At 46.0% G+C, this 70,248-nt stretch overlaps 3 protein-coding genes and 2 pseudogenes across 4 annotated transcripts in view; 2 read left to right on the forward strand and 3 right to left on the reverse strand.

Annotated features, from left to right (window-relative positions):
- Nucleotides 1-1,204: 1,204 nt before the first annotated feature.
- Kcnk6 (potassium two pore domain channel subfamily K member 6) lies at nt 1,205-11,641 on the reverse strand. The gene is made up of 3 exons (XM_004659900.2): nt 11,320-11,641; nt 1,834-2,229; nt 1,205-1,668 (listed from the first exon to the last, which is right to left on the reverse strand). Exons 1-3 carry the CDS (start codon nt 11,639-11,641, stop codon nt 1,445-1,447), a joined length of 942 nt encoding a protein of 313 aa, XP_004659957.1. The 3' UTR covers nt 1,205-1,444.
- An 8,442-nt stretch (nt 11,642-20,083) lies between these two features.
- Nucleotides 20,084-20,674, reverse strand: LOC101614399 (annotated as a pseudogene).
- Nucleotides 20,675-27,752: 7,078 nt separating this feature from the next.
- On the forward strand, nt 27,753-39,229 carry Yif1b (Yip1 interacting factor homolog B, membrane trafficking protein). 2 transcript variants are annotated; one of them, XM_004659901.2, is made up of 8 exons: nt 27,753-28,068; nt 34,564-34,802; nt 34,876-34,980; nt 35,087-35,165; nt 35,252-35,309; nt 36,717-36,872; nt 36,944-37,037; nt 38,930-39,229. In XM_004659901.2, exons 1-8 carry the CDS (start codon nt 28,014-28,016, stop codon nt 39,083-39,085), a joined length of 942 nt encoding a protein of 313 aa, XP_004659958.1. In that variant the 5' UTR covers nt 27,753-28,013; the 3' UTR covers nt 39,086-39,229. The 2 variants fall into 2 exon arrangements, with proteins under 2 accessions (XP_004659958.1, XP_004659959.1); XM_004659902.2 differs by having other exon boundaries at nt 27,754-28,059.
- A 5,610-nt stretch (nt 39,230-44,839) lies between these two features.
- On the forward strand, nt 44,840-45,978 carry LOC101614680 (annotated as a pseudogene).
- A 4,572-nt stretch (nt 45,979-50,550) lies between these two features.
- The window catches only part of Spint2 (serine peptidase inhibitor, Kunitz type 2), a 28,794-nt gene continuing 9,096 nt past the window's right edge, over nt 50,551-70,248 (reverse strand). Inside the window, exons 2-7 of the mRNA XM_045155635.1 lie at nt 59,007-59,177; nt 56,646-56,702; nt 54,282-54,335; nt 53,052-53,213; nt 52,742-52,780; nt 50,551-51,117 (exon numbers count right to left, since the gene is read on the reverse strand). Coding sequence (XP_045011570.1) covers nt 50,951-51,117; nt 52,742-52,780; nt 53,052-53,213; nt 54,282-54,335; nt 56,646-56,702; nt 59,007-59,177 — 650 coding nt within the window. The 3' untranslated portion in view covers nt 50,551-50,950. The remainder of the gene's footprint in view (nt 51,118-52,741; nt 52,781-53,051; nt 53,214-54,281; nt 54,336-56,645; nt 56,703-59,006; nt 59,178-70,248) is intronic.

Raw genomic sequence — 70,248 nt, forward strand, 5'->3', positions numbered from 1 at the left:
TAATCCCAGCACTCGGGAAGCAGAGGTAGGAGGATCGCTGAGAGTTCGAGGCCACCCTGAGAATGTATAGTGAATTCCAGGTCAGCCTGAGCTAGAGTGAGACCCTACCTTAGGAAAAAAAAAAAAAAAAAAAAAAAAAGAATAATCCCAACATTCAGGAGGCAGAGGTAGGAGGATTGCCGAGAGTTCAAGGCCACCCTGAGACTACATAGTGAATTCCAGGTCAGCATGAGCTAGAGTGAGACCCTACCTCGAAAACAACAACAACAACAACAAAAACCCAAGGGAGGGCTGGAGACATGGCTTAGTGGTTGGGTACCTGCCTATGAAGCCTAAGGACCTCTGTTCAAGGCTTGATTCCCCAGTACCCATGTAAGTAAAAGGTGGGGCATGAAATCTGGAGTTTGTTTGCAGTGGCTAGAGGCCCTGGTGCACCCATTCTTCCTATCTGCCTCTTTCCCCCTCTCTCTCTCTCAAATAAATGAAAAGGAAATATTAAAATATATATATCAGCTGGGCATGGTGTTGCATGCCTTTAATCCCAGCATTCACGAGGCAGAGGTAGGAGGATTGTCGTGAATACAAGGCCCCCCTGAGACTATACAGTGAATTCCAGGTCAGCCTGGGCTAGAGTGAGACTCTACCTCCTAAAAGCCCTAAAAAAAAAAAAAAAAAAAAGTTCAGGCCGGATGTGGTGGCACATGCCTTTAATCCTAGCACTTGGGAGGCTGAGGTAGGAGGACTGCTGAGAGTTCAAGGCCAGCCTGAGTACTAATTCCAGGTCAGCCTAGGCTAGAGGAAGACCCTACCTCCTCGAAAAAGCAATAATAATAATAATAATGATGATGATAATAAAGCTGGGCATGGTGGTGTACACCTTTAATCCCAGCACTCAGGAGGCAGAGGTGGGAGGATCGCTGTGAGTTGGAGGCCACCCTGAGACTACATAGTGAATTCCAGGTCAGCCTGAGATAGAGTGAGACCCTACCTCAAAAAACAAACTACAAAACTAAACAAAATCAAAACAAGCCAGACATAGTGGTGCACACTTTTGATCCCAGCAGGAGTAGGAGGATAGCTGTGAGTTTGAAACCAGCCTAAGACTCCCAAGTGAGTTACCAAGTGAGTTTCAAGTCAGCCTGGGCTTCAGTGAAACCCTATCTCAAAAAAAAAAAAAAAAAAAAAAAAGCCATAGTGGCTAGAGTATGAGAGGGCAGTGAAAGAAAGGGAAGAGAAGAACACAATTAAATGGGTCGTCTGAAAAGCACAGGTTGTAGAAGGCTCTCCCTCACCTCCAAGCCAGATGTTATGAAAAACAAGATGGATGGTGGGTCAGTGGCAATACCTTGCACGTACTTATGCGTAGGTATTCCTATTGTCCATTCTAGACTCATGGGCCCTACAGCCCAGGCCAGGTGTGTCCAGATTGATAGTGCCTGCTGGGCTATCTGGGGATGGTGGCATAGTCATTGTGGGAGCCAGTAGAGAGGTGCTGGTGCAGTTCTGGCTGGGGGTCCAGAATGTCCACCTGATCGTCCTCTTCCTGGCTGAGGTTGGTGCGGCTGGAATTAGGCAGCAGAATGAGCTCAGTGAGGCCATGGAGGTCAGACAGGTGGCGGATGGTCTGCAACACCAGCACCATGGCAACCAATCCCAGGAAAAGGTATGCTGCACACAGGGTGGGGAGAGAAGCAAAGATCTTGAGTAGAGCTGTGGCTCTAGGTCCCTCCCCCTGGGATAGATGGATTGAATCTACATTCCCTAAGACAGCACCATGTCCTCCTGAGACCCCTGCTGCTTGACTGCAGGCGCCCAGCCACACACCCAACTCACCTGTGACAAGCACCTTGTAGAGGGCCCGGTAGTGCTGGCCAGGAGCTTCTCCAGGCACATAGTCCCCCAGGCCAATGGTGGACAGAGAGATGAAGCAGAAGTAGAAAGCATCTAGAAAGCTCCAGGCTTCCTCAAGGTAGGCAAAGACTGCAGCTGGTACCAGGAAGCAGACAGCCACTATGACTGCCAGCAGGGCCACCAGGTGCCAGCGGGCTGCCTGACGAGGGTGCCAGCCCCAATGCAAGCTCAGCCAGGACAGGGGGGCATGGGTAAGCAGCAACGACAGACGCTGGGCCGAGGCAGTCAACAATAGCATCGTGATCGGCACACCCAGGAGTGCAAAGATGATGGAGAAGGCCTTGCCCCCGTCGGTCAGTGGTGTTGTGTAGCCATATCCTGTGGAAGGAGGGCAGTCCTGCATACTGAGGCCTCCACAGACAGACTGTGGACACCCAACCTGAGGCCTGAGCCCTCCTCAAATCCCACTGCTCCTCAGAGCCTCCTTGTTCTCAAGTGGTAACGGCTCTATTCCCCTATGGCTCTAGCCAAGACCTTTTTTTTTTTTTTTTTTTTTTTCAGGACTGGAGATCAAGCCCACAGCCTGTGCATGCTGGGCAAGCACTGCTGAGCATCACCTCCAGCTCCTTACTGGTGGGTTATAGGCAAGTAGGCAAGAGATCTACTGATGAGCTTCAGTTAGCCCTCACTTGTTTTTTTTTTTTTTTTTTTTTTGGTTTTCTGAGGTAGGGTCTCACTCTAGCCCAAGCTGACCTGGAATTCACTATGTAGTCTCAGGCTGGCCTCGAACTCACAGTAATCCTCCTACTTTTGCCTCCCATGTGTTGGGATTAAAGGTGAGTGCTACCATGCCTGGCCTTATTTGTTTTTTAGAGGACTTTATTTATGAGAGAGAAAGAAAGAGAGAATGGGCATGCCAAGGCCTCTAGCCACTGCAAGTGAACTCCAGATGCGTGCGCCCCCTTGTACATTTGGCTTATGTGAGTCCTGAGGAATTGAACCCGGGTCCTTAGGCTTTGCAGGCAAATGCCTTAACCACTAAGCCATTTCCCCAGCCCTTTAGAGGACTTTACTTCATTAATTTAGACCCCTTGGTGGTGGTCCACATTTGTGATCCTAGCACTGAAGAGGCTGAGGCAGAAGGAATGCCTCAAGTTTGAGACCAATTGGGGGTTACATTAGTCAGACTGTCTCAAAAAAAAAAAAAAAAACAAAGCTAAATATCTGCTGTTTTGTTCTTTTAGTGTTTGGGGGGTGCTGTGAGACAGCATATTGCTGTACAGGCCTGTCTGGCATTGAACTTTTGGCAATCAACCTGCTTCAGCCTCCTAGGTGCTGCTTTACAGGCATGCTCAAACCTGCCTCTTTATGCCACAAATACTCCTTTTTTGTTTGTTTTTGTTTTTCAAGGTAGGGTCTCACTCTAGCTCAGGCTGACCTGGAATTCACAATGTAGTCTCAGGGTGGCCTCAAACTCACAGTGATCCTCCTGCCTCAACCTACCAAGTGAGTGCTGGGATTAAAGACGTGCACCATCACACCCAGCCACCACAAATACTCTGAAACTCTATCATCAGGGAGGAGAGGTTGAGACTGGATTTTCCATCTCTATACTTTGTTGCCTTAGGAATAAACTCCTACAAACTCATTTCAATGATTGGAATACTACATAGGTGGCAAATGTGTCCTTGGCTTCACTCATGACTTCAGTTATGTCACATCTCATGTCCTGTCACCTCAACCTTCAACAAGGTCTAAACTCACCTATTTTTCCCTACCCTTGACCTGTTCACTGAAGCAGCCTCCTCCCAGGCCTCCCTTCCAAAACCCTGAACCCCATTGTATGCAGCCACCAGGAGCTCCTGAACATCTAACCCAAGTCACATCCCCATCCTGCTCAGCATCCACCTGTGACTCAATCTTACTTAGATTAAGGACAAATCCTCATCTTGACAGACACCCCAACAGGCTAGCATGCTTCCACTCCAAGGTCTCTGCCCTGACTGTTATTTCCCCATAGAACACTCAGCCCTCACTCATTCATGTTTTCTTTTCCCTCTTGTCCTTCAGCTTTTCATTCAAATGACACCTTTTCAATAAGTCTTTCCCTGACCACTCATTTGAACTTGCAACAGCATCTTACACAATTTCCCCCACCCCTATACCACATTTATGTATTTATTATTATTATTGTTGTTGTTGTTTTGTTTTTTAAGGTAGGGTGTCACTGTAGCCCAGGCTGACCTGGAATTCACTATGTAGTCTCAGGCTGGCCTTGAACTCAGCAATTCTCCTACCTCTACCTCCTAAGTACTGGGATTAAAGGCATGCAGCACCATGCCATGCTTACTTACTTATTTATTTATTTATTTTATTTATTTTAGGGTAAGGTCAACAGACTGCCCGCCTCTTTTGCGGGGGAGGGGTTTAAATTTTATTTCAAAAGCTTGGATAGCTTCAATATCCAGTTTTGTTTTGTTTTGATTTTTGGCCACTCTCTTAGTATGAGAGGGTGGGGGTGGGGGGCATTGGTGCTCCAGGGCCTCCAGCCACTGTAATTGAACTCCAGACACGTGTGCTACCTTGTGCTCATGTACAACCTTGCGTCACCTTGTGCATCTGGCTTACGTTGTACCTGGAGAGTTGAACATGGGTCCTTGGGCTTTGCGTGCAAGCACCTTAACTGCTAAGCCATTTCAAAAAATTTTAATTTTATTTATTTGAGAGAGAGGAAGAGAGAGAATGGGTATGCCAGAGCAGCCATGGCAAACAAACTCCAGACACATGTGCCACTTTGAGCATCTGGTTTATGTGAGTCTTGGGAAATTGAGCCAGAGTTCTTTGGCTTTGCAGGCCAAAGTGTCTTAACTGCTAAGCCATCTCTACAGCCCTTTATTATTATTTTTGTTTTGTTTTGTTTTTCTAGGTAGGGTCTCTCTCTAGCCAGTGCTGGCCTGAAATTTACCACGTAGTCTGAGGGTGGCCTTAAACTCACAGCAATCCTTCTACCTCTGCCTCCCAAGTGCTGGGATTAAAGATGTTCCCTATCACACCTGGATTCTTTATTTCTTTTCTTTCTTTTTTTTATTTCTTTAAATTAAAAAAAAATTATGAGAGAGAGAGAGAATTGGCACACCAGGACTTCCTGCCATTGCAATCAAACTCCAGACATGTGTGCCATCTCGTGCATATGTGGGACCTTGTGTGCTGTGTCACCTGTGCATCTGGTTTATGTAGGACCTGGAGAGTTGAACATGAGTCCTTAAGCTTCGCAGGCAAGTGCCTTAGCCACTAAACCATCTCTCATGCCCCTTTTTTCTTTCTTTGTTTTTTTTTTTAAATATTTTATTTATTTATTTGAGAAAGAGAGAGACAGATAGAGAAAGACAGAATGGGTTTTCCAGGGCCTCTAGCCACTGCAAATGAACTATAGATGCATGTACCACTTTGTATATGTGGCTCACATAGGTACTGGGGAATTGAACATAGGCTGTTAGGCTTTTCAGGAAAGTGCCTTAACCACTAAGCCATCTTTCCAGCCCCAGGAGTTACAAGCTCAGTTCTTTTTTTCTTTTTGGGTTTTTAAAGTAGGGTCTTGCTATAGCCCAGGCTGACCTGGAAGTAGTCTCAGGCTGGCCTGGAACTCACAGTAATCCTCCTATCTCAGTCTCCTAAGTGCTAGGATTAAAGGCATGCAACTCCACACCTGGATAATATTTTCCTTATTTCTTAAAGAGAGAGAGATAGGCTGGAGTAATGGTTTATAAGAGAAGATAGACATACAGATAGAGAAAGAGAGAATGGGCATGCCAAGACCTCTAGGTACTGCAAACTAATTCCAGATGCATGCACTACCTTGTGCATCTGTCTTTAAGTGGATACTAGAGATTGGAACCTGGGTTCTTAGGCTTTGCAGGAAAGTGCCTTAACTGCTGAGCCATCTCTTCAGACTCTCTTTTTGATGTTTTGGTTGTTTTTTGAGAGAGAAAGAGAGAATTGGCACACCAGGGCCTCCAGCTACTGCAGTCAAACTCTAGACGTGTGTGCCATCCTGTGTGCATGTGCAGCCATGTGCGCTTAAGTCACCTTGTGTGTCTGGCTTATGTGGGATCTGAAGAGTTGAACATGGATCTTTAGGCTTTGCAGGTAAGCATCTTAACCACTAAGCCATCACTCTAGCCCTCTAGCCCCTTTTTAACTTTTTTTTTTTTTTTTTTTTTTTTAGCCAGGCGTGGTGGCACATGCCTTTAATTACAGCACTTGGGAGGCAGAAATAAGAGGATCTCTGTGAGTTCAAGGCCACGCTGAGATTACATAGTGAATTCTAGTCAGCCTCAGCTAGAGTGAGACCCTACCTCAAAAAAAATAAATAAATAAATGTTTTCTAATTTTAGAGAGAGTGAGAGAGAGATTTGGCATGCCAGGGCCTCAGTCACTGCAATCAAACTCCAGATGCTTGCACCACCTAGTAGGCATGTGTGACCTTGCGCTTGCCTTACCTTTGTGCATCTGGCTGAGGTGGGATCTGGAGAGTAGAACATGGGTCCTTAGGCTTTGTAGGCAAGCACCTTAACCACTAAGCCGTCTCTTCAGCCCTTAGTCCCTTTTTTAGTCAGAGTCTCATGTAACTCAAGCTGTACTTAAAATCACTATGTAGCTGAAACAAGCCTTGAATTACTGATCTGCTTTCACCTCCCAAGTGCTAGGATCACAGTTAGGCAACACCACAGTTTTTCCCACCTTGTGAGGAATCTCACCATGTAGTCCTGATGGCCTGGTGCTCACTATGTAGACCAGTCTGCTATCCTACTGCTTCTGCCTCCTGAGTGCTAGGATTACAGGCGTGTACTACCATAGGAACAGCAGGTGAAGAGAGTCAAGTGTCCAGGGATGGAGGCTCTTACTGACAGTATGAACAGCATAAGGGTCCAGAGAAAAAAAGAAGTGTAGAGAGTTTGTTTGTTGGTTTGGTTTTTTGATTGTTTGTTTTTGAGGTAGGGTCTGACTCTATCCCAGGCTGATCTGGCACTCATTCTGTAGTTCTAGGCTGGTCTTGAACTCACTATAACCCATCTTCCTCTGCTTCCCAAGTGCCAGGATTAAAGGCATGCACCACTACACCCATCCAGCTAGTTGGTTTGGTTCTTAAAAAAAAAAATCTATGTTGGGAGCCGGGTGTGGTGGTGCATGCCTTTAATTCTAGCACTCGGGAGGCAGAGGTAGGAAGATTGCCATGAGTTTGAGGCCATCCTGGACTACATAGTGAATTCCAGGTCAGCCTGGGCTAGCGTGAGACCCTACCTCAGAAAACAAAAATTAATTTATATATATATATATATATATATATATATATATATACATATGGGGGGGGCTGAAGGAATGGCTTAGTGGTTAAGGCATTCACTGTGAAGCCAAAGGATCCAGGTTCAATTCTCAAGGATGCATGTAAACCAGATTCACAAAGTAGTTCATGCATCTGGAGTTCATTTACAGTGGCAGGAGGCCCTGGTGCATCCATTCTTTCTCTCTCTCTCTCCCTCTCATAATATATATATATATATATGTGTGTGTGTGTATATATATATATATATATATATATATATATATATATATATATATAATATAATATAATTTTTTAAAGCTGCACGTGGTGGCGCATGCCTTTAATCCCAGCACTCAGGAGGCAGAGGTAGGAAGACTGCCATGAGTTCAAGGTCCACTGTGAGACTGCATAGTGAATTCCAGGTTAGCCTGGGCTAGAGCAAGACCCTATCTCAATAAAATAAAATAAAATAAAAGAAAGAAAGAAGGTTGGAGAGATGGCTTAATAGTTAAAGCACTTGCCTGCAAAGACAAAGAACTGGGGTTTAATTCCCCAGGCCCTATGTAAAGTCAGATGCACAAGGTGGTGCAAGTGTTTCGAGTTAGCCACTTGTACTTGCTACTCATCCTGTCTCTCTCTCTCTCAAATAAATAAATAAATAATTTAAAAGAAAGAAAGAAAAGGGTCAGGCATGGTGGCTCATGCCTTTAATCCTAGCACTCGGGAGGCAGAGGTAGGAGGATCACCATGAGTTCTAGGCCAGCCTGAGGCCACAGAGTGAATTTCAGGACAGTCTGGGCTAGAGCAAGACCCTACCTCAAAAAACCAAAAATAAAAGAAATTGAGTATGGGACTTCCTGCCACTGTAAATAAACTCTAGACATGCCACATGTGCCTCTTTGTTCATCTGGCTTTATGTGCATACTGGGGAATGGAACCCAGGTAGTTAGGCTTTCAGGCTTGGCAAGCAAGCAAGTGCCTTTTTTTTTCTAAACATTTTAAATATTATTTTATTTAGTTATATGCATGGAGAGAGTGAGAAAGAATAGGCATGCCAGGGCCTCTACCCACTGAAACAAACTCCAGATACATGTGCCACTTTGTGCATCTGGTTTTGCAGGATACTGGGGAATTGACCTGGGTCCTTAGGTTTTGCAGGCAATAGACTTAACCACTGAACCACCTCTCCAACCCTTAGAAGTTTCGTTAAAAACCTGTGTGGCCAGCAAATGAGCCAACAGATGCAATAGTGGCACGTCTGTCATGGTAGAAACGAACTGCCTTTTAACTGGACTAGAGGCCCGCTCCAAGGTAGGGAATACATCTCTGATACTGAAAACCTAAAACAGGGGTAGTCATGAGCCCAAGGGGGTGTAATGTCTGCTGCTGTTTGGTTAAATATATATATTATGCTCATCAAACTGCCCAGTAAGCACTTCTCTTAATGTTCATACCTATGTATTAATGCTACTCTCACTTTTGGTAGAGAATCTTCTCTTTTCAGATGGCAGTGACCTTGGGATGACTCAGAAGGCATCATGGTGCTGGGAAGAAGTGATAGGAGTACTCAGCACTGCAATATCTCTATCACACCTTCCAAGGCTCAGGTCCATTGCAGAAGAGGTGGCAGGAAGAATGTAAGAGCCAAAGGAAGGGTAGGACTCCTTACAACATGATCCTCCAAACACAAAATGGCCTGGATATCCATGACCTCACAACGTCTGACATTACATTACCTACACAAGACCATCATAAAAGGAGGAAAGAGCCGGGCGTGGTGGCGCACGCCTTTAATCCCAGCACTTGGGAGGCAGAGGTAGGAGGATTGCCGTGAGTTCAAGGCCACCCTGAGACTACATAGTGAGTTCCAGGTCAGCCTGGGCTAGAGTGAGACCCGACCTCAAAAAAAAACTCAAAAAAAAAAAAAAAAAAAAAAAGGAGGAAAGATGATGACATTAAAATAAAACAGAGACTGATTAAGAGGAGGAGGGGGATATGATGGAGAATGGAGTTCCAAAGGGTAAGGGGGGCAGGGAGGGCATTACCATGGGATATTGTTTATAATCATGGAAGTTGTTAATTAAAAATATACATTAGGGCTGGAGAGATGGCTTAGCGGTTAAGTGCTTGCCTGTGAAGCCTAAGGGCCCCGGTTTGAGGCTCGATTCCCTAGGACCCACGTTAGCCAGATGCACAGGGGGCGCATGTGTCTGGAGTTCGTTTGCAGTGGCTGGAAGCCCTGGCATGCCCATTCTCACTCCATCTGTCTCTCTCCCTCTTTCTCTCTCTGTGTCACTCTCAAATAAATAAATAAAAATGAACAAAAAATATTTTAAAAAATTATATACATTAAAAAATCTGTATGGCTGGGCATGGTGCTGTACTTTAGTCCCAGCACTTGAGAGGCAGAGGTGGGAGGATCACCATGAGTTCAAGGCCACCCTGAAACTACATAGTGAATTCCAGGTCAGCCTGAACTAGAGTGCAACCCTCCTTGGAAAAAAAAATTTTTTTAGATCTGTGTGTGTACAGGTATACACATGTTGTGATGGCAAAGAACAACTTCAACTTCAGGTATCAACTCTCACCTTCTACCTTGTTTGAAGCAGGGTCTTTTTTTTTTTTTTTTCAGAGGTAGGGTCTCATTCTATCCCAGGTTGACCTGGCACTCACTCTGTAGTTCCAAGCTAGCCTCAAACTCATAGTGATCCTCCTATCTCTACCTCTGCAGTGCTGGGATTAAAGGTGTGTGCCCCCACACTCAACTGAAGCAGGATCTTTTGTTGTTCACTGCTGTATAATATAGACTAACTGTACTGAGAGCGAGCTTTCCAGGATTCTCCTGTCTTGCTGTAGGCACTCTGGGATTAGATACTTGTGCTACTGTGTCCCTCAGGTACTTTATCCAGTGAGCCATCTCTCCAGCCCCTAGAGAGCTTTTTATTTTTCTTTTCTATCACTGATCTACACCCCCAGCCCTCAATCATGGGGAGTTCTTGGTTTGGAAAGGGCTAAAGGTTTTGCCTGAGGCAGTGGGGTAGGAGTCCCTGCCTGAGAAGCTTCTAGCTGGACAGTCACTGGTTATCTGGAGGATGCTCTGGAGTGCATCTCTTTCACACGGCCATAGCTGTTGGGCTGCTGAATCAGGAGTCCCGTGTCTAGTGGGGGTACAGTGTTCCAGTTAAGAGAAGAATTCTGCCAACACAGGGGAGAGGGTGTGGGGCCCTGTGCTGAACCACAGCTGAAGAGTATTAGGTCAGGAGAGGGATAGAGACATCTTTGGCCTGTATTCCGTACTGAAGACTACCCAAGGTCAGAGGAGTGGAAATTTCAGAAAGGGATCAAGATTTGCTGGAAAGCAGGCCTCTAAGTGATGGTATCCGGATGGCATTTCTGCCTGTCATGCAGGAGGTCTGAAATGGAATTTCCAGTACTGCACCACAGTCTTTGCTGCGGCACCAGAGTCAAGAGGAAGTTTCAGTGAGATGTTCCAGCAAGGACTCATATGGAGTTGGGAAACACAGTTGGAAGGGAAGGCTATAGTAGCCCAGAGAGAGGCACAGGGCTCCTGGTGTGGCTAAGGACTACTCTGAGACCAGAGACTGCAGGATGGTAGGTAGAGGGTCCCAGGTCCTTGCTGGTCTAAGAGGACAGTCCTAGGTTCAGAAGGGACTCAGATTTCCACTGGATTCCAGTGGATCCAGGTGTGGTGATACACATTTGTAATTCCAGCACTCAGGAGGTTGAAGCATGAGGATCACAAGTTCCAGGCTACCTAGGTTACATGGTTAAGAAGTTCTCACCAAAAAAAAAAAAAAAAAAAACCAACCAAAACAAACAAACAAACAAAAAAACCCACACAAAACCACCCACCCAGCACAGACGGTCCCAGCTGCTGAAGCAAAAGGTACTATAAGGGGCCCCAAGTTTGCAGAAATTTGGGTGTTTCTTGCTTAGAAGAAAGGGTCTGCGAGGGATCCTCAAAAAGCACAGCTGCCACAGGTATGAGCCCCGGGTCCTTGCTGGGGGGCCTCTGAGGGATCCCAGGCCCAGGACGACAGATATTTCTTAAGGGATGGGGATGGGGATGGGAATGCGGTGGAGGCTCCAGATCCCCGCTGGCCCGGAGGGTGGCGCCCACGTACCCACGGTGGTGACCAGCGTGCTGGCGAAGAAGAGAGCAGAGGCAAAATCCCAGGCTGGGTCCGAGGCGTTGGCAGGTCCCGAGGCATTGGCAAGCGCCACGCGCCCCAGCCGTCCAGCCGCCAGAACCCGCTCCACGAAGGCATCCAGAACCGGCGCCGCCACGCACGGGCTGCGGTGGAGCAGCTGCTCCCGCAGCATCCCCAGCTCGGCTCGGAGCTGGGCTTCGTGCGGCCCCTCCAGCCGGGCCACCAGCAGGGCGCCCAGTACCAGGTACGCGGCGTAAGCGGCCAGGGCTCCGGCCAGGAGCGCACCCCGCCGCATGGTGCCCGCCGCCAGCCGCGGCCCGCACAGCCCGGGAAGCCCGCTGACGTGGCCCCCGCCGTCCCACCGCCTGGCGCCTACTTTCAGTTCCGGGAGCTCCTGGCAAGGCCACCCCAAAGAGGAAGAGGAAAAAGGGGAGGAGCAGGGTTGAAGGAACGCCCTGCCGCTGGGAAACTGAGGCACGCCCAAACAACAGGTGTTAATACAGGGCGAGAGAGGTAAAACCCAGTGCTCCTGGAGGCCGGGAAACCAACCAGATGGGAAGAGTGATGGAATTCTTCCCTGCCTGACAATCCTCTTCCACTTGCTCCCTAAATTAGAATCGAAACTCTCTTTTCACATGGCGATTCATGCCTATAATCCCAGCACTGAGAAAGCCGAGGCAGGAGAATTGCAATGAGTTCCAGGCCAATCTGAGCTATAACAGTGAGTGCCAGGACAATTTAGACTACAGAATGAGACAGGCCTGTAGTGACTGCTCCCTGAGAACACTTGCCTAGCATGTTTGAGTTCAGTCCACAATACTATGCCAGGGCCTTTGCTGGGACACCAGTGGAGAAAGTTGTAGTGGAGCGTTTGTTCCAGGAAAAACCTATTTGGAGTCAGAGGACATCGTGGAAACGGATAGCAAGAATGTGAGGAGTGTGGATATGGTGGCTCATGCTTACAATTTTAGCATTTAGGAGGCAGAGAGGGGGAGATCACAAGAGGCCAGCTACCAAGTAAGACCCTGTCAGAAAGGGAGAGAGAAGGCAAAAGGAAAGGGGAGGAAGAGGGAAGAGAAGAGAAGAAGAGAAAAAAATGAGAGAAAAGCCCGGCATGGTGGCACACACCTTTAATCCCAACACTCCCTACCTGGAAAAACCAGAGAAAGAGAGAGAGAGAGAGAGAGAGAGAGAGAGAGAGGGAGGGAGGGAGAGGGAGAGACACCATTTCCTTTGTTGTTCTGCCCCGGCCACTGGGGAGTTGAACAAGGACCCAAGGACCCTGAATAGGAGAAGGCAAACAGACACAAGAAGGAGACGATGCTAGGTGTTTGTCAAGGCCTCGAGATTTATTCAGGCAGACATAGCTTATATATAGAAAACAGAACTTTTTTGACAATGCTTATGTGCCTAAGGTCAGTTTCACCAGGGTCGTATATTAATCCCTCTATGAGGTGCCCACTCCACCTAGGCTGCTTTAGGATGCTTTAGGATCAGGAGATTAGGAATTAGAGATCACCCTAGCTCCCAAGGTCAAAGAGCAGCTGCAGATCACGAGATTTCCTTTGTATTAAGAGATAAGAGAACACCCTTAGTTCCCAAGGTCAAAGAGCAGCTGTGGCTCCCGACATTGTTCCTCCTGTGTCTCCCCTCATCCTACATCCAGAACTCAAAACCCTCAGGACAGTTTCTGGAAGGCAAACTAGACTCCTAATCACATTAGATGGACAATAGAGTGGGGCTTAGCATCCAGCTTAGATACTGGAACTAGTTCTATTTATAAAACTGTGGTTTTCCTTGGGACTGAGCCCAATTTGGGGCTGACAATCTGCAGGAAAAGAAACCTGATTAAAAAAAAACAAAACAGGAACTGTGTCTGTCAGTGATCCAGGGTTATATAGACTAAGTCTAGAGCTGGAGAGATGGCCAGTGGCTAAGGCACTTGCCTGCAAAGCCTAATGATCTGAGTTCAATTCCCTAGTCTCCACAGAAAGCCAGATGCACAAGATAACACATACATTTGGAGCTCGTTTGTAGCAGCTGGAAGCCCCGGCATGCCCATTGTCTCTATCTGTCTCTCTTTTATCTCTCTCTGCTTGCAAATAAATAAATTCCCCAGTATCCACGTAAAGCCAGATGCACAAGGTGGTGCATGTGTCTGGAATTCATTTGGAGTGGCTAGAGGCTCTGGTGCACACTTTCTCTCTCTATTTGCCTCTCTCTCTCTTTCTCTCTCAAATAATAATGAGATCCGGGTGTGGTGCACACCTTTAATCCCAGCACTCGGGAGGTAGAGGTAGGAGGATTGCCGTGTGTTAGAGGCCACCCTGAGATTCCATAGTGAATTCCAGGTCAGCCTGGGCTACAGTGAGACCCTACCTCAAAAAACCAAAAAACAAATAAACAAATCAAATAATAATGAGTAAAATATTTAAAGAAATAAAATGTTGACTGACAAAGTTCAAAAAATTTACATGGGGCTTTGACCAAATGCTATAATTCGTTAGTAAGAAATTAGATACTCAAGCCAGTAAAATACAATGGAAAACTATTGACTTAATTCTCTATAATAAAATTTTCTTTTTTAAAAAAATGTTGAGTCTATACTAAATATGTACAGACGTTTTTCAGGTATTTATTTATTTATTAAGTAGTACTGGGGATTAAATCCAGGGTCTGATATGTGTAGGGCAAACATTCTATCAACTGAGCTATATCCTCAGCCTTCATGTCATTATTTCCCAAGGAGTACATAAAAACAACTGCTCACATAACATTTATATTGTATTAGGTACCATAAGTGATATAAAATGATTTAAGGGGCTGAAGGTATGTTTGAATAGTAAAGCACTTGCCTAGTTTGTCTGAAGCTCTGGGTTTGATCCCAATACCTGACTAATAACATGCGTACATCCAGGCTGACCTGGAATTTACTGTGTAGTCTCAGAGTTTCCTCAAACTCATGGCAATCCTCTACCTCTGTCCCCCAAGTGCTGGGATTAAAGGCATGCACCACCACTCCCAGCTCCCTTAAAAAAAAAAGGTTCTATTTATTGATTTAGTTTATTTGAGTGAGAGAATGGGCATGTCAGGGTCTCCAGCTGCAAACAAACTCCAGATGCATGTGCCACCTTGTGCATCTGGCTTACATGGGTTCTGGGGAATTGAACCTGGGTGTCTCTCTCTTAAATAAATAAATAAATAAAACAATGTCTTAAACTGGGCGTGGTGGTACATGCCTTTAATCCCAGCACTCAGGAGGCAGTGGTAGGAGGATCTCTGAGAATTTGAGGCCACACTGAGACTACATAGTGGATTCCAGGTCAGCCTGTGCTGGAGAGAGACCCTACCTTGAAAAAAAAAAAAATGTCTGGCCAGGTGTGGTGGCACGTACTTTTAATCCTAGCACTCGGGAGGCAGAGGTAGGAGGATCTTTGAGAATTCGTGGCCACCCTGAGACTACATAGTGAATTCCAGGTCAGCCTGTGCTGGAGACCCTACCTTGAAAAACAAAACAAAATTGGTCAGGTGTAATGGCACATACTTTTTTTTTCTTTAAATGGACATTGTCTTTATTTATTGACTGATTTTTTAAATTTTTTTGTTTATTATTACCTATTTGAGAGCAACAGGCAGAGCTAAAGAGGGAGAGAGAGAAAATGAGCTCACCAGGGCCTCCAGCCACTGCAAACAAACTCCAGATGCATGTACCACCTGTGCATCAGGTTTACATGGGTACTGTGGAATCAAGCCTCGAACCGGGGTCCTTAGGCTTCACAGGCAAGCGCTTAACCTTTAAGCCATCTCTCCAGCCCGTGGCACATGCTTTTTTTTTTTCTAAAGTACTTTTATTTACTTGAGCAAGAGAGAGGAAGACAGAGAGGGGGTATGGGTGCATCAGAGTGTCCTGCCACTGCAGACAAACTCCAGATAAAATGCATCACCACTTCGTGCATGTCTTTAAATGGATGGGGAACTGAACCCAGGTCTTTAACCCCTAAGCCATCTTTCTAGCCTGATTTAGTTACTTTTTTTTTTTTTTTTGCATGATTCTTTAAAGTTGAGTAGGAAATGTTTGTATTCTCCCTACTCTCCAGACTAACACATCGATTTTGAAGCATACTATATTTTCTGGGCTTGTATCCAACTTCTCCCCAGTGCCACACTTCCAATTTCATTACCATAGGGATTAAAAAGGAGTCTTCCAAGCCAGGAGTGGTGGCACACGCTTTTAATCCTAGCACTTGGGAGGCAGAGATAGGAGGATCACTGTGAGTTTGAGGCCACCCTGAGACTACATAGTTAATTCCAGGTCAACCTGAGGTGGAGTGAGACCCTAACTCAAAAAACCAAAAAAAAAGGAGTCTTCCATTAGAAACTTTTGAGTGTTTTTATATATTTGAATTTAAATCCCTGTAGTGCTCATCTAGCCATCTCTATTGTTTTAATATTTTTATTGATCTAAATTTACTCATTTAAAATATTTTGTTTTCATAAGAACTGATATAAATATCTAGTCACTAATTATGTTTGGAATATGTGATTCTGTTAGTATAACAATTTGATTTTTTGGTAGTCTACTGTTCCTTATTCTGTATCTTTCCTCTTAGAGTCAAAATTTCTAGACTCTTTAGGCTCTTTGTTTACTAGGTTGGAGTTTAAAACATATCTTAATAATAAAAAGTGAATATTTGGGCTGGAGGGATGGCTTAGCAGTTAAGGCGCTTGCCTGCAAAGCCAAAGGACCCAGGTTCAATACCCCAGGACCCACATTATCCAGATGCACAAGGGGGCTCATGCATGTGGAGTTTGTTTGCAGTGGCTAGAGGCCCTGGGGCTCCTATTCTCTATCTCTCTCCCACTCTCTGTCAAATAAATAAAAATATTTTTAAAAAATGAATATTCTGTTAAAAGTCATATAACTGGACAAAGTAGACTGTAAAAGATTAAACATTTAAAATAGTTTGTCTACTGTGACTAGACTATTATACTGTCTTCTCCATTGATTGAAACAGTGTTTAGGTCTTAGCCCCAATCAGTAAGTTTCCTTAAATTGTAATAGAACTCACTGCCAATTCATATGTTATGTGTTCTAAATATCTGGTAGATTTGTAACAACAGACTAAAATTGTGTCTCTTAGTGACCCATTTTTACCAATTGAAAAGACTGAGATGTATAACAGATAACAGATTTGAGAGTCCTTGTTAGTGTGCTACCAGTAGTCTTGGGGATGCATTAAGAATAGTAAATGAGCCAGGTGTGGTGGTGCACGCCTTTAATTCCAGCACTTGGGAGGCAGAGATAGGAAGATCACCTTGAGTTCAAGGCCACCCTGAGACTACATAGCGAATTCCAGGTCAACCTGAACTAGAGTGAGACTGTGGTGGTTTGATTCAGGTGTCCCCCATAAACTTAGGTGTTCTGAATGCTAGCTCCCCAGCTGATGGATATTTGGAAATTAATGCCTCCTGGAGGGAGTGTATTGTTGGGGGCGGGCTTATGGGCTTTATAGCCAGTTTCCCCATGCCAGTGTTTGGCACACCCTCCTGTTGCTGTAGTCCACCTTATGTTGGCCAGGGGGTGATGTCCACCCTCTGCTCATGCCATTGTTTTTCCCTGCCATCGTGGAGCATCCCCTCGAGCCTATAAGCCAAAATAAATCTCTTTTTCCCAGAAGCTGCTCTTGGTTGGGTGATTTCTACCAGCAATGCGAACTGGACTGCAACAGTAAAGTGGTACCAGAAGTGGGGTTGCTGCTAGACACCTGACTATGTAGCTTCAGCCTTTTGTAGCTGATTTTCAAGAGGAAAGTGGAAGGAGTTGAAACCTTGGCCTAAGAGATGCCTTGTAGTGCTGTAAGTACAGCTTAATGGTCTATCCTGGTCAGAGCTGAAAGACCTGAAGGCAGTAAGAACTATGGACTGTGAGGTTTGGCTTATGAGGGTGAGAAAGAGCTGTGCCTGAACTGGGCTAGCAGTTTGTGTGAGAAGCTTGCTCTTGTGCCCATGTCCTGAGAAGTTGTGCAGGGTTGCTTAGCGTATAAATGAACTGGTGTGAGTAGAGGGATATGGCACAGAAAGGAAAATCTTTGGGTGAACTGCTGCCCGTTCAGCTGCAACTGAGAGATAACAACCTTTGAGACTGGGCTAGCTGACCTGCGCTGGGGCAACAAGAAAAATGTAGACTCTTTTGAAAGGGCCTGAGTGCTCAAGGAGTGTCCTGTTCTTCAAAGTCTGCTTTATTCCCCCCTGGATTAACAAATTGGCACCCTACCTGGTATCGTGGAGTATAAGAAATGCTGGAAAGAGGGTCATTGAGTTTGCAACACGGTCTTGTGTTTTGGAAATGGCCATGGGCAATGTGAAGCAGGTTTGCTGGTTGCCTGCATAGAGATCCCATGGGGCCATGAGGACGAACCGTGGCTTGCAGTGGAGACCCAGTGGAGATGCTTGGACCATGAGATGGCTGCCGAGGAGCTGCCGGCCCCAATGAAGTTTTCCAGGACTGTGAGTAGCCTAGCTGGAGGGGCGGAATTGGAATGCCAGAGTCTTGTTGCTGGTTAGAATTATCGGACTTGAAGATTTGTCACTGGCTAGAGTTGCTGGACTTGAAGCTACAGAGTTTGATGTTTGCCCTGGTTGTTTTAAATCTTGTATTGGTTGAATGTTTCTTTGCTATGCCCAAAGCCATCTTTTGCAGTGTGAATATTTATTCTGTGCCATTATGGGTTTTTTGAGGTTATATTTTGGTATTATGGCTCAGTTAAAAGATCTTGAACTATGGGGATGTATGAACATCATTGGGATTGATTAAACACTATGGGGACTTTTAAAGTCAAACTGAATGCATTGTATTTTACACCATGTATGGATATCAGTTTATGGGGGCCAGGGGCGGAATGTGGTGGTTTGATTCAGGTGTCCCCCATAAACTTAGGTGTTCTGAATGCTAGCTCCCCAGCTGATGGATATTTGGAAATTAACGCCTCCTGGAGGGAGTGTATTGTTGGGGGCAGGCTTATGGGTTTTATAGCCAGTTTCCCCATGCCAGTGTTTGGCACACCCTCCTGTTGCTGTAGTCCACCTTATGTTGGCCAGGGGGTGATGTCCACCCTCTGCTCATGCCATTGTTCTTCCCTGCCATCGTGGAGCATCCCCTTGAGCCTATAAGCCAAAATAAATCTCTTTTTCCCAGAAGCTACTCTTGGTTGGGTGATTTCTACCAGCAATGCGAACCAGACTGCAACAGAGACCCTACCTCGAAAACCAAAAAAAGAAAAGAAAAAAAAAATAGTAAATGAGGTGCCAGGTGTGGTGGCGCACACCTTTAATCCCAGCACTGGGAAGGCAGAGGTAGGAGGATTTATTTGAGAGCGACAGACACAGAGAGAAAGACAGATAGAGGGAGAGAGAGAGAGAATGGGTGCACCAGGGATTCCAGCCTCTGCAAACGAACTCCAGACGCGTGCGCCCCCTTGTGCATCTGGCTAATGTGGGACCTGGGGAACCGAGGTTCGAACCGGGGTCCTTAGGCTCCACAGGCAAGCGCTTAACTGCTAAGCCGTCTCCAGCCCTTTATTCATTTTTTAAAAATTATTTATTTGCTGGATGTGGTGGTTTGATTCAGGTGTCCCCCATAAACTTAGGTGTTCTGAATGCTAGGTTCCCAGCTGATGGATATTTGGGAATTAATGCCTCCTGGAGGGAGTGTATTGTTGGGGACGGGCTTATGGGCTTTATAGCCAGTTTCCCCATGCCAGTGTTTGGCACACCCTCCTGTTGCTGTGTCCCACCTTATGTTGGCCAGGGGGTGATGTCCACCCTCTGCTCATGTCATCGTTTTCCCCTGCCATCGTGGAGCTTCCCCTCGAGCCTGTAAGCCAAAATAAAACTCTTTTTCCCAGAAGCTGCTCTTGGTTGGGTGATTTCTACCAGCAATGTGAACCGGACTGCAACACTGGGCATGGTGGCGCATGCCTTTAATCCTAGCACTCGGGAGGCAGAGGTAGGAGGATTGCCATGAGTTCGAGGCCACCCTGAGACTACATAGTGAATTCCAGGTCAGCCTGGACTAGAGTGAGACCTTGCCTCCCTCAAAAAAATGAAAAGAAAAATTGAGGAAAAAAATTATTTATTTATGAAAGAGAGGTGTTAGATTAGGCTATAATATATGATATATATTATAATATATGGTAGATATTAGGCCATATATACATACATACATATTATATATATATATAACCAGCCTTATGTGAGATGATTGAAAGACACCAAGTTAGAGGTTAACCTGTTTAGTATCATTCATGGAAGAAAATAAAAGTAAGATTCTAAAGAATTATCCAAGAATAGGTGGAAGCATCAAAAAATAGACTTTGCCTAACTCTTATAGCTTTTCAAGGATACAGATTGGGATCGATTCTATGTGATGAATGTTATTGGTAAGCTCTAAGGTTTTAATGGATAAATGAACCTATAGAAACACTGAATTGGGAAAATGAAGTATTAAACAACATTTGCTGCATTGATAAATATAAAAAAATTTCCTATTTGGCTTTGTGGTGTCTACATTGAAAAATTGCTATATGGTCATTTCTTTTTCTCTTGTGCTACAGATACAACTAAAGCTTTAATGTAAAAAAGTGGCACAACCAAAGAGGAGGAGATGATATTGGACAAACTATAGAAGTTATTAATGATTTTCACCATTTTTTATTTTTGTATGTACATGTGCTTATAATCAGTGAGATTCGAGGCCAGGTTCAGGTAACTGAAGGGCCTTTATAGGTAGTTTATATTGTCTAGACCCAAGATAAGTTTCCAGCACAGTCTGAAGTAAAACAGGGAATGACATCTTTCTGAAGACAGGCTTAAAAACTCTCATCCAATAATTTAAGATGTTTCCTTTGTCTGGAAGTGGGGTTGATTCATACCTGGCTGCAAGGCCACCGTTCAGAAGTATAGCCAGAAGAACAGAGTCCAGGCCACCCATAACCAAGCCAACCAGTCCACTCCATGTCATGGTACAGGTTTCACAATTCAACTCACCTGTACTCAAAGGCAAACTTACAAAACTTTGCTAAGATACAGTTGTCAAAAATGGGATTACTGCCATTGGCAAGCTAGCAGCTATTCAAGCCTCTGTCACATGCAGGATGCCCCGAAAAAGATTGTTTGCTATTAGGCCACAGAGAGCAGCATTAAGTCTAATGTATGTTGATCCATACTCAAGCAGATTCCTTTCTGGTTCTGAAAGTTGGCTAATTTTTCTGGATATGATTTCAAAAACTGAATTCTTCTTGATAGTAGCATCTTGTTTATGATTTTCCATCTTGGGCCTGGTGCTATGCTCCCAGCAGTTAATGCCTCACGGTTTTCCCACGTCTGTTTAGTACAGCCTCAGCCGCCCTTGCCCCAGCACCATCTTCAGTGACACGTGATTCCTGTGGCAATACTTTTAATCCTTGAACTCGGGAGGCAGAGGTAGGAAGACTGCCGAAAGTTCGAGGTCACCCTGAGAGTACATAGTGAATTCCAGGTCAGCCTGGACTAGAGGGAGACACTATCTCAATAAAACAAAAACAAAAAAGACAGATAAGGGACTAGAAGGATGGTTCAACAGTTAGGGTACTAGCCTGCAAAGCCTAACCACCCAGGTTCAATTCCCCAGTATGCATGTAAAACCAGATTACAAAGTGGCACATGAATATAGAGTTTTGTTTGCAGTGGCTGGAGGCCCTGGTGTACCCATTCTCTGTCTCTCTTCTCTCTTTTTGCTTGCAAATAAATAAATAGTTTAAAACGTTGTCACTGGGAGGCAGAGATAGGAGGATTGCTGTGAGTTTGAGGCCAGCCTGCAACTAGAGAGTGAGTTCCAGATCATCCTGGACTACAGTGAGACCCTACCTCAAAACACAAAAACAAGCTGGGCGTAGTGGCACATGCCTTTAATCCTAGCACCGGGAAGGTAGAGGTAGGAGGATTGCTGTGAGTTCAAGGCCACCCTGAGACTCTATAGTGAATTCCAGGTCTGGGCTAGAGTGAGACCCTATCTCGAAAAACCAAAAAAAAAAAAAAAAAAAGGGGGGGGGTGGTCCTGCAGGAATGGCTTAGTGGTTAAGGCATCGTTTCCGGCCCAGATGATGTCCACCAGGGGACCTGGGATCTCTTCGTCCACCCTCCCGAGTTTCCTCCTTGGTCAGAAACCGGTGCCTCTGCCTCCGGGGTGGGAGTTTCTTTCCACTGGGCACACGTGAAAAATCACTGGGGAATTTAAGAGGTTCCTCATCATCACACTCTTCTTCCAAGTCTTCATCTTCCCTCAAGGTTGGAGAGGTACAGTGGTGGCAAAAGTTGCTAGAAGAGCCATCTCCTCACTCAGAGTAGCCCTTCAGGGAGTCCAGGGGTTCCCTGGCAGTTACAAGCAGATGGAATGGAAAAACAAGGGTTCCCATCTTCTTGGTACCTAGCCTCGTTCTCTCTTGAGAGTTCTGGTCCCCTCCTGATCCCTCTTCTGCAGATACCTCACTCTGTTCAGGGTCTTCTTCTCTAGGTGGTCCTGGACCCCTTGGGGGACCATGGCTTGGATCCGACCAGTGGGCTGGGTTTGGGGGCTGTGTGTACTTAGGGCCTGAGTGCCTTGTGAGGCAGCCGGTATCTTTGGGAGCAATCCCTGCTGGGTCCCTGAGTCCTGAGAATGAAAGTATTTCAGGGTTCATAGAGGGTCCAGATGTCCTGAAGGAGGCACCACCGCTGTGGTGGGCTCCACACAACCCTCCTTCTCCGGGGTGCTTCTGGGCCATGACCCCGGGGAAAATCACAGCCATCACGGTAAGATCTGATGCCGGCGGGTAGACGGGCTGAAGGCAATGTACTGAACCACGGCATAAACTCCTGCCCTCGAGCAGCTGGGCCTGAGGCCTAAAAAAACTTTTAATTGTTAAACCAGACATGGTGACATATATCTTTAATCCCAGCACTCTGGAGCAGAGGTAGGAACATCTCCGCGAGTTTGAGGCCACCCTGAGACTACATAGTGAAAAAAGGGCTGGAGAGTTGGATTTGTGGTTAAAGTGCATGCTTTTAAAACCTAAAGACTGAGATTCAGTTCACCAGTACCCACGTAAAGCCAGATGCACAAGGTGGCACATGCTTCTGACGTTTGTCTGCAATGGCCAGGGGTCTGGCACACACATTCTCTCTATCTGCCTCTTTTTTTTTTTCCCTCTCTCTCTCCAATAAATACATTTTTTTGAGGTACGGTTTCACTCTTATAAATACAATTTTTTTTTTAAGGAAAACGTCATGCAAGACAGGCATGGTGGTGCACACCTTTAATCGCAGCACTTGGGAGGTAGAGGTAGGAGGATCACAGTGAATTCGAGGCCACCCTGAGACTACATAGTGAATTACAGTTCAGCCTGGGCTAGAGTGAGACCCTACGTGGAAAAACCAAAAAAAAAAAAAAAGAAAGAAAGAAAGTGACACAAACATCTTTGGTTAAATTGCAATGGCAAGAGGTCCTGGTGCACCTATAGACACATGTGCAAATAAAGAAAAATTTTAAACAGAGAGTCAGGCAATGTGATGCATGCCTTTAATCCCAGCATCTAGGAGGATCGCTGTGAGTTTGAAACCATCTTGAGACTACATAATGAATTTCAGGTCAGCATAGGCTAGAGTGAGAGTGAAACCCTACCTTGAAAAAATAAATAAGTAAATTTAAAAAAGAGAGAGAGAGGAAAAAGGAGAGAAAAAGGTCACACTGAGGAACTATGAAAGGAAAGACAGAGGAAGAACTTAGTTTTTAGGACGCTATACCTAAAGGTGCACTTGGCAGCTGTTGAGGTTTGTATGCAAAGCCTCTTTGGTGGACAGAGATACCACATGAGAACTTTTTTTTTTCTTTTTTTTTTGAGATAGGATGGTTTTGCCCTAGCTCAGGCTTACCTGGAATTTACTATGTAGTAGAAAAGCTGAAAGCTGAACTGATTTACTAAGTCACTGTAAGAGTTACCAGGTGAGTTAAATGTTGAGGAGCTAAAATTATCTTTGTTAACAAATTTTTAAAAATCCCACTGATTTACAGAGGACTGTCCAGAAAGGGCCCAGAGGGGCAATTAGAAAAAATTAGATTAGAAAAAATTTTTTCCCAAATTTTTTTATTAACAACTTCCATGATTATAAACAATATCCCATGGTAATGCCCTCCTTCCCCCCACTTTCCCCTTTGAAACTCCATTCTCCATCATATCCCCTCCCCATCTCAATTAGTCTCCCTTGTATTTTGATGTCATGATCTTTTCCTCCTATTATGATGGTCTTGTGTAGGTAGTGTCAGGCACTGTGATGTCATGTATATCCAGGCCATTTTGTGTCTGGGGGGAGCACATTGTAAGGAGTCCTACCCTTCCTTTGGCTCTTACATTCTTTCTGCCACCTCTTCCGCAATAGACCCTGAGCCTTGGAAGGTATTATAGAGATATTGCAGTGCTGAGCACTCCTGTCACTTCTTTCCAGCATCATGATGCCTTCTGAACCATCCCAAGGTCACTGCTATCTGAAAAGAGAAGATTCTCTACCAAAAGTGAGAGTAACATTAATATAAGGGTATGAACATTAAGAGAAGTATTTAATGGGCAGTTTGATAAGCATAGTATATACATTTAATCAGACAGCAGCAGACGTTACACTCCTAGGGCTCATGACTACCCCTGTTTTAAGTTTTCTGTATCAGGGATGTATTCCCTCCCATGGAGCGGGCCTCCAGTCCAATTAGAAGGCAGTTGGTTTCCACCATGAAAGACATGCCACTATTGCACCCGTTGGCTCATTTGGCCTGGCTGGCCAAATATAAGGCTTGCAGTGCCCATTATTGAGTATCTTCACTGGTGATTTCTCTCTCTCCCATTGAACTGCATGCAGAATGGCTTCTTCCAGCTTTCTGTCAACTGTTCTACATGGAGGAGGTTATCAGCTCAGTTCCAACAGGATTTCTCAATGGCCTTGCAGCCCAAGTATGTGGAATCTTCAGGAATAGGGTCTTACCATCTATTCCTGGTGGGAAATGAAGGGCCTTGGCAATGGCCTATAATGTTTTGGGGACATCAGGGACCTCGCTGGCCAACAACTCACTGGAAGGTATCCCATCCCTGGCACTGAAAATTTTCTAGCAATAATCCATGGCTCCTGAGTGTTCCATTGTCCAAAAAAGTAGGTTTCCATATGATTTATTTATATCCTCTTAGATTTTTTAAAAAGATTTTTATTTATTTGAGAGTGACAGACAGAGAAAGAGGCAGATAGAGAGTGAAAGACAGAATGGGCGCGCTGGGGCTTCCAGCCACTGCAAAAGAACTCCAGACACGTGTGCTCCCTTGTGCATCTGGCTAACGTGGGTCCTGGGGAATGGAGCTTCAAACCAGGGTCCTTAAGCTTCACAGGCAAGCGCTTAACCGCTACACCATCTCTCCAGCCCTCCTCTTAGATTTTTGTTTTGTTTGTTTTTTTTTTTTTTTGTTTTTCAAGGTAGGGTCTCACTCGGATCCAGGCTGACCTGGAATTAACTCTGTACTCTCAGGGTGGCCTTGAACTCATGGTGATCCTCCTACCTCTGCCTCCTGAGTGCTGGGACTAAAGGCATGCACCACCACGTCCGGCTTCTCTTAGATTTTGATTAGCTCTCCCTCCACCTTTCCTTTACTCAATCTCTTCCCTTGACCTTACTTGGGCCTGGTAAAAAGACAATTTAGACTAAAATAGAGCTCATGGTTAGGGCAACCTGACTACAGAAATGATTGGTATACATGTTTTTAAAAGTTGTTTTGGGGCTGGAGAGATGGCTTAGCGGTTAAGCACTTGCCTATGAAGCCTAAGGATCCCGGTTCGAGGCTTGGCTCCCCAGGTCCCATGTTAGCCAGATGCACAAGGGGGCGCACACATTCGTTTGCAGAGGCTGGAAGCCCTGGCGTGCCCATTCTCTCTCTCTCCCTCTATCTGTCTTTCTCTCTGTGTCTGTCGCTCTCAAATAAATAAATAAAAGTTTAAAAGTTGTTTTGAATCATATAGACTACAGAAGCCCACTCAGCTAATTGCCATGTCTGCTTCTGTAAAACAGCTACTCTGCTTACCCTTTCCCACTGCTATAAACACTATAAAATGAAAGTAAAATCTCAGCTCACCCTAGAACTTCTTTGGAGAACTATCTCAAGCTCCTTGGACCCCAGTAATAAATTCCTCTACTTTTGCTCTTGTTGACATTGGAGTGATATATTTTGGCCTGGAACTCACAATCTTTCTCCTACCTCTGCCTCCTAAATGCTGGGATTAAGAGCATGTGCCACCACACCCGGCTGTTTTTTGTTTTGTTTTTTTTAGGTAGCCTCTGCTCCAATCCTGGATGGCCACAAACTTCCAGCCCTCCTACTTTAGCCTCTAAAGATCTGAGATTAAAGGCATGTGCCACCATGCCCAACTATTCCCCCCCCCCCCCCCAGGTAGTGTCTCACCCTAGCTCAGGCTGACTTGCAATTTACTATGTTCTCAGGCTGGCTTTGAACTCACCATGATCCTCCTACCTCAGCCTTCACAGAATGCTGGGATTAAAACCACCACGCTGAACCAGCTATTTTTTATTTTAGAGAAAGAAGCAGATATATAGAGAGAATGGACTCACCAGGGCCTCTAACCACCACAAATTCCAGATGCATGTGCCACTGTGTGCATCTGGCTTTATGTGCATACTGGGAAATCAAAACTGGGTCCTTTGACTTTGTAGACAAGTGCTTTAACCACTAAGCCATCTCTCCAATCACTGGCTATTTTTATATTTATTTAGTTTTGTTTTTTTCTTTTTTTGTTAAAGATTTTATTTTATTTTATTTTTTAGAGAGAAGGAGACAGAGAGAGAGGAGGGAGAGAGAATGGTCATGCCAGGGCTTCTAGCCACTGCAAACAAACTCCAGAGACATGTGACACCATGTGCATCTGGCTTACATGGGACCTGGGGAATTGAACCTGGGTCCTTAGTTTCACAGGCATGCACCTTAACTGTTAAGCCATCCTTCCAGCCCTATTTTTGTTTTTATTTTTTCAAGGTAGGGTCTCACTCTGGCCCAGGCTGACCTGGAATTCACTGTGTAGTCTCAGGGTCGCCTCAAACTCAGGGTGATCCTCCTACCTCTGCCTCCCAAGTGCTGGGATTAAAGGCATGTGTTACCACACCTGGCTATTTTTTAATTAATTATTAATTACTTTTATGTGAGTATATATATAGATATGTATGTATTTGTATAGGTATGCCACAGCCTCTCGTTGCTGCAAACAAACACTAAACGTTTTGCTTATGGCTTACTTGGGTGGCTTGGGAATTTAATCCCTGGGCCTTTACAATCAAGTGACTTTAATCTCTCAGCCATATTCTCAGCCCTGTAAACTAAATATCTTGAGTGTTACTCTTGCATAAAGAGCTAGAGTCTCCACAGCTCCGATAGACTCTTCCAGAACACGTATCTCTATTATTTATTTATTTAATTATTATTTATTTTCCTGAGATAGGGTCTCACTGTAGCCCAGGCTGACCTGGAATTCACTATGTAGTCTCAGGGTGCCCTCGAAATCACCGAGATCCTCCTACCTCTGCCTCCAGAATGCTGGGATTAAAGGTGTGCGCTACCACGCCCAACTTTTCTTTCTTCTCTTTTCTTTCTTTTTTTTTAAAAAAATATTTATTTATTTATTTGAGAGCAACAGACAGAGAGAGAAAGAGGCAGAGAGAGAGAGAGAGAGAAAATGGGCACACCGGGGCCTCCAGCCACTGTAAACAAACTCCAGATGCATGTGCCAACTTGTGCATCTGGCTAATGTGGGTCCTGGGGAATCGAGCCTCAAACTGGGGTCCTTAGGGTTTACAGGCAAGTGCTTAACCGCTAATCCATCTCTCCAGTCCTTCTTTCTTTCTTTCTCTCTTATCTCTTACTTTCTTTCTTTTTATTGACAACTGACATAATTATAGACAATAAACCATGAAATTTTCTCAACCATCCTCACTTTCCCCTTCGCAACTCCACTCTCCATCATAGCCCCTCCTCCTCTCAATCAGTCTCTCTTATTTTGATGTCATCTTCTATTATACTGGTCTTGTGTAGGTAGTTCCAGGCACTGCGAGGTCATGGATATCCAGGCATTGTAAGAAGTCCTGTCCTTCCTTTTGCTTTTTCTTTTTATTTTTGGGGGACTCGATCAAAGACAACCGATTAAAAACCAGCGCCATCACACCAACCTCAAGGCATCTCACCTCTATCTGACCTCTTGGTACTCTCAACACCCACAATGAGTGCCGCCAGTATAGAACTACATTTCCCATCGACCTCTGCGCACCACGCCACACGTGACACAGTTTCTGTCATGTGGGACACCACCTACTCCCAGGATTGTACCAGGCCCTGCCGTCCGGCTCTTCAGGTCGGGTCTCTGACTTTAAATTAAGAGCCCCAGCCTTTTCCTCTTATGTAAACCAGGGCCTTCTTGACCACCCTTCGTGAGGGGGCGTGACCCAGTCGCACCATTCTGAGGACTATTGGCTCTCAGGTCCTCGTTGGGGCGTGTCTACGGGAGCCGGGTGGGTCCGTACTGGACCGCAGCTGAGGTGGCGGTAGCAGAGGCGGCGAAGCATGCACTCGGCAGGTTTGGCGACGCCAGCGGGGACACCCCGGCTGCGTAAGTGGCGTACGTGGCCGGCTGAGGAGATCCGGCGGGAGGGCGGGACGTGGTGGGACAGTGTAGGCGGTTAGCAAAGCCATTGTGGGTCTGAGGTATAGAGTTGGGGCTCTGGAGTTTCGAGGTGTGCATTGCGTGGGGATGCCGGGTCCGGTTAGGGCGCATTGCGGGTAGCTTCTTTAGGAAATTCCGTTAGAAGATAGCAAGTTGGGACAGTTTTGTGTGACGTTCAGAGAAACGTGACTTTCATTCATTTGCAGTTAGCGATCTGCTGTCTTTACTCCCGACCCTGCAGTAGCTGCCCGTGCCCATGCTCCATGTTGCCTCCCACACTCCATAAGTAAGGCCTCCTAAAGCAGTTCATGAGCGGACGAGGCCACGTTTACCCCTCATTTAAGATAGGGACCAGTATCTATCGTCCTGCTAACCTTTTTCCAGCTGATTTTTTTTTTTCGATGTAGGATCTAGCCCAGGCTGACCTGGAATTTGCTATGTAGTTTTAGGGTGGCCTCGAACTCACGGTGATCCTCCTACCTCTGCCTCCTGAGTGCTGGGATTAAAGATGTGCATCACAGAAGCTGGGCGTGGTAGTGCATGCCTTTGATCCCAGCACTCCTGTGAGTTCGAAGCCACACTGGAGACTACATAGTGAATTCCAGGTCAGCCAGGGCTACAGCAAGACCCTACCTTGAAAATCAACCCCCCCCCCCAAAAAAAAAGGTGTGTATTACTACGCCATGTACTAGCTGTTAATTTTTTTAACTTATATTTATTTGGGACAGAGAGAGAGGGAAGGAGAATAACCTGCCACGGTCTCCAGTCACTGCAAATAAACTCCAAATGGCTTATGTGTGTCCTGGGGAACGGAACCTGGGTCCTTTGGCTTTGCAGGCAAGCACCTTAACCATTAAGCCATCACTTTAGCCTTCCAGCTGCAAATTTGAACCCCTAGTTAAGTTCCTTTTCATTTCCATATGTTCCCTGTGCATTTTGTTTATTCATTCAACATATATTGACCCAGAGAACCTTGTAACCAGGCCCTGGGAATTTGGGTATGTACTAGTAACCAACCAAGTGCTGATCCTTGCCATCTTACAGCTCAGAGTTCAGTAGGAAGACAGACACTTTACTCGGAAGGAAACAAGTCAACAAGATTAGTTAGGAAGTAGTAAGAATTGTAGGGCAAGAAATGGGTCAGTGGTTAAAAGTACTTGCTTATAAAGTCTGAAGAGCCAAGTTCAATTCCCACATACCCATGTAAAAAAAATTCTTATGCACGGTGACACATTCATCTGAGTTCGTTTGCAGAGGCAAGAGGCCCTGGTAAGTCTATCTCTCTCTCTCTCTCTCTCTTTTTTTTTTCCCAAGGTAGGGTCTCCTCTAGCCCAGGTTGACCTGGAATTCCCTATATAGTCTCAGGGTGGCCTTGAATTCACAGGGATCTTCCTACTTCTGCCTCCCAAGTGCTGGGATTAAAGGAATGTGTCTCCATGCCCTGCTAATCTCTTTTATTTTGATGTCATAATTTTTGCCTTCTATTATGATGGTCTTGTGTAGGTAGTGTCAGGTACTGTGAGGTCATGAATATCCAGGCCATTTTGTGTTTGGAGAAGCACATTGTAAGGAGTCCTACCCTTCTTTTGGCTCTTACATTCTTTCTGTCATCTCTTTTGCAATGGATCCTGAGCCTTCAAGGTGTGATAGAGATTTCAGTGCTGAGCACTCTATCACTACTCAGCACTATCCCTGTTGTAGGTTTTTAGTATCAGGAATGTGTTCCCTCCCATGGAGCGGACCTCCAGTCCAATTAGAGGGCGGTTGGTTTCCCCCATAACAGATGTGCCCCTATTGTACCCATTGGCTCATTTGGCCTGGATGGCCAAATACAAGGCTTGCAGTGTCCACTGTTGAGTATCTTCACTGGTGATTTCTCTTTCTCCTATTGAACTGCATGCTGTGTGACTTTTTCTAGCTTTCTGTCAGCTGGTCTACATAAAGAGGTTTTCTGTTCAGCTCTTGCAGGATTTCTTAGTGACCTTGCAGCCCAAGTATGTGGAGTCTTCAGCAATAGGGTCTTACCATCTATTCCTGGTGGGAAACCGAGGGCCTCAGCAATGGCCTGTAATGTTTTGGGGGTATCAGGGACCTCCCTGGCCAACAACTCACTGGAAGGTATCCTATCCCTGACACTGAAAAATTTCTAGTAACAATCTGTGGCTTCTTAGTTTTCCATTGTCCAAAAAAGTAGGTTTCCATATAACTTTTTTATATCCTCTTAGATTTTTTTTTTCTTTTTTGGTTTTTTGAGTAGGGTCTCACTCTAGCTCAGGCTGACTTGGAATTCACTGTGTAGTCTCAGGGTGACCTGGAACTCATGGCAATCCTCCTACCTGTGCCTTGCCAGTGCTTGGATTAAAGGCCTGCACCACCATGCCCAGCTCCTCTTAGATCTTGATTAGCTCTCCCTCCACCTTTCCATTACTGAATATCTTCCCCTGACCTCACTTAGGCCTTCTCACCCCCATTAATCTGTTCTTCTCCTTACATATATACAATACCATCCTATTAAGTTTCCCCCTCTTTCTATTTCCTTTGTATCTCCTTTCTGGTTTACTAGCCTCTGCTACTGAGTTTTATTCCTACTCACATGGAAGTCCACCATGCCCGGCCTCTCTCTGCATTCTTCTTCCTCCTCCTCCTCTTCCTCTTCTTTTACATTTTAAAAAATGAGCCAGGCGTAGTGGTGCACACCTTTAATCCCAGCACTCGGGAGGCAGAGGTAGGAGGATTGCTGTGAGTTCGAGGCCACCCTGAGACTCCATAGTGAATCCCAGGTCAGCCTGGGCTAGAGTGAGACCCTACCTCAAAAAAATGAAAGAAAAAAAAATGAATTTTAAACCAGCCTGGTGTGGTGGCTCACTCCTTTCTTTAATCCCATCACTTGGAGGCAGAGCAAGAGGTAGGAGAATCGCTGTAAATTCAAGGCTACCCTGAGACTACATAGTGAATTCCAGGTCAGCCTGGGCTAGAATGAAACCCTACCTTGAAAAAACAAACAACAACAAAAAAAAACAATTGTAGCTGGGCATGGTAGTGCATACCTTTTTGATCCTTGCAGTTGAAAGGACAAGGTAGGAGGATTGCTGTGAGTTCAAGGCCACCCTGAAACTACTTAGTGAATTCCAGGTCAGCCAAGACTAGTGTGAGACCCTACCTCGAAAAACCAAAAAAAAAAAAAGAATTGTAGGTGAAGTATTTCAGAATGTGACTAGGGCTTAACACCCAGTCTTTTGAGGGAGAGGGTAATATGTCCCACTTCAGCCATTCTGTCAAGACACTTGACTGGCCATGTAGGAAATCCAGCACTAATAGAGCTACCCGTACAGCAGAAATCAATGACAGTCTAAAGTATTAGCTGCTATGATGGAAGCACAGAGCAGCTGAGTATGGTGGTGCACACCTGGAATCATAGCACTTGGAAGGCTGAGGCAGAGAGATGGTAAATTCAAGGCCAGCCTGAGCTACATAGTGAGACCCTGTCCCCTCCTTCTTCAAAAAAGAAAAGAAAGGACAGGGGACAAATGAACTATTCAAGTGAAATAGGAAATGAAAGGATAAGAAAGGGGAGGGTAACATGGAGACACTGAGTAAGAACTACTACTAGACAGCTGGGTGTCAGACAGAGGGGATCCCGGGGTTAGGGCATGGGAATAAAGCCCAGGAGAATAAAGCCAGAGAGGAGTGTTAGGAAGTGGGAAGATCTGGGGCTGGAGTCTAGAGACCTCCGGTGGTGGCATGATGCAGCTCAGAAGCCAAAGGTACTCTGGCTGCAAGAGCTGATTGCCAGTGAGATTGCACTCGTCAAGAGGCAGAAAGGAGGGTAAGGGTGGAAAATTAGGTCACCCATTTCAGGGAGCCAGAAAAGGCCCAACTGGGAGAAAACTTTAGATCCAGGAAGGCAAGAACATTGTTTTATCCATTGTGATGGCTGTAGGGCCATAGCTGAGGCTCATACAGGGAGGAGGTGCATGTGTTTGTGGAGGCAGACAGGTGAGAGAAATAGTTGTTATATAGAGTCTCAAAAGCAGAGTTAGAGGTTGGCACCAGGAGCATTGGTACCAAATGCTGGCTGAGGGCTTGAGTTATAAGAATGGGACAAAGAGGGCTGGAGAGATGGCTTAGCAGTTGAGGCACTTGCCTGCAACAACTAAGGACCCAGGTTTAATTCCCCAGGACCTATGTAAGCCAGATACACAAGGTAGCACATGCTTGTGGAGCTTGTTTGCAGAAGCTGAAAGTCCTGGCACACCCATTCTCTCTGTGTATCTGCCCTCTCCCCAAATAAATAAAATAAATTTCAAAAAGAAAAGAAAAGAATGGAACAAAGAAACCCAGGCTTGGTGGTGCACACCTTTAATCCCAGCTGTAGGGAGACAGAAGTAGGAGGACTGTCATGAGTTTGAGGCCACCCTGAGACTTCATAGTGAATTCCAGATCAGCCTGGGCTAGAGTGAGACACTACCTTGAAACACCAGAAAGTAAAAAAAAAAAAAGAAAGAAAAAAAAATGCACACAAACAGAAGAATGGAACAAAGAGACGACCTGAACAAAGTAAAAGGAGATAAAAAATGGCCTAGACCATGATAATGTAGAGAGGCTGTGGGAGTTTGAATGGATGATCTCCAGTATATTCAAGATTTTATTAAAGTTTGCAATTTAAAATATTTAAGCTGGATGTGGTAGTACAATCTTTAATCCCAGCACTCTGGAGGCAGAAGTAGGAGGTTCACCATGAGTTCAAGGTCAGCTTGAGACTACATAGTGAATTTCAGGTCAGCTACCTTGTGCATCTGGCTTTATGTGGGTACTGGGGAATCAAACCCAATTCATTAGGCTTTGGCAGGTAAGTGTCTTAACTGCTGAGCCATCTCCCCAGCCCTCTTTGGTTTTTTGAGGTAGGGTTTCACCAGATTTCTATTTATTTGTTTATTTACTTGAGTGAGAGAGACAGAGGCAAATAGAGAATGGGCATGCCAGGGCTTCTAGCCCTGCAAACAAATTCTAACAGCATGCACCACCTTGTGTATCTTGCTTATATGGGTGCTGGGGAATTGAACCTATGCTTTCTTAGGCTTTGCAGGCAAGCACCTTAATCACAAAGCCATCTCTCCAGCCTCGCAACCCCCCCCCCACAGTTTTTTTTTGTTTTTTTTTTTTTCTTTAATACAGGATCTGGCTGGAAAGATGGATCAGCAGTTAAAGGCTCTTGCTTACAAAACCTAGTGGCCTGGGCTTGATTCCCCAGCCAGATGCACAAAGTGGTGCATGCATGTGGTTTTAAAAGACAGGATTTCTGGGAGTCGTAGTGCATGCCTGTAATCCCAGCATTTGGGAGACAGAGCTAGAAGGATCAATGTGAATTTGAGTCTAGCCTGGGACTACAGAGCAAGTTCTAGGTCATACTGGCCTAGAGTGAGACCTCAAAAAAGAAAAAAGAAAAAGACAGGATCATGCTATGTAGCCCTGGCAGGCCTGTACTTGGTCATAATAATCCTCCAGAATGTTGTGATTACAGGCTACAGAAGTGTTCCAGTAGAGTTCAGTGGTCATAGTATCTATCAGACAACACTCTGGGTCTGTAACTTAGTTTAGACCTTTGTCATTTTGCTGTCTGGGCCTTGGTTTCCCTATCAGTAAAATAAGGCAACATTCTTCACATATTCTAGCAGCTGTGGATCCAGCTGTGAATAAGATGAAGTTCTCCACCCTGGAAGGTACATAGTTGAGTGGGGAAGACAGTGAACATAATAGACAGCTAGTCTGTCAGCTGGTGCTGTAGGCACAAAAGAAGGGACCACTGAGTGCTGCCAAAGGAGGTACAGTTGTAGGTTGCAAGACCTTGAGAAGAGGAGGGGGCCATAATGTGAGGGTGAGCATCTTATAAGTCAAGGTACATCTAGGGCATAGACCTTGAGGTGGATTGTGCCAAATGTGACCAGGGAACATTGAAAGGTGCAGCAGTGGAGATCTAGGGGCGAGCATAGAAGGAGAGAGAAACAGAAATGGTTATAAAAAAAGCTAATAGGGCTGGAGAGATGGCTTAACAGTTAAGGGCCCAGGTTCAGTTCCCCAGTACCCACAAAAGCCAGGTGCACAGGGTGGCACATGCATCTAGAATTCATTTACAGTGGCTGAAGGCCCTGGTGCGCCCATTCTCTCCCCGCTCTATCTCTCTCTCAAATAAATAAATAAAATATTTTTTAAAAGTAAAAGGTTAATGCAAGATCTTGTACAGAGTAGCTATCATCATCATTGCTGTTACTGTTGATGACATAGATAAAGGGTAATGGGATAGCAAAGTATGAAAGGATGGGTTTTGGGGTGACAGTTCATCTGATATCACAACCAGTGGTCTCTTTTGATGGTGCCCCACCCTCATTGTAGCTGGAGTAGAAGGGGTAACTTCTGCAGAATTAATAAGTTTCTTGTCCTCTTATTCTACAGCCTCGAAGCGGAGGGTCCCAGTGTCCCAGGCAGGTATGACTGACCCTCACCAGCTTTTTGATGACACGAGTTCAGACCAGAGCCGGTGCTACGGAGCCCAGAGGGCATCTGGAGACCTGGGCTACCCTACTACTACCTCTTCACCCCAGGCAGACTTCCTGGCTCATCCTGTGTCCAACATGGCTGTGGCCTATGGAAGCAGCCTGGCTGCGCAGGGCAAAGAGCTGGTGGACAAGAATGTGAGTGGGCTGGCTGGCAGGAGTGGGGACCAGGCTGGGGCTCCAGGTCTTCACTTGAGTTCTGCTTCCCCAGATTGACCGCTTCATCCCTGTCACCAAGCTCAAGTATTACTTCGCAGTGGACACTGTGTATGTGGGCAAGAAGCTAGGCCTGCTGGTCTTTCCCTACCTGCACCAGGTTAGGACCTCACAGCCCAGGGGCTGGGGTTTGGGGGTTCAATGCCAGGCTTGGAATCAGGGTGGGAGGATCCCTTCTCTGGAAGTTGTGCCCACTCTCTTTACAGGACTGGGAGGTACAATATCAGCAAGACACCCCAGTGGCCCCCCGCTTTGATGTCAATGCTCCGGACCTCTACATTCCAGGTTTCACCAGCTCATTCCTTCCCCAGTGGGCAATTTGGGGAAGAGGTTTGGGTGTACTGACCAGTGTCTCTATCTGCCTTCCATAGCAATGGCTTTCATCACCTACATCTTGGTGGCAGGTCTTGCGCTAGGAACCCAGGACAGGTAAGGGAGGCCTTGGGTAGGGAAGTGAGGGGCAACTGGGGACCAAGGGTGGCCAGGAAGGTCTAAGCTGTCTTTTTTTTTTAAATATTTTTAAAATATTTTTTGTTTTTTTTATTTGAGAGTGACAGACAGAGAGAGAAAGAGGCAGAGAGAGAGAGAGAGAGAGAGAATGGGTGCGCCAGGGCCTCCAGCCACTGCAAATGAACTCCAGACGCATGCGCCCCCTTGTGTATCTGGCTAACGTGGGCCCTGGGGAATCAAGCCTCAAACCAGGGTCCTTAGGCTTCATAGGCAAGCGCTTAACCGCTAAGCCATCTCTCCAGTCCTAAGCTGTCTTGTTCTAAAACAGTCCCACCTTGCTCCCAATTGGCCCAAGACAGTACTCACTACCACTCTGAAGCTCATTTCTTCCTTCTTTCCTGCCCACATGTAGCCCATCACACCCTGTGTTAGTGACCTTCTAAATCCGTTCTTCCTCTTGTCCTCCACCTCCAGATATGTCCTTATCCTTATCCTATGCCCCCTTCCCAAACAAGCTGGCCCACACCCTTCCTCTAGCAGCAGCTGGAAGAAGGCCAGCCTAACCCCCTCATATTCCCTTCCACCCAGCTGTTAAGTGCTCCTGATGAAACTTCCTGCACTGCCTTGCCTCCTTGTTTGCCCTGCTGTGCTGGCCCTTTTTCCACAACTCTAGAAGGCCTGCTGCTGCTTCTCCAGGGCCTTTGCACATCCAGGTCCTTTGACTTAGTAATGTTCTTCTCCCCTGTTCCTTCCCAGCGCCTGCTCATTCACTGTGTCTACCATCCAGTATCACTTCCTCATCTGACTGGGTCAGGCTGTCTCACCTCTCACTCATAGCCACTTGTTCCTTCCCTATTGTGACACTGGAAACTGAAAACAAGTTTTTTGTTTTGTTTTGTTTTTGAGGTAGGGTCTCACTCTAGCTCATGCTGACCTAGAATTCACATGTAGTCTCGGGGTGGCCTTGAACTCATGGTGGTCCTCCTATCTCTGCCTCTGTTGGGATTAAAGGTGTGTGCTATCATTCCTGGCTCTTGAAAACAAGTGTTAATAGAACTAAAGGATTCATTGTGGAGGTCCTAGAGATGGGGCAGAGACCAAATACTCCCCTATACACCCTTTCCTCCTTCAGGTATCAGTTTAGCTGTTCTCTCTTCTAGGGAGCTCCCCCAGTGGCTCCTGACCCCAACCTTGACTCCTGGGCATTACTATCTGGGGATAGGACTGCCTTCTTCCTCCAGAATGAGATCCTTATCAAGTCAGGCCTGGATCCATCTTGTCTAGTGCTAGGCCTCTAACATCCCCAAAATAAGACTGTCTTCAGAAATGCTCAGGAAGGTCTCATCTGCCAGCCCTGTGACAGAGCTTGGATATTGTTTCTGGCAGGTTTTCCCCAGACCTCCTGGGGCTACAGGCGAGCTCTGCGCTGGCTTGGCTGACCTTGGAGGTGATGGCTATCCTGCTCAGCCTCTACCTGGTGACTGTCAACACTGACCTCACCACCATTGACCTCGTGGCTTTCTTGGGCTACAAATACGTTGGGTGAGTGCTCCTATGCTGTCCACCAGCCCCAACCCTCAGCCCCTTCCTCAGACCTCTTTCCTGCTTTTCAGGATGATTGGTGGGGTCCTCATGGGCCTGCTCTTTGGGAAGATTGGCTACTACCTGGTGCTTGGCTGGTGCTGTGTGTCCATCTTTGTGTTTATGGTGAGTGAGGTTAGGGTCAGTAAAGTTCACAAGTCTCATGAGGAGGACTTAGACCCTGAGGCCTCCAAGTAGAGAGAATTCCTCCCAGTTTAGTCAAGAGGGCTCCCTGGAAGAGGGGTTATCCAAGCTGGGGTCTATATGAGGAGCAGGAGGCAACTAAGTTGATGGGGTTTGGGAGTGCCTAGAATGCAGGCTCTGGGGCTTGCTCTTCTCCCCTGTATCCTGGGCTGCCAACTGGAAGAAAACTTCTTCACGTCCCTGGAAAAAGACTCCCAAGAGTAGTTCTAGTTGGAGTGGGGAGACCTAGTGGGGGCTGCCAGATTTAGACTAACCCAACCTGCACTATATTCAGAGTGATTTGCTTCCTTTGCGTACTCCTCATTTCTGGTTTTTGTAAAATGGGTTTCTAAAATGGCTGATGACTGTACCTCAGGGTCCTGAGAGATTCGGAACAAGCATGATTGAAACAGGGCAGGTTGCTGGTGGCTGTTAAATCTGACTGACAGGCAAAAATCTTTGGCTCTGATGTCATTTTTTAATTTTTTTGGTTTTTCAAGGTAGGGTCTCACTCTAGCCCAGGCTGACATGGAATTCACTATGTAGTCTCAGCGTGGCCTTGAACTCACCATGATCCTCCTATCCCTGCCTCCTGAGTGCCAGGATTAAAGGCATGTGTCACCATACCTGGGTTGATGTCATTATTTAAAAGTTAAAAGAGGGGCAGCAAAGATGGCTTAGCGGTTAAGGCATTTGCTAGCAGAACCAAAGGACCTCGGTTCAATTCCCCAGGACCCACATAAGCCAGATGCACAAGAGGGCGCATGCATCTGGAGTTTGTTTGTAGTGGCTGGAGGCCCTGGTGTGCCTATTCTGTCTCCCTCTCTCTGCCTCTTTCTCTCTGTCTCTCTCTCAAATAAATTGAAATAAAATAAAAAGTTAAAAGGAAAAAAAAAGCCGGGCATGGCACACACCTGTAATGGTAGCATTTTGGAGGCACAGGCAGGAAGGACTGCCTAAAGTTCTAGGCCAGCCTGGGCTACAGAATGAGATCCTGTCTCAAAAATAAATAATAAAGAAATGGGGCTAGAGAGATGACTTAGTGACACTTGCTTGCCAGGCCTGTTGGCTAGGGTTCAATTCTCAGATCCCATGTAAAGCCTGATACAATCTAAAACCTGCAGTTGCAGTGCAACACACCTTGTCTCAAGAGGTGGAGCATAAACACCTGAAGATTGTCCTCTGACCTTCACTTGTGCACCATGATACACACATAAATAAAGTCTAAAAAAATAAAGCAAGCCTGGTGGCTTATGCTTGTGATGATGGGACTTAGAAGGCAGAAGCAAGATGGAGAGTTCCAGGCCAAGGTGTGTGTGATGGTACTCGCCTGCGATCTTAACCCTTAAAATAGAGTAGACCAGAGGATCACAAGTGTGAAGCCAGCCTGCGCTACATAGCAAGACTGTCGGGGGTGCGGTGGGGTAGGCAAAAGAGAGCATGAGCAAAACCAAGTTGTTCTAGCTTGTCTGAAAGATTGCCGGCTGGAGATGTAGCTCCTAATAGCGCAATTAATTTGCCTGGCATGTGTGAGGGCCTGGGTTCCATGAAGTGGGAAGAACTGTCATAGGATAGGCTGGAGCCGCTAGGGTGGCACCCTCCAAGCACAGGATCCATAGTGAAGTATCCCTCTCACCGGCTTTGTGCCTTGCTTCAGGAACCCTCCCGATTTGTTCACAGTGCCTGGGGACCAGTAAGCTAACTCCCCGCAGGAGCAGACAATGGCGGCAGCAGAGGGGCAGGGGTTTGTCCCAGGCTGCCCAGTACTTGGAGGCAGAGGACAGATGTTTGTACCAGCCCCTCACACTGACCAGTGTCTCCCTCTCACAACCCAGATTCGAACGCTGCGGCTGAAGATCCTGGCCGAGGCAGCTGCGGAAGGAGTGCCGGTGCGCGGGGCGCGGAACCAGCTGCGCATGTATTTGACCATGGCCGTGGCGGCCGCGCAGCCCCTACTCATGTACTGGCTCACCTTCCATCTGGTGCGGTGAGCTGCGGCTCCGCTTGCAGGCTTCCTCCCGCCGCCGCAGACTCATCTCGCCCGGCGGCGCTGCCCCGGGACCCTCCCTTCCTGCTAGGTGCTGCTCTTGCTGCGCAACCGAAACAATAAACCTGATGGGCTAGGCACAGCCTCAGCTCCTTGGCAGGGGCTCGTCTTTCCTGTAGGGGACGCTAGGGAGCGGAAGGAAGCCAGACACCGGCGGGAAGAGAAGGGTTGGGGGGAAGGTTTAATGAATCATCCCTCCGTCAGTGGGGAGCTTCTCCCCCCCCCCCCCCTGCTTTTCTTCTCCTTCTTCACTTTGGGCTTCTTAGTCTTGTCCAAGGAGCCTTCATGCTGCTTGTAGGCGACACCGTGTGGCTGTGTGGCCGAGGGCAGCGGATAGAAGAAAGATGACCTATTTGGGAACCTATTTGGGACTGGAACCTCCCGCTTCGGCGCTGTGACCCACCCTGATTGTTGCTAGGCCAGGGGCGTGTGGTGTATGCCGGGGAGGGGTAGCCCCTTACCTTCCCCTCTGCCTCCGAGTCGCTGGAGCTGCTGCTGCTGGAGTCAGAGGAACTGTTGTGGCCATGCTAGATGAGGGTGTGACAGTGAGGGCAAGGACTCCCGTACCAGCCCCCACACCATGCTTAGGGTCAAGGTGTGACCTCAGGATTAAAACCAGCCCTTGGAGCCAGATGTGGTGGTGCACACCATTAGTCCTAGCGCTCAGGTAGAGGTAGGATTACCTCGAGTTTGAGGCCACCCTGAGACTACATAATGAATCCAGGTCAAAAAGCAGCAGTCCTTGGGACGCGGTGGCTAGGTGACTTACCCCAGGCCTGTGAGTAGTGCCTGCCTCTAGTGGACCCTGAGCTTTGAGGGAACTGGGCTTAGGTTCTCCCACCTGGTTTGCCCCATCAGCTTTCTTGGAATTGGGCCCTAAGGCTGCAGAGAAAAGATAGGTAGATTGCGAAGGCAGCAGAAGTGTCCCCTTGGTGGATGTCCCTCCACCAAGGGCTACCGCCTCTGCCACACTGCAAACTCCAGGGAACGTACCTGCAGCCAGGTCGAACTCCATGGTGTGGATAGGTGTGTATGAGGGCTGCCGCAAGGGCTTAGGCTAGGAATTGTGAGCCACACCTTCTGGAACTTTGTGCTCACAGCTCTTTGTTCTCTGACTCACCAGTGCTTTCAGCCCCACCCATACTGTGGGAAATGGAGGTAGGGTACACAATTCACCACACGACCCCAGCCTTAGAAAGAGGGGTCTGAGCGGGGCGTGGTGGCGCATGCCTTTAATCCCAGCACTCGGGAGGTAGAGGTAGGAAGATTGCCACGAGTTCGAGGCCACCCTAAGACTCCATAGTGAATTCCAGATCAGCCTGGTCTACAGTGAGACCATACCTCGAAAAGCCAAAAAAAAAAAAAAAAGAGTCTGGATGGGGGCCTACAGTTTCTTTGAGGAGAGGCATGAGAACCATCATCAATTTCCCACTTTTGTCGCGTCTGCTCCAGAAGAATCCTTTTGTGTGACAGTTAAGACTGAAATTCCTAGTGCGTCTTGCACCATGTTAACTCCGGTCCCCAACCCGAATGAAGCAGTGTCAGAGAGGTTAGAACCCAGAATGAGCTAGGACCGCAGCTAGGGGACCTCAAGAAAGTTGTGGCCAGGGGTGGTCGAAAGAGTCGGGTTAATTTCCTAGACTGATTCCAGGCACAATGTTTGTAAAATGCCTTTGTTGAGGCAGGGTCTCTAGCCCAGGCTGATTCATTGACCTCCGCCTCAAATGCTAGAATCATGGGCATGAGCCACAACTTTTTCTTTGTTTTTAAGGCAGTATCTTAGTTTGGGCTACTATATAACAAACACACCTCAGAAAATGGCTTAAAGTATTTTATCTCTAGAGGATGGGAGCCCTTCTGCCAGGTGTACCAGCTGCCTTCTTTCTGCTTTTCACATCCCTCAGCAATACCACTGTAAAGCCAATTCCACTCAGGAGACTCAACTGTCAAGATCCAATAATCTGGAAGGTCTGCTTTACTGGATGAATTTTAGAGACACAAAAGTTAAGTCCAGGGGCTTGGAGAGATGGCTCAGCAGTTAGATGCTTGCAAAGACTGACCACCTGGGTTTGATTCCCTAGTACCCACTTAAAGCCACATGCAAAGTGGCCATGTGTTTGGAGTTCGTTTGCAATAGAAAGTGACCCTGGTGTAGCCGTTCTCTCCCTGTCTCAAATAAAGTCCAAGCCAGGCATGGTGACACACACCTTTAATCCCATCATTCAGGGAGGCAGAGGTAGGATCACCATGAGTTCAAGGCCACCCTGAGACGACATAGTGAACTCCCCTACCTCAGAGGGGAGGAAAGACATACATCTATAGTGTTCCAGGTCAGCCTGGGCCTGAGCGAGACCCTATCTCAAAAACCCAAAAATAAGAGGGCTGGTACCATAGCTTAGAAGTGTAGCACTTGTGTAGCAAACATGAGGTTCTAGGTTCATACCACAGGAAAATCTTAAGATACAGAGGAAGAGTGTAGTTTGAGGGCAGCTCACAAGTACAAAGGCTCTGAGACAAGAGGGTGCTTTGTATGACCAAGACCTGCAAGGAGGTCAGAGTGGAATATGAGGGAAAGGTAGAGATAGAGGTAAGGAAAGGTGTGGCAGAAGTATGGAACTGTAAATCAGAGACCTTTGGTCTCTGTCATGGTGAGGTGAAGGTATGAACATTGATTATGGCTGTGCCCACAGCTGGGTGCAGGAGAGAAATTTTCTTTTTATTTTTTTTTTTTTTGAGGTAGGGTTTCACTCTGGCCCAGGCTGACCTTGAATTCACTACATAGTCTCAGGGTGGCCTTGAACTTACAGTGATCTTCCTGAGTGTCGGGATTAAAGGCATGCGACACCATGCCTGGCTAGGAGAGAAATTTTCTCTATGTTCAGGCAGAGCATAAATTCCATGAGGGTGAGGACCTCCTCTACTTTGCTTATCACACAGACCTGTGACTCAGGGTGGTGCTATCATTTGGTGAATCAGAGTATGTTGATGGCAGGCCATAGCCTGCTGACAGGTGGTCCTCATATCTCATTGTTCTGTGGACAAGTCACCTAACCATTCTGGATCTGTTTCTTCTTTTGTAAAGGGGAAAACATGGCAGGCATAGTGGCACACACCCAACACAGGAAAGGGAGGCAGGAGGATCACTAGTTCTAAGTCAGCCAGGGCTACACATTGAGACCCTGCTTCAAAAACCACGGAGTAGGGCTGGAGAGATGGCTCAGCAGGTAAAGGCACTTTCTTTTTCTTTTTTTTCGAGGTAGGGTTTCACTGTAGTCCAGGCTTACCTGGAATTCACTATGTAGTCTCAGGGTGGCCTCGAACTCATGGTGATCCTCCTACCTCTGCCTCCCAAGTGCTGGGATTAAAGGCGTGCGCCACCACACCTGGCCCAGGAAGGGTCTTGTTCAAGCCCAGACTGATCTAGAATTCACTATGTAGTCTCAGGGTGACCTCAAACTCACAGCAATCCTATCTGCCTCCCAAATGCTGGGATTAAAGGTGTGCACCACCACGCCCAGTTTAGATAAAGTCACTTTCTTGCAAAACCTAATGACCTGGGTTTGATTTCCCCATACTCACATGAAGCCAGGTGTACAAAGTGGTACATTCATTTGCAGTAGCTGGAGGCCCCATCACTCCCATATTTACTCTTTGTCCACCTCTTTCTGTCTCTGTCTCAAATAAATAATTTTTTGTTCTGTTTTTCGAGGTAGGAGGGTCCCACTCTCACGCAGGCTGACCTGGAATTTACTGATTTCTCAGGGTGGCCTTGAACTCAGTGATCCTCCTACCTCTGCCTCCCGAGTGCTGGGATTAAAGGCATGTGCCACCACACCTAGCTTATCCTTGATTTTTTTTTTTTAATCCCAGCACTGGGGCGGCGGGGGGGGGGGGGCAGAGGTAGGAGGATCGCTGAGTTCAAGGCCACCCTGAAACTACATAGCGAATTCCAGGTCAGCCTGGACTAGAAGAAGACCCTACCTCAAAAACAAAACAAAAAAGCAAGAATAGGCCAGGTGTGGTGGTGTATACTTTTAATGCCAGCACTTAGAAGGCAGAGGTAAGAGGACTGCTGTGAGTCTGAGGCCAGCCTGAAACTACAGAGTGAATTCCAGGTCAACCTGGGCTAAAAGTGGGACCCAACCTCTTTTAAAAAAAAAAAAAAAAAAAAGGGTTGGAGAGATGGCTAGTGGTTTAGTTGCTTGCCTGCAAAGCCAAAGGATTCAGGTTTGATTCCCCAGGACCTAACATAAGCCAGATGCACAAGGTGGCACATGTTGTCTGGAGTTCATCTGCAGTGGCTGGGTGTCCTGGTGTGCCCATCTTCTCTTTCTCGCCCTCTAGCTCTCAAATAAGTAAATAAGAATATTTTTTAAAAAACAGGCTGGAGAAATGTTTAGCAGTTAAGGTGCTTGCCTGTGAGGTCTAAGTGCCCATATTCAGCTCTCCTAATCCAACATAAACCAGACACACAAAGGTGAGGCAAGTGCAAGGTTGCACATGCCCCCTAGGTGGCGGAAGCGTCTAGAGTTCCATTGTAGTGGCTGAGGCACTAGCCCTAACATGCCGATTCTCTCTCTCTCTCTAAAAATAAAATAACCCAACAGCCAGGCATAGTGGCACACACCTTTGATCCCAGCACTAGGGAGGCAGAGGTAGGAGGATCACAGTGAGATCAAAAGCACCCTGTGACTAAATAGGGAATTCCAGGTCAGCCTGAGATAGACTGAGACCCTACCTCAAAAAACAAAAACAAACAAAACTGTGTCCTATGACAGGGGGAGAAAAGAAAAAGGATGAGGATGTACCTAGAGCACTTATCTAGCATGTGCAAGACCCTGATATCCATCTCTACTGCCACAAAATAATCAAAATAGAGTAGAAAAACTTACCTCATAGAGTAAAAAATGGTTTTGCAGGGCCTGCACAACAGGCAAACCGATGGTCAATAAATGTTTTCAAAAACCCTCTTCCTAACGGGAGATTGAAACTAGAGCTAGTGTTGTCGTTATCTTTATTATTGCTGGGACAAGCCAAAAGCAACTGATGGGTGGGAAGGGTTGATTTTGGTTTACAGTATTGAGAGGAAGCTCCATGATGGCCGTGAAAAGATGGCAAAGCAGAGTCAGGCATTGTGACACACACCTTTAATCTTAGCACTCGGGAGGCAGAGGTTGGAGAATCACTGTGAGTTCAAGGCCACCCTGAGACTACAGAGTGAATTCCAGGTCAGCCTGGACTAGAGTGAAACCCTATCTTGAACCCCCCACAAAAAAGGGGGGGAAAGGTAGTATCAGGAGAGTGAGCTGAGTTCTGGCAAGAGGGGGAAGCTATTCTAAAGCCCACCCTGCAACAAAACACCTCCAGGGAGGTTCCACTTTCCAAATAGCTACCAGTTTGGAACTAAGCATTCAAAACACCATAGCTAGTTTGGGGTACGGCTGCGGCATCTGGGGGCGCTGACCCAGGAACAATTGCTGACGTGTTCCCACCTTTCTCCATTTCCTGTTGCAACAAATAAAGGATGTCTGCACTTTAAGGTCTGTCCGCATTCTTTTTTCCGAGGCTGTGGAGTTTGCCAGACTCGAAGTGGTTTTTTTTTTTTCCTGGGGCTCGAAATTGGCAATTTCCCTCTGACCTCAGGCCCCTTTTGGAATGTTGGTCCAAGATAGTCTGGCCACCCTTCTGGGGCCCTCGGATGTCTGTGTTTCACAGAGTGGCTGGAGTGCGCCGAGGCTTCACGGCAAGGGAAGGTGGGTTCCTAATGATCTGGGAGCCTACTTGTTCCCAGGTGTGGCTTTTTTTTTTTTTTTTTTAATATTTTTTATTTGAGAGTGACAGACACAGACAGACAGATAGAGGGGGAGAGAGAGAATGGGCGCGCCAGGGCTTCCAGCCTCTGCAAACGAACTCCAGACGCGTGCGCCCCCTTGTGCATCTGGCTAACGTGGGACCTGGGGAACCGAGCCTCGAACCTGGGTCCTTAAGCTTCACAGGCAAGCGCTTAACCGCTAAGCCATCTCTCCAGCCCGCAAGTGTGGCTTTTTAAGACGCTTTAGTGAAGAGCCGGGCATCATCTATTCCCCAGACTTTTTTTTTTTTTTTTTTTTTTACTTGAGCAAATGAGCGCACCAGGGCCTCCAGCAAACGAACTCCAGATCCATGCGTCACCATGTACATCTGGTTTACATAGGCTCCCTGGCCAGTAGTTGCCTGGCAGACTGCCGCCTCTGGGATCGGCTTCACACCCGGCAGCATTTCGGAACTGGCCCCACTTTCGATTGGTTCTTTGGATACGAGGAAGTCCAAGAGCTCCTACTTCCACTGCTGCAGGTGTCACAGGCTGCCTGTCCACTGCGGATACTGGATGTGGTATGTGGGACATCAAGCCTGTGCACAGGCCTCTATACCATGTCCCCTACCCTGTGGATGTGCTAGGCGTGGACTTCTCTCCTGTTGCTGTGGCTCACATGAACAGCTTCCTACCAGGTGGCCAAAGGCAAACACACTTATTCCCTGGGCATCCTGCCTCCTGTCTTAACTTCATGCAGGCTGATGCAAAAAATTTGGGGTGTGTGGCTTCATCTGGTACATTCCAGCTACTGCTGGACAAGGGTATTTGCCCGGGGTAGTCTGGCTGGAGCTTACCAGGTGCTATCAGAATGCCTGAGGGTCCTAAGCCCCCAGGGAACCCTAATTCAGTTATCAGATGAGGACCCTGATGTGCGACTGCCATGTCTGGAGCAAAGAGTTCATGGCTGGACTGTCACTGTTCAGGAGTTAGGTCCTTTCAAGTGCATTACCTATTTTGCTTACTTGGTTAAGGGCTCTCATTAAACACTAAACACATTAAAAAACAAAACAAAAACAAAAAAAGACTCCCAAAACACTACAGCTAGGCAAGTCCCTTATGAGCTACATCCCAGCCTTTCTGTCCATGTGTTGCTATAAATTGAGCCCAAAGCCTCATGCATGGTAGGCCAATATTCTACCAAGTGAGCCACAGCCCCTCTGTTTAATTTTGAAGCAGGGTCTCCCCAGGCATGCTTCCTGCCTCAGTCTCTAAAGTAGATGGGTTATACCCCGGCCTGCTAACAGCAGTTTCTTTTCTAGGGTAATGGCTAGTAAGTTGTGGTGCAGATGGGCCAGGCCTTCTGCATCCTTTAGATGTAGCAGCTCCACTGCTGTGCTGGTTTCATAGTAGATAAATGAGTACAGGGAGAACATGGCCTTATCTCCCCGACACCCACCTTCCGTTGTATTATACATAGGACATCAGCCTTACATTCTCTTTTAAAAAATTTATTTATTTTTTGTTTTTTTGAGGTAGGGTCTTTAGAACAGGCTGACCTGGAATTCAATATGTAGTCTCAGGGTGGCCTCAAACTCAAAGCAATCCACCTACCTCTGTCTCCTGAGTGCTGGGATTAAAGGTGTGTGCCACCATGGCAACTTTTTTATTTTTTAAATATTTTATTTACATACTTATTTGAAGAGGCAGAGAGAGAATGGGCACACCAAGTCTTGTAGCCACTAAAAAATAACTTGAGACACATGCACTCCCTTGTGCAGCTGGCTTATGTGGGTCCTGGGGAATTGAACTTTGGTTTGGCTTTGTAGGAAAGTGCCTTAACCACTAAGTCATCTCGCCAGCCTAATTTTACTTAATCTATTCATTTGAAAGAGAGAGGCAGATAGTGTGGATGTACCAGGACCTCTAGCCACTGGAAATGAACTTCAGATGCAGGTGCCACCCAGTGCATCTGGCTTATGTCGGCCCTGGAGAATTGAAAGTGGGTCCTTTGGCTTTGCAGGCAAACATCTTAACTGCTAAGCCATCTTTCCAGCAACCTTTTCTTTTTTTTTTTTTTTTTGAGGTAGGGTCTCCCTCTAGCCCAGGCTGACCAGGAATTCACTCGGTAGTCTCAGGCTGGCCTCGAACTCATAGCAATCCTCCTACCTCTGTCTCCCAAGTACTGGGATTAAAGGCATGTGCCACCAAGACCGGGTTTTTTTGTTTTGTTTTTTTTAAGGTAAGGGTATCACTCTAGCCCAGGCTGACCTGAGTCTTACAACCTTTAAAAAGACCCCAAAGACTGAAGCTTAACAGGATGTTGTCACTCTCACAGGAAAGCCTGAGCTGGTAGGATTACAGAGCTAAATAAAGTGTATGTGTGCCTTCTTCCTGCATCATACTGGATCCAGGCTCCTTCCACCTGATCGCTCTGTAGACCTCAAGAGCACAGGTGAAGTGCAGATTCCTCCTGTTGGTCTCGTTTTGGAATCTAACGGTTTTGCCTCCTCTGCCTATTTGCTTATTATTTCTGCCCCCAATGCCTTGGTGTAAAGGTTGTGAAGGGTATGTTTCTTCCCTTATAAGAAAAAGGGATTTCCCTTCCATACAGGCCTGTAGCATTGCTGGCGTAGTCCATTCCTGGGTCCATGGGTCCTTTCCCTTTCATCTTACATGATGGAAGGTGTCTTCAGGGGCTCACTCCAACTCTGTGTTATTTTAACTTTTTTTTTTTTTTGAGGTAGGGTCTTGCTCTAGCCCAGGATGACCTGGAATGAACTTGGCAGTCTCAGGGTGGCCTTGAACCCATGATGATTCTACCTTTGCCTCACAGGTGCTGAGATTAAAGGCATGCGCCACCTGCCCTGCTTCCAGCCCTCTTTTTTTTTGTTTTTTTTTCCTGGTTTTGCATTTAGAGGTAGGGTCTTATTGTAACCCAGAAGACCTGGAATTCACTGTGTAGTCTCAGGCTGGCTCGAACTCAGCACACTCCTCTTACCTGTGCTTCCTGAGTGCTGGGATTAAAGGTATGTGCCACCATGCCTGGCTAAAAAAGTTACTTCTTGAGCCAGGTGTGGTGGGAGCATGCCTTTAATCCAGCACTTGTGAGGCAAAGGAAGGAGGAGCACCCTGAGTCAAGGCCCTACCTTGAAAAAAACAAAACAAAAATAAAATAAAATAATTTAAAAAATTCTTGATAGAGGATCTCATGATGGCCTCAAACCACTAAGTCATCTCTCCAGCCCATTTTTGTTTTTTCTATGTAGGATCTTGCTCTAGCCCAGGCTGACAGAATTCACTATGTAGTCTCAGGCTGGCCTCAAACTCATGGCAATCCTCCTTACCTCTGCCTCCAAGTGCTGGGATTAAATGCTTCTTTCTCCCTCAAATAAATAAATAAGGCTGGAGAGATGGCTTAGCGGTAAAGGCACTTGCCTCCAAATCCTAAGGACCCATGATTGATTCCCCAGAACCCATGTAAGCCAGATGCATAAGGTGGCACATGCGTCTGGAGTTCGTTTGCAGTAAATGGATGCCCTGGTGTGCTTATTCTCTTTCTCTCTCTCAAATAAATAAATAAAAATAAGAACATTTAGAAATGGGCTCTGATAGCCAGGTGGTGGTGGTACATCTCAGCACTCGGGAGGCATAGGTAGGAAGACTGCTCAGAGTTCAAGGCCACCCTGAGACTACACAGTGAATTCCAGGTCAGCCTGGGATACAGCGAGATCTTACCTTGGGAAAAAACAAAAAAAGGGCAAGGAACTAAATAGTGTTCTTAGAGGCAGAAATACAGATAGCCTATAGACATCCAAAAAAATGTTCTAGGGCTGGAGAGATGGCTTAGCAGTTAAGTGTTTGCCTGTCAAGCCTAACGATCCCGGTTCGAGGCTCAATTCCCCAGGACCCACGTTAGCCAGATGCATAATGGGCACACGCGTCTGGAGTTCCTTTGCAGTGGCTAGAGGCCCTGGCGTGCCCATTCTCTATCTATCTGCCTCTTTCTCTCTCTGTCTACTGCTCTCAAATAAATAAATTAAAAAAAAATTAAAAAAAAAAAGTTCTATATCTTTAGCTATCAGGGAAATAAAAATTAAAACTACTGTCAGAATCACTGTTATCAAGAAAACAAATGGGGGGCTGGAGAGATGGCTTAGCGGTTAAGCGCTTGCCTGTGAAGCCTAAAGGACCCCAGTTCGAGCCTCGGTTCCCCAGGTCCCACGTTAGCCAGATGCACAGGGGGGCGCACGCGTCTGGAGTTCGTTTGCAGAGGCTGGAAGCCCTGGCGCGCCCATTCTCTCTCTCTCCCTCTATGTCTTTCTCTCTGTGTCTGTCGCTCTCAAATAAATAAATAAATAAATAAAAATTTAAAAAAATATATTAAAAAAAAAGAAAAAATAGAAAACAAATGGGGCTGGAGGAGAGATGGCTTATCAGTTAAGCTTTTTTTTTTTTTAACTTTCATTTTTTATTTATTTGAGAGAGAGAGAGGGAGGGAGGGAGAAAGAGGCAGAGAGAAAATGGGCATGCCAGGGCCTCCTGCCACTGTAAATGAACTCCAGATGCATGCACCTCCTTGTACATCTGGCTTACGTGGGTTCTGGAGAATCGAACCTGGGTCCTTAGACTTTGCTGGAAAATGCCTTAACCACTCAGCCATCTCTCTAGCCCACAAGTTTCATATATTTTGAATTTTTAAAAAAATCTTTTTTTAAAATTTATATAGTAGAGGCAGAAAGAGTGGGGGGAGAGAGAAAGAGAAAAGAATGGACATACCAGAGCCCCTAGACACAGCAAATGAACTCCAGAATTTTATGTTGTTATTCTCCACTTATTTTTTCTCACTTTAGATCAGACTAACTTGGAATTCACTATGTAGACTCAGGGGGGGGGGGCTTGAACTCAGTGATCCACTGAGCTCTGCCTCCAGAGTGTTTGGATTAAAGGCGTGCACTACCATGCCAGGCTTATTCTTCCTTCTTTCCCTTCCCTTCCCTCCCCGTCCCTTCCCTCCCTCCTTCCTTTTCTAATAAAACAATAAACAAAATCAAACATGAAATTATCAGACACATAAATCTGCCAGGTGTGGTGGCATATGTCTTTGATCCCAGCATTTGGGAGGCAGAGGTGGGGGAATTGAAGTGAGTTCAAGGCCAACCTGAGCTAGAGTGAGACCCTACCTCAAAAAAGCCAAAAAAAAAATAAAAATAAACAAATAAATAAATAAATAAAAAGGCAGTTAAGGCACTTGCCTGGAAAGTCTAAGGACTCAGGTTTGATTCTCCAGCTCCAACATAAACCAGGTGCACATGGTGGTGCATGCATCTGAAGTTTGTTTGCAGTGACTCTCTCCCTCTGTCTCAAACAAAGAAAAAAAAGCAAACAGGGAAAAAAAAAAGAAAACTGTATCAGGGCTGAGGAGGTAACTCAGTTGGTACAGTGTTGTACAAGCCTGAGGACCTGAGCCTGGATTCCCAGTACTCATGTAAAAGATGGGCACAGAGGTGTATGCCTGTAACAACACAAAATAAGACAAAACAGATAAGGGTCTATTACTAGAATGAGATACTAAGTCCTGGGATGTAGCCCAATGAAGAAAGAAACCACATAGGAAATTTATTTTTAAAGGCCCTTTTATTAAACTTGTAGTTTTTCTTTCAGAATCCTAATTAAAAAAAAAAAATCAAACTTCTATTTAAAAAAAACATGAATCCAACAAACAAAAAGGGAACTATTAGAATATGCCTCATAGTGATGAGAAAAGAGGCAATGGGACCAAACCTGGCAGAAGAAACTACCTGGAGGACAGAAAGAAATCAAGGAAGAGCCCCTATGTGCCTGCTTTCCCTGTCAAGATATCTGAGCAAGCCCAACAGGACGGGGAGTGCCTCCCTGCCATGCCACTGAGTAGCACAGACCAGGAAAGCCCCAATGATCTCACAGACACAAGCAGTCACTGTACTTTTTAAAAGCACACATGCTCCCTCCTCCCCACTACTCCTGGCAGCAGGGCCTTCACAGGACATAGGTGTTTTTCACCAGCTGTTCCTTGTCATCCCCAGAGCTCCAGACAGTGCGGAGGGCGTGCTCCTGCCTCTTTCGCACCACTCGGATCAGGCAGACCACAGAGGCTCCCAGGAGAAGGATCAGAACCATCACGAACAGCCCAACTAGGACCACCGCTGAGGACAAAAGGGTACAGGTGAGCCAAAGAGTGTGGCCAGAGAAGGCCAGCATGGTGACTCTACCCCAGAGAGCACAATGAGGATAAAGCAACCACTATTCCCAAACTGGGATGCTGGAAAGGCAGCCTACCAGGGAAGTCATTAGTGAAGTCCCCTGAAAAGTGGGATATCATGCCTACATGCACACAGTGGTTGTTTCTTGTTTGTTTTCCAAGCAAGGTTGCATGTAGCCTAGGCTGGTCTCAACTCCCTTGCCAAGGATGACTTTGAACTTCTGATCATCCTGTCTCTGCCTCTAGTGCCAGGATTACCAAGGGTGCACAACCATCACCATCCCCAGCTGTTACTTCTTTTTGCTCCCTGTCTGGGCAGCCTGAGGGCGAGTCATAGGCAAAAAGATGCACACAGTGTAAAACTGCTTCCCTACAAAATCTTAAGAAGGTTTTGTGTTGAGCTAGAGAGATGGCTTAGTGGCTAAACGCTTGCCTGTGAAGCCCAAGGACCCCAGTTCGAGGCTCAATTCCCCAGGACCCACGTTAGCCAGATGCACAAGGGGGCACATGTGTCTGGAGTTCATTTGCAGTGGCTGGAGGTCCTGGCACACCCATTCTCTTTCTCTCTCTCTCTCTCTCTCTCTCTCTGCCTCTTTCTGTCTGTTGCTCTCAAATAAATAAATTAATTAAAATAGCACACACACACAAAAAAGGTTTAGTCTACACACATACCCTGATGAGCAACAGAAAAAGATGGGTCCCTGCTCCAGGTGGCTACTGTAAAATGATGACAGGTAGAGGGGAGGGTGTATCTGAAGCAGCACCAGGAGGGACCTTCATGTTTCTAATTGCTGGATAAGTGTAACAGTGGTTGTCCCACGGTGGCTTCACTGGTCAGTTAAGAGTGGGGTTTTGTCTCAGGCATGTAACTTCCTGTGAGAGTCACCTGGCTCCTCTCCCCTACTGGCCACAGGACTGACTTGGCCTTTTACAGCAATCTCCTGTCCAAGTCCACCCCAAGTCAACCCTCAAGATGTGGGCAGCTTTTTCAAAACCAGCACTGGGAACCAAGTTTCTGGTTTCCAGAACTAGGCAGACTTGAAGGCCAAGTCTTGACTCCTTAGTAAACAAACAGGTCAAGGACGACACCAAACCAGTGTGGCGGGTCCTCTTTGTCAACATTCACCATCCATGACTCACAATGAGAAACTAATGAGGAGATTCAGGGCTCCTAGCCAGGCCACACAGCCTGTGGACAATAGTGTTGGCCTGTGCTCTCCTTCCAGTTACTCTTGACCAACTTGTTATACCAGACAGTGGCAAAGTTCCTCCAAACTAACTGGAGTTAGTTTGAGGCTCATGGGCAGATCCCACAGTATGGGCCTGCCTGGAGAATTCCTTATTTAGGATCCAGCCTCTGCTTGTGCAATGTGCCTGCTAGGGGACATCTGTCCACAAGTTCCAAGCTGCCTGGTCATTTTCATGTACAAAGACAGCCCTTTACCACAAGATATTCCAGTGAAGGACAATGAGCCAACAGAAGCCATATTAGGCAAAATAGTGTTAGTCAAGGACAGATGGCAGCAGGCAGGTGGGAGGCAAGCAGAGGAGGGAAAGAGACCAAATACCTCTGGCGCCAGGGGACAGGACAGGATACGTCTGGTTCCCTGGAAGAGAATGGATACCCTTGTCAGGCAGCTCACTATCCTCCCCAACCAGTAACATGGCTACCAACCCTGGGTCCCCCCTGCCCACTCCCCCAACGATCTCACTGACCAGTCTTTGGGCCTTCACCAAGAGCTTTTCCTAAGGATCTTCTAAGCTCTACTGGGGGCTCTGAGAGGACTCGGGGCTTGAGTCAAAGTGCTCACTTCAGACAAGAAAAGGGCCTCCCAAGGACTCCTGTCGGGCCGCTGCGATGAGATCAGGCAAACTTACCAGAGCAGCGCAGCATGCATGCCTCCTGGGAGAGATAGCGGTTCTTATTGCCCCTGCACCCGCCATAAATAAAGCTGTCACAGGAGTTCTTCTCAGCATCAAAGTACCAGCGTCGGAAGGCTGCTCGGCAAGGCCCGGTAACGGCCTTGGGAATACAGTATTCTAGAAACAAGACCGAGAGCCCAGGAAGACAAATTAACAGGGCTTGGGAGGAGAAGAGTTGAGTGTAGCTGATGCAGAACCAATGTATCCCGGTAGAGAACCTTGTGAATCAGACAAGCTTAGCCTGTCACCTGATATTTCTCACTGCATTTGCTTTCTCTTTATAACTAGCTTATTTTTAAATTTTTCATTATTTTATTTATTAGAGAGTGACAGAAAGAGAAAGAGGCAGATAGGGAGAGAAAATGGGAGCACCAGGCCCTTCAGCCTCTGCAAACAAACTCCAGACTCATGTGGCACCTTGTACATCTGGCTTATGTGTGTCAACCTTTGGCTTTTCAGGGGAGCATCTTAAACACTAAGCCATCTCTCCAGCCCTCTTTATAAATGCATAACTTTTTTATTGACAGCTTCTATAATTATAAACAATAAGCCATGATAATTCCCTCCTTATCCACTTTTCTCCTCACAAATCTTTTTTTTTTTTTTTTAAGATAAGAGTCTTGCTGTGGAACACACTATGTAGCTTAGACTGACTAACCCTGAACTCATGGCCTTAACCTCCAGAGTGCTGGGAATAATAATGCACTAGCAGGTCCAGCTTGGTCCTCCATTTTCAGATAACTTCTGGACCACACTGGCCATGCTTCTCTGGAGTGTGTACCCTGTTGGTCACTTTATGAACTGAGTCACTCTCTCTGGCTTATCTGTCCTAGGACTCTCACTTCACCGATGGGAACAGTGAGCAAAGCAACAAAAATTTACTTGCAGCTGCATAGCTGGTAAGAGGCAGAAGAAGAAGTGAACTCCAGAACCACACACTATGAAGCTTCTAAAATGCACCTTGACTGGCACAACTGGATTCCTGACAACCCCAAACACCCACTGAAGCCTGTCATCCCATCCTAGTCCCAGAGTAAGCACTGAGACATGTCAGGAAGCCCTGCTTAGTAATTCCATTGGTGAAAACCTGCAAATAAGTCCCAATTTCCCACTAAATAAATCATAATAATAAAAACACCCACATTTTTGCCCACACCTAATAAACACATGTTTTTAAAGTTATACCTTCATAGTTGAAGATCTCATCAGACAAGTCATCAGAATCCTGCCTTCTGGGAACTGAAATACAAAACATGAGTCAGGAAGGTCAGGAAGGAAGCAGAGCCCATGGCCTAGAGGGCTGAGTCTAAAAGAGCCCCCAGAGGGAACATGGGCAGTCACCTTTAAGAAAGGGGGTGGCCACAATCTCCTAGTCTTGACAGCTTCTGAAGCACAGGACACACTGAATTAACACTGCAGGGGGTGAGTTACTATGGAATCTAATACCAGTCACTGTTTCTGGTGTGATCATTGGAAGTAGGGTCTTGCTGTAGCCCAGGCTAACCTGGAATTCACTATGTAGTGTCAGCGTGGCCTTGAACTCACAGCATTCCTCCTACCTCTGCCTTCCAAATGCTGGGATTAAAGGTATGTGCCACCATCCCTTTTTATTTTATTTTTATTTTGAGGCAGTGTCTCACTCTAGCCCAGGCTGACCTGGAACTCACTCTGTAGTCCCAGGCTGGCTTTGAATTTACAGCAATCCTACTATCTCAGCCTCCTGAGTGCTAAGATTAAAGGCGTGCACTACTATGCTTAGACCCTGGTTCACACTTTCTGGCACATCCATAAATTTTACTTTTCTGGGGAAATTTTCTTCTAAAGATAGGCTGGAAATCAGAGTAACTATGCTAGGGCCCTGAGTGGCCCTGGAGAGCAAGTAGTTGACAAAACAGTAGACCTGGCCTGGCACAAATGAAATGTAGCTCTAGTCAAGAGTTAGTGGACCAAGGTCAGGCTGGCCACTGGGGGGAATTTTGTCCTTGATGTGAAGGGAGTCCCTCCTTCTGCCAGGGTAGGTCTTGCTGACCTGCAAGAGCCCACAGTCTGGCCCTAAGAGTGTGAATGCTACCACCCAGGGCATGGCACCTAGACTCCCACAGCAGAGTACCTTAAATTGTAAAGGAGTGGTGGGTGGCTACTTTCAGCACTACAAAGCAAATTAGCACAAAACTATAGGTCAAGGACGGCAGTGGTGGAGGGACTAGGAGGTAGCACAGCACAGCACAGCACAGCAGAGCAGGCAGCAATGACCCCTTCACAGTTATTGTCTGGGGGGCACTTATTCTATCCTGGGTCTTTTTTTTTTTTTTTTTGCTGGGCATGGTGATGTATGCCTTTAATCTCAGCACTCCGTAGGCAGTGGTAGGAGGATCACCATGAGTTTGAGGCCACCCTGAGACTATGAATTCCAGGTCAGCCTGGACTAAAGCAAGACATTACCAAAAAAAAAAAAATTTATATATATATATTAGAAAGAGAGGAGAGAGAGAATGAGTACACCAGGGCCTCTGGCTGCTGCAAATGGACTCTATATGCATATGGTACTTTGTATTCTGTGCATCTGACTTTACATGGGTACTAGGGGAATTGAACCTGGGTTGTTAAGCTTTGCATGCAAGCACCTTAACCACTGAGCCTCTCTCCAGCTTATCCTGGGTCTTTTTTAAGAACCTACCACTCAGGGGCTGGAGAGATGGCTTAGAGGTTATGGCCCTTGCCTGCAAAGCCAAAGGACCCAGGTTTCACTTCCCAGGACCCACGTAAGACAGATGCACAAGGTGGGGCATGCATCTGGAGTTCATTTGCAGTAGCCAGAGGCCCTGACATACCCATTCTCTCTTTCTCTTTCTTTTAAATAAATAAATAAAAATAAAATATCACACAAAAAAAGTGGGGTATGGTTGTATGCCTTTAATCCTAGCACTCAGGAGGCAGAGGTAGGAGGGTCATGGTGAGTTTGAGGCCACCCTGAGACTATATAGTAAATTTCAGGGGCTGGAGAGATGGCTTAGCGGTTAAGCGCTTGCCTGTGAAGCCTAAGGACCCTGGTTCGAGGCTCGGTTCCCCAGGACCCACGTTAGCCAGATGCACAAGGGGGCACATGCGTCTGGAGTTGGTTTGCAGTGGCTGGAAGCCCTGGCGTGCCCATTCTCTCTCTCTCCCGCTGTCTTTCTCTCTGTGTCTGTCGCTCTCAAATAAATAAATAAAAAAAAATAAAAAAAAATTTCAGGTCAGCCTGGACTACAGTAAGATCCTACCTCAAAAAACAAAAAAGCAAGCAAAAATTTAAATCAGAGCTCGGGAAATGGCTTAGTGGTAAAGGCGATTGCCTGCAAAGGACACAGGTTCAATTCTCCAGGACCCACGTAAGCCAGATGCACAATTGGACACATACATCTGGAGTTCAATTGCAGTGGCTGGAGGCTCTGGCACACCCATTCTCTCTTTCTCTCTGCCTCTTCCTCTGTCTCTCTTTCTCTCAAATAAGTAAATAAAATATTTAAAACACTTTTTAATTAAAAAAAAAACAAAACAAAAAAAACCTACCACTCTGGACAGAGGAATCAGCTCCACCACTGCTACCCAGACCACCAATGTCATTCCCTGAAAGAGGACAAATAACAGAACAGTGAGAAAGTGTGTCGCTGGGACACATGACTAAGAACAGAGTCAAATGGTCTGAGGGTCCCATATACCTCTCAATCAACCCTCACCTCTCCTTTCTGTGGGGCTGTGGGCACAGGCAGAACTATAATTATAAAAAGCCGGCCGCAAACAGGAAGAGAAGAATCAAGACTATCTCTGAGGAGTCAACTTGAAGGGAATCAGAAAAGCCAAGCAAAATGGCTATAAAAATAGAGGGCAACCAGGATCAAATAATCCATTTAACTGGCTGTGGTGGTGCATGCCCTTTAAAAAATATATATATATTTGAGAGAGGAAGAGAAAGAGACAGATAGAAAGAAAGAGAGAATGGGCATGCCAGGGCCTCTAGCCACTGCAAACGAACTTCAGACACTTGTACCACCTAGTGGGCATGTATGACCTTGTACTTGCCTCCCCTTTGTGGATCTGGCTTATGTAGGATCTGGAGAGTCAAGCATGGGTCTTTAGGCTTCACAGGCAAGCACCTTAACTTCTAAGCCATCTATCCAGCCCCTGGCTAATATCTTTAAAAATAACAACAAAATAAAATCATACCCCATATGAGCATGGTAGTATATACCTATAATCCCAGTACTTAAGAGGCAGAGACAGGAGGATTGAGAACAGCCTGGGCTACAAAGTAAGACCTTGCCTCTGAAAACTAAATTAATTTCTGACCCTTTGGCTCTTCAAACTTTTGCTGAGACAGACAAACTGCTCCTTCCCAGGCTAAGCCACTTCTAGGCTTGTATACTGCCATCAAATGCTATAAACTTGAGGTCAGAGACAAGGCCATATAAATAAATAAGCATATCTGGGCCTATAGAGATTGCTCAATGGTTAAAGCCTGACAAGCCTAGGTTTGAGTACCCATGTAAAGCCAGATATGCACAAAGTGGTACATGCATCTGGAGTTCAACTAAAGGGGCAAGAGGCCCTACCACACATATTTCTCTCTCGCTCCCCCTCATTCCCTTTTTCCTTAAATTAATACATAAAATAGTTTTTAAAAAATAAGCATATTGGGCTAGAGAGATGGCTTAGCTGTGAGTTCAAGGCCACCCTGAAAATACATAGTGAATTCCAGGTCAGCCTGGGCTAGAGCGAAACCCTACTTCAAAAAACCAAAAAAATGCACACACACACATTTCAGGGCTGGAGATATGGCTTAGCAGTTAAGGCGCACACCTGTGAAGCATAAGGACCCCAGTTCAATTCTCCAGGTCCCACGTAAGCCAGATGTACATGGTGGTGCATGCATCTGGAGTTCGTTTGCAGTGGCTAGAGGTCCTGGCACACCCATTTTCTTTCTCTCATCAATAAATAAATAAAGTTAAAAATATTTTTAAAATAAGCATATCTACGCTGGGCGTGATAGCACACACCTTTAATCCCAGCACTTGCGAGGGAGAGGTAGGAGGATCATTATGAGTTAGAGGCCACCCTGACACTACATAGTGAATTCCAGGTCAGCCTGGACTAGAGTGAGACCCTACCTCAAAAAAAAAAAAAAAAAAAAAAAAAAGGCATATCTGATGTCTGAATACCTACCTCAAAAAGCCAAGAAAAATTCTAACTAGCAAGTGAAAAGATAGAAAATCATAAACATCACCAAGGATGGAGGGACTAACATTGAGAACAGAAACAGACTTGGACCCAAGTCAGACAGAGCTGCATACCATGAACAAGCACTCAGTCTTAAGTGAAGGGTTTGGACAGGTCCATCCTTGGCCTTTGAAACACCTAGGAGGGATCAGGCACCAGGAGTCCTTCCTGGCTGGAGTCAGCACAAAACGCAATACTGGGGCTTTAGGGTTACTGAACTATAAAGCTGGCAGGGTCAGCATTATCTTGGCTTTACAGAACCCCCTTGTAAGTGAAGACGAGGAGGAGGATGGATTCCAGGGTACACATTCTAGTGTTAACTCCTAACTTGGCTGTGGTGAACTTATCAGGCTTGTCCCAGAAATAAAAATAACCCAAATGCACAAGGAACAAGGGGCAACCATGTGTGAGTGGGTAGGGAGGGCAGTCTTTCTGGGCTGAGCTGAGATGCCACTGCCACTAAGAAGTGGGAGGAAGAGGAAGAGGTTGACCCTTTCTGGAAGGAGGTGGATGCCTTCCATGAAAGCACTGTATGGACACAGGGACCTGCACACTAAGCCTGCTTCTTCCACTCAGTGGTTCCTAGTAAAGAACCAGAGCACAGTAGGTGTTTATACCCCAACAATGAACTGGCCTAAAGCAGCAAACTAGTCTTACCTGTGACACCAGCACAGTTCTCAAGACACTCCTCCTTGCTCAGGTAGTTATTATCATTTCCTTCACAGCCTCCATACATAAATGGCTGGCAGGATCCATCAGTGACATTGTACCACCACCTGGGGATGGAGGCGCGACATCTCCCCACCACCTTTGAAACTCGGCAAGATTCTGAAACAGAACAGAAACATGGGTTGGCAGGGCAAGCCTGGAGTCAGAGGACACATGCATCCTCTGTGGTAGGCGGCCCTGGGATTTCCAGATATACCTGGAGTTTGTGTACAGTGATTAGAGGTCCTGGTGTTCTCCCTCCCTCCCTCCCCCTATACTGGTCATGGTGGCTCACACCTTTAATCCCAGCAGTTGAAAGGCAAAGGTAGGAGGATCGCTGAGTTGGAGGCCACCCTAAGATTACATAGTAAATTTCAGGTCAGCCTGGGCTAGAGTGAGACTCTACCTCGAAAAACAAAACAAAACAACAAAAAAAATTGAAGCCACTTTGGACTATACAGTCAAAACAAATATTGTACAACATTAAAAAGTATTGGCGGGCTGGAGAGATGGCTTAGCGGTTAAGCGCTTGCCTGTGAAGCCTAAGGACCCCGCTTTGAGGCTCAGTTCCCCAGGTCCCACGTTAGTCAGATGCACAAGGGGGCGCACGCGTCTGGAGTTCGTTTGCAGAGGCTGGAAGCCCTGGCGCGCCCATTCTCTCTCTCTCCCTCTACCTGTCTTTCTCTCTGTGTCTGTCGCTCTCAAATAAATAAATAAATAAATAAAAATTAAAAAAAAAAAGTATTGGCTACCGGGCGTGGTAGGGCACACCTTTAATCCCAACACTAGGGAGGCAGAAGTAGGAGGGTTGCCATGAGTTCGAAGCAACCCAGAGACTACATAATGAATTACAGGTCAGCCTGGGACACCGTGAAACCCTACCTTAGAAAACCAAAAGTAACTGCTATATGCCCTAGGGCCAAAGACTGAGTTCCAGGTCAGCCTAGGTTAAGAGCAAGACCCTACCTTGAAAACACCCCAGAAAATATAAATATATAAATAGGGCTGAACAGCTTCCTCAGTGGTTACGGTACTTGCCTGCAAAGGACCCAAGCTGGATTCCCCAGTGCCCACATAAGCTAGCTGCACAAAGTGACGCATATGTCTGTGGAGTCATTTGCAGTGGTTAGAGACCCTGGTGTACCCATTCTGTTGCCCTCTCACTGTATTTCCCTGCTTGCAAATGATTAAATAAAAGACTATAGTGAACTCCAAGTTAGCCTGGGCTAGAGCAAGATCTGACCTCAAAACAAACAGGGGGGTAGTGGTACATGCCATTAATTCCAGCCCTCAAGGGGCAGAGGTAGGAGGACTGCAGAGAGTTCGAAGCCACCCTAAGACTACATAAGTGAAATTCAGGTTAGACTGGATTAGAGTGAGACCCTAAATAAACCAAAAAGAAAAAGAAGAATGGCATACAGGGATGGGATACCTTCCAGTGAGGTCCAGGGAGGTCCCTGATGCCCCTAAAACATTATAGGCCATTGCTAAAGCCCTTGGTTTTCCACCAGAATTGGATGGTAAGACCCTATTGCTGAAGACTCCACATACTTGGGCTGCAAGGCTACTGAGAAATACTACCAGAACTGAGCTGATAAACTCCTCCATGTAGACTAGCTGACAGAAAGCTGGAAGCCATTCTGCACGCAGTTCAATGGGAGAGAAATCACTAGTGAAGATACTCAACAGTGGACACTGCAAGCCTTATATTTGGCCAGCCAGGACAAATGAGCCAACAGGTGCAACAGTGGTACGTCTGTCATGGTGAAAACCAAATGCTCTCTAATTGGACTGGAGGATCACTCCATGGGAGGGAATACATCCCTGATATTGAAAACCTAAAATGGTAGTCATGATCCCTAGGGGTGTAATGTCTGCTGCTATCTGACTAAATGTATATGCTATACTCATCAAACTGCCCAGCAAGCACTTCTCTTAATGGTCATACCCTTAAATTAATACTACTCTCACTTTTGGTAGAGAATCTTCTGTTTTCAGATGGAGTGACCTTGGGATGACTCAGAGGCATGTTGCTGGAAAGAAGTGACAGGAGTGCTCAGCACTGCAATATCTCTATCACACCTTCCAAGGCTCAGGGTCCATTGCAGAACAGGTGGCAGAAAGAATGTAAAAGCCAAAGGGAAGGTAGGACTCCTTACAACGTGCTTCCCCCCCCAGACACAAAATGGCCTGGATATCCATGACCTCACAGTGCCTGACACCACCTACACAAGACCATCCTAATAGGAGGAAAAGATCATGACATCAAAATAAGAGACTGATTGAGAAGGGGAGGGTATAAGATGGAGAATGGAGTTTCAAAGGGGAAAGTGGGGGGAGGGAGGGAATTACCATGGGATATTGTTTACGATCATGGAAGTGTTAATAAAATATAAATTTAAAAAAAAAGAATGGAAGCCGGGTGTGGTGGCGCACGCCTTTAATCCCAACACTCGGGAGGCAAAGGTAGGAGGATTACTATGAATTTGAGGCCAGCCTGAGACTCCATAGTGAATTCCAGGTCAGCCTGAGCTGGAGTGAAACCCTACCTCGGGGGGGGGGGGGGAGAAAAAAAAAAGCATCATTTTTAGGATTTTCTAGATGTGGAACCACTTTGGCATATTAATCTCCCCCCCCCTTTTTTTTTACTGTCAAGAACTTGCTCTGAAGGCTAGAGAGATAGCTTAGAGGTTAAGGCACTTGCCTGCAAAGCCTAAAGAAACAGGTTGGATTCTCTAGGTCCCAGGTAAGCCAGATGCACATGGTGGTGCATGTGTCTGGAGTTCGTCTGCAATAGCTAGATGCCCTGGCATGCCTAATCTCTTTCTCTCCATCTTTAATAAATAAATAAAAATAAAAACTTTGGGGAAAAAAAGGAAAAAGAACTTTCTCTGAGGTTTCAAGAGATGGTTCAGAGGTTAAAGGAGCTTGCTTGCAAAAAGCCTCCTCCTGCTAGGCGTGGTGGCACACGCCTTTAATCCTAGCATTCGGGAGGCAGAGGTAGGAGGATCGCAGTGAGTTCGAGGCCACTCTGAGACTACATAGTGAATTCCAGGTCAGCCTGAGCCAGAGACCCTACCTCGAAAAACCAAAAAAAAAAAAAAGCCTCCTCCATCTCGCACATGAATAGATAATGGTGACAGTGTCAACAAGACCAAAGAAAGCTTTTTTCTTTCATCATACTGTGGATTTTCACTTTCAGGGTGACCACTTTTTCTCTTTGCTACACTTTTTGTTTTACTTTAGCCAGTTCCTTCTATTACTCATTTTTGTAAACAGTTGCATAGGGTTATAATAGGTACAAGGAGGCAGCACAATCATACATTCCACAGTGTGCATGAACCAAGGAATGGATGTACAATGGTCAAATACCATCAGCAACTCCTCACTGATCACCCATGTACTTCACAAAGCCATCCAGAGACAGAAAGGCCAGCAGCTGGAACTTTTACTTTACCATAGCAAACAGTTAATAAATCTTTATGGCTGAATTGCAAATTCTGTTGTTGGACGTGAAGTTATTTAATGAAACTGGTGACTAAAATTCATGCATATGGAAAACTGCTTTTACTGAGGCTTTATGGGTTTCCTAATCTCTATTTCAACTACTGCCATCACAGCATAAACACATGAACAATATGCAAATGAATGGTATATTACAAAAAGATTTATGGAGAAGGAGGCAGGCATAGTAGCACACACCTTTAATCCCAACACTTGGGAGGCAGAGGTAGGAGGATCACCACGAGTTTGAGGCCACCCTAAGAATACAGACTGAATTAAGAGCAATAACCTACCTCAAAAAAAAAAAAAAACACTTTATGTTTCTAGGCATGGTGGCGGCGCACGATGCATTTAAACCCAGCACTTGGGAGGCAGAGGCAGGAAATCACCATGGGCTGGAGGCCACCCTGAGACTATACAGTGAATTCCAGGTCAACCTGGGCTAGAGACCTACCTTGAAAAAACAAAAAGAACAACACAAACTTTACATATAGATTTAATTTTACATAGACTTTATTTATTTGAGAGCTTGTTTGGAGGTTCTGGCAGGGGAGTACAGCTACTTGTACACCCAAGTCTGATCCTCCTCTATTCGGGGAAAGTTGTCCTCTTTGACAGGGTGAGCAGCTTTGGGAGGGATGCACGTGGAGTGGTGAGGGAGAAAGGGGACACATGCCTAGCCAGCCAAATCAACCCTGGTGATCAATGGGGTGACAGATACTGCAGCCAGATCGCCTTTGCATCCTATTTATTTGAGAAGGGCAGATAGATTGGGCATTCCAAGGCCTCTAGCCACTGCAAACTGAACTTCAGAAGCATGTGCCACCTTGTGCATATGGCTTTATGTGAGTATTGGGGAACCACAAAGCCATCTCTCTGGCCCCTTTATGTAGATTTTTAAGTCATGAAATATGCCTTGGACTGCTTATTAAAAAGACAATCTAGCTGGGGGGGGGGCGCATACCTTTAATCACAGCACTTGAGAGAGGCAGAGGGAGGAGGATCACTGTGAGTTTGCGGGTACCCTAAGACAACGTAGTAAATTCCTGATCAGCCTGGGCTAGAGAGACCCGATCTCAAAAACAAAAAACAAACAAAAACCCTGGAGGTGTTGGGGGGTGTGTGGCTAGAGATTCCCAGTGGCTAAAAGCACATACTTACAAAGCCTGAGGGCATGGGTCCAATTCCCAAAAGCCCATGTAAGCAAGATGCATGAAGTGGCACATGCATCTGGAGTTCATTTGCAGTAGCTAGAGGCCCTGGTACACCCATTTTCTTTCTCTCTGCCTCTCTCTCAAATAAGTAAATGAATAAAATAGTTTTTTTAATTCTTTTGTTTATTTTTATTTATTTGAAAGTGACAGAGAGAGAAAGAGGCAGAGAGAGAGAATGGGCACGCCAGGGCTTCCAGCCATTGCAAACGAATTCCAGGTGCATGTGACCCCTTGTGCATCAGGCTAACATGGGTCCTGAGGAATCGAGGTCCTTAGGCGTCACAGGCAAGAGCTTAACCACTAAGCCATCTCTCCAGCCCAAATAAAATATTTTTTAAAAATAGGCAACTATACCCTATTGCTGAAGACTCCATATACTTGGGCTGCAAGGCCACCAAGAAATCCTGCTGGGGCTGAGCTGAAAACCTCCTCCATGTAGACCAACTGACAGAAAGCTGGAAAACACTACACTGCATGCAGTTCAATGGGAGAGAGAGAAATCACCAGTGAAGATACTCAACAGTGGACAATGCAAGCCTTAAATTTGGCCAGCCACACCAAATGAGTCAACAGGTGCAACAGTGGCACATCTGTTATGGGGGAAACTAAACTCTCTCTAATTGGACTGGAAGCGCTCCTTTAGGGTACATACATCTCTGATACTGAAAGCCTACAACAGAGGTAGTCATGAGCCCTAGGAGTGTAACATCTGCTGCTAGTTGGCTAAATGTATTTGCTATGCTCACCAAACTGGCCAGTAAGCACTTCTCTTAATGTTCATACCCATATATTAATGCTACTCTCACTTTTTGGTTAGAGAAGCTTCTCTTTTCAGATGGCAGTGACCTTGAGACGATTCAGAAGGCACCATGGTGCAGAGAAGTGACAGTGGAGTGCTTAGCACTGAAATTTCTCTATCACACCTTCAAGGCTCAGGGTCCATCATGGAAGAGGTGGCAGACAGAATGTAAGAGCCAAAGGAAGGGTAGGACTCCTTACAATGTGCTCCTCCAAATACAAATTGCCTGGATACCCATGACTTCACAGCGCCTGGCACTACCTACACAAAAGCATCATAATAGGAGGAAAAAGATCATGATTATCAAACTGAAAGAGAAACTGATTGAGAGGGGGAGGGGATATGATGGACAAAGGGGAAAGTGGGGGGAGGGAAGGAATTACCATGGGATATTGTTTACAATTATGGAAGTTATCAATAAATAAAAAATAAAAATTAATAAGAAAAACCAGGCAACTATGGGCTGGAGAAATGGCTTAACAGTTAAGGCACTTGCCTGCAAAGCCAAAGGACCTAGGTTCAATTCCCCAGGACCCAAGTAAGCCAGATGCACAAGGTGGCACATATGTATGGAGTTTGTTTGCAGTAGCTGGAGGCCCATTCTCTACCTCTCTCTCTCTCTTTCTCTCTGCTTGTCTCTCAAATAAACAAAATTAAAAATAAAAATAAGAGCTGGGCGTGGTAGCGCACGCCTTTAATCCCAGCACTCGGGAGGCAGAGGTAGGAGGATTGCCATAAATTCGAGGCCACCCTGAGACTCCATAGTGAATTCCAGGCCAGCCTGGGCTAGAGTGAGACCTTACCTCAAAAACCCAAAAAATAAAAAATTTAAAAATTTAAAAAAAAAAATAAGGGCTGCAGGGATGGCTTAGAGGGTAAGGCATTTGCCTGCAAAGCCAAAGGATCCCAATTCGATTTCCCAGGACCCAGGTAAGCCAGATGCACAAGAGGCACATGCATCTGGAGTTCATTTACAGTGGCTAGAGGCCCTGGTGCAGCCATTCTCTATTTCCCTCCCTCTCTCTCAATATAAATAAATGAATAAATAAATAGGCAGGGCTGGAGATATAGCCTGCGAAGCCTATGAACTCAGATTCGACACCCCAGAACTCATGTAAGCTAAATGCATTAAGGTGGTGCACATCTGGAGTTCGTTTCCAATTGCTAAGGATCTGGTACACCAATTCTCTCTTTCATTCTCTCCCTCATAAATAAAAATTGTTAAAAAAAAAAAATAAATACCAGGGGAGAGATATACCATAGTTTGTTGTAAGTATAGAAATTGTCAATAAAAATATATTAAAAAATAAAGAAAGCACACAAAAGATTATTTAATAAAATAAATACCTGGGCATGGTGGCACACACCTTTAATCCAGACTCAGGAGGCAGAGGTAGGAGGATCACCATCAGTTGGAGGCCATCCTGAGACTACATAATTAATTCCAGGTAAGCCTGGGCCAGAGTGAGACGCTGCCTCAAAAATTAAATAAATAAGCAACCAAGCAGGGCACGGTGGTAAACACCTTTAATCCCAGCACTCAGGAGGCAGAAGTAGGAGAATCGCCTTGGGTCTGAGGCCAGCCTGAGATTACATAGTGAATTACAGGTTAGCCTGGGCTAACCTCTGGCTCAAAAAAAAAAACTTCAAAAAAAAGTGTTGCAGTCATGTTCCCATCGCTGTAGAAATCACCAAACCAAGAGCAGCTTGTAGGAAAAAGAGGTTTATTTTGGTTCACAGGCTCTAGGAGAAGCTCCACGATGGCAGGAAAAAACAATGGCATGAGTAGAGGGTGGACATCACCCCCTGGCCAACATAAAGTGGACAATAGCAACAGGAGGATGTGCCAAACACTGGCATGGAGAAACTGGCTATAACATCCATAAACCTGCCCCCAACAATACACTCCCTCCAGGAGGCATTAATTCACAAATATCCATCAGCTGGGAACCTAGCATTCAGAACACCTAGTTTACTGGGGACACCTGAATTAAACCACCACACAAAGAAACAAACAAAAATGTAATTTTAAAAGGCTCTGAGGAAAACTCTGATTATGTATGGAACCACCATGTCACTTTGGGCTGCAGAGGACATTATAAATATTGGGCTAGGGAGATAGATGGCTTAGCAGTTAAGGTATTTGCCTGCAAAGCCAAAGGATCCCGGCTTAATTCTCCAGGACCCACATAAGCCAGATGCACAAGGTGACACATACATCTGGAGTTCATTTGTAGTGGCTGGAGGTCCTGGTGTGCTCATGTGCTCATTCTTTCTCAAATTAAGTAAATAAATAAATAAACATATATATATATATACATATATATATATATATATATATATATATATATATATATATATGTATCTCACATATATAGGTGTGCACCATTACGTCTGGCTTGTATCTTTTTATTATTATTTATTATTATTATTTTTATTATTATTTATTTGAGAGAGAAAGAGGCAGAGAGAGGGAGAGAGAACGTGCATGCCAGGGCCTCCAGCCACTGCAAACTCCAGATGCATGCACCCCCTTGTGCATCTGGCTTACATGTGTCCTGGGGAATCAAACCGAGGTTCTTTGGCTTTGCAGGCAAATGCCTTAACCACTGAGCCATCTCTCTAGCCCACTTGTATCTTTTTAAAAAGAAAAATTTATTTTTATTTATATGACAGAGAAAGAGGGGGAGAGAAAGAGAATGGGCACACCAGGGCCTCCAGACACATGCGCTCACCACCTTGCGCATCTGGGTAACATGGGTCTTTTGGCTTTGCAGGCAAACTCCTTAACCGCTAAGCCATCCCTCCATCCCATGTCTTTTTTTAACAGATTATTTGAGAGAGAGAAAGGGAGGGAGGGAGGGAGGGAATGGGTGTGCCAGGGCCTTCTCCCACTGCAAACGAACTCCAGACATATGCGCCGCCGTGTGCACTGACTTTACATAGGCACTGGGAAATCAAACCCCATCTTTAGGCTTTGCAGGCAAGCACCATGACTGCTGAGCTACCTCTCCAGGTGCTGGTGGCTACCATTACAATAGCCTGTCTGGGAAACTGCATTTGTTCCCAGGAACTTGAATTCCTATGTGAATAAGAAAGTGGAAAGTTGAATGCTTCTCCATGGGCTTCATCAAGACATATTCTGGGCTGGGCATGGTAGCACACGCCTTTAATCCCAGACTCTGGAGGCAGAGATGAGAGAATCGCTGTGAGTTTAAGGCCACCCTGAGACTATATAGTGAAATCCAGGTCAGCCAGAGTGAGACACTACTTTAGGAAAAAAAAAAAAAAGAGAGAGAGACAGACATATGGCCCAGTGGTTAAAAGCACTTGATGTAAACGCACTGTTGGTCCTGGCTTTATTCCCCAGGACCCATATGGTGCATGCATCTGGAATTCACTTGCAAGTATTATATAGTTTTTAATTTTTAAAATCTATTTTATTTATTTGAGAGAAAGAGGTAGAGAGAGAGAATGGGCATGCCAGGGCCTCCAGCCACTGCAAACAAACGCCAGATGCACACACTACCTTGTGCACCTGGCTTATGTGGGTCCTGAGGAATCAAGCCTTGAACTGGGGTTCTTAGGCTTCACAGGCAAGCACTTACCCACTAAGCCATCTCTCCAGCCCTTCATCAACATTTTTATTTAATATTATTATTGGTTTTTCAAGGTAGGGTCTTGCTCTAGCCCAAGCTGATTTAGGATTAACTATGTAGTCTCAGGGTAATCATGCCCTGTTCACTTTTTTTTTGGACACAGCATTTAAAGTAAACTGAACAGGAGTTCCTACTGCCTCACTTCCCAAGCACTGAGATTACAAGCACATTCCATCATACCTGGTTTAGAGCTCCATTTTTTCCCTTTGGCAAGTTTTCTTTTGAAAATGGGTGTGCTAGGGCCTCTAGGCACTGCACATGAACTCCAGATGCATGTACCACCATGTGCATCTGGTTTATGTGGGACCTGGAGAATGGAACCTGGGTCCTTAGGCTTCGCAGGCAAGCATCTTGACTGCTAAGCCATCTCTCCAGCCCTGAAACACACACACACACACAATATTGTATTTTGGTTTTACCAAATAGGGTTTTGCTCTAGCCCAGGCTGACCTGGAATTCACTATGTATTTTCCGGGTGGCCTTGAACTCACAGCTATTCTCCTACCTTTGCCTCCCTAGTGCTGGGATTAAAGCCGTGAGCTACCACGCCCAACCTGAAATATATTTGTGTTAATATTTTATTTACTTATTTATTTGAGAGAGAGAGAATGGGAGCACCAGGACTTCAAACCACTGCAAACACACTCCGGATATGTGCACCACCTTGTTCATCTGACTTATGTGAGTCCTGGGGAATTGAACCAAGGTCCTTTGGCTTTACAAGCAAATGCCTTAACCACTGATCCATCTCTCCAGCCCTAAAATGTCAAATTTTTATGTCTACAACACCAAGATTCTATGACCCTTACTGTTTAAATTGAACCCAGGAAGGCAGTCTTTTCAAGTGTCTTTAACCACTGAGCCATCTTCCCAGCCCCAAATTAAGGGATTCATGGTCTCAGAAGCCAGTTCAGAATCAGTGTGAGGAATGGTACAGCTCAGTGTTACAGCACACCCTGGATTCTACCCACAGTACTACCCCAAAAAAGGAAAAATAAAATCACGCTGAGAGCCATCTCAAACATTTCTAACATATCACCTATAATTTTGTCCTCATTTCTTGTTTTTCTTCTTTTTGGGGGTGGGGCTGGGAAAGTGGATTATTTGAGGATGGTCTAGCCCAGGCTGACCTGGATGGAATTCACTCTAGTCTCAGGCTGGCCTTGAACTCACAGCAATCCTCCTATCTCCATTTTTTTTTTAAAGATAGGGTCTTGTGTACCCCATGCTGGCCTCAAACTTGCAAAATAACTGAGGATGATCTCCTCCTACTTCCACCTTCTGGGGGCCACCACACCTAGTTTTATGTAGTGCTAGAGAGATAGGACCCAGGAGCATGATAGGAGACAAAAACAATTTTTTTATTATTTTTATTTTTTGCCTTCATTACAGAGGCACATATTTGTAGCCCAAGCGAGTCTAAGAGCTGAAGTAGGAAGATGGCTTGAGTTAAACAGTTTGGAGGGATAAGCTTGGGCAACAGAGTGAGATCCTATCTCATCTCAAAACAAATCAAACAAAACCCACATAGTAAAATGCCTTCCAATAATAAAAAATATATTTTTATTTTTTATTTATTTGAGAGCGATAAGAGACAGAGGGAAACTGAGAGGAGGTGAATGGGCACATCTGGGCCACTGCAAATGAACTCCAGATGCATGTGCCACCTTGTGCATCTGACTTACGTGGGTACTGGAGAATCAAGCCTCAAACTGGGGTCCTTGGGCTTCACAGGCAAGTGCTGAACCGCTAAGCTATCTCTCCAGCCCAAAAAATGTATTTCTTTGTTTTTGTGTTTTGTTTTTTTTTCGAGGTAGGGTCTCATTCTAGCCCAAGCTGACCTGGAATTCACTATGGAGTCTCAGGGTAGCCTCGAACTCATAGCGATCCTCCTACCTCTACCTCCCAAGTGCTGGAATTAAAGGCATGCACCACCACGCCCAGCTAAATGTATCTCTTAAAAAGGTTTTTTTTTTGGAGATGGAGATATGGCTTAGTGGTTAAGGCCTCTGCCT

This window comes from Jaculus jaculus, chromosome 7, assembly GCF_020740685.1.
Source record: "Jaculus jaculus isolate mJacJac1 chromosome 7, mJacJac1.mat.Y.cur, whole genome shotgun sequence".
Lineage (NCBI taxonomy): Eukaryota > Metazoa > Chordata > Mammalia > Rodentia > Dipodidae > Jaculus > Jaculus jaculus.

What these genes read in the sequence shown, in the direction of transcription:
- Kcnk6 (XM_004659900.2), bottom strand. Translation starts at nt 11,641, where the DNA reads ATGCGGCGGGGTGCGCTCCTGGCCGGAGCCCTGGCCGCTTACGCCGCG. An exon ending in CACGCTGGTCACCACCGTGG is followed by an intron (nt 2,230 to 11,319) that starts GTACGTGGGCGC and finishes CTCCTTCCACAG; the next exon opens with GATATGGCTACACAACACCA. An exon ending in CTACAAGGTGCTTGTCACAG is followed by an intron (nt 1,669 to 1,833) that starts GTGAGTTGGGTG and finishes CCCTGTGTGCAG; the next exon opens with CATACCTTTTCCTGGGATTG.
- Yif1b (XM_004659901.2), top strand. Translation starts at nt 28,014, where the DNA reads ATGCACTCGGCAGGTTTGGCGACGCCAGCGGGGACACCCCGGCTGCGT. An exon ending in AAGAGCTGGTGGACAAGAAT is followed by an intron (nt 34,803 to 34,875) that starts GTGAGTGGGCTG and finishes CTGCTTCCCCAG; the next exon opens with ATTGACCGCTTCATCCCTGT. An exon ending in TCCGGACCTCTACATTCCAG is followed by an intron (nt 35,166 to 35,251) that starts GTTTCACCAGCT and finishes TGCCTTCCATAG; the next exon opens with CAATGGCTTTCATCACCTAC.